We start from the raw sequence: 71,646 nt of genomic DNA, 5'->3' as shown, positions 1-71,646 counted from the left end.
ACACATTTAGTATTTCGAGCCGAGTATACCTCGCCTATCTATATCTCGAAATATGTGTTGGTAAGCTTTTTGCTTCGACCAAGTTTATCTTTACCTAGTGACGAAAGTCATGATATGTTTTAATCACTTTGAAAATTGCTTTGACGAGAAATGTTGTAACAACTATATAACGTCCTCTAAGAATGTTTCAATGATTGGAATGAGAGTTTAGATACATAACCAATGGTGGACATAAGCATTGTTGTGGAAACACAATTATGTATAAGTCCTATTCCTTGAACCAAAGTTTTCGAACTTTGTTGATCAAGAGAACCGGAAGAATAGCAAGTGCCAAGTCCGCGAAATCAGTCCGCGAACTGCCGAAGTTCTCAAACCCGAGAATTTCTGATGGAGTTGACAAACTAGTGCGTGAAGCTAAGTCCGCGAACCGGCGAAGTTCTCATCCCGAGAATTTCTGCTGGAGTTTGTAAACTCTGTCCGGTATCTTAAGTCTGCGAACCTAGTCTGCGAACTTGAGAAGGTTATATATCTAAAGATGATTTCTGAACTTAAACTTAAAAAGACTAAGGAATGCTATTTGAAAACCGTGGCTATAAAAGTTCATGAACCGATTCGAGTGAAACAAATCATCTTTGCTTCAATTGTGTCTTGTGTAGTTACATAAGATTTCCTTGCATTTGAACAACTCTCTAACTAGTTCAATTGAGTCATTTGAAATAGTTATGGTTAAGAAGAACATGGTTGATATGAAATGCTCATATGGATAACCTTTTGGTTGACTATTGTTGAACCAACAATGTACACGTTTGGGTACGGTTAACAAACCTAGAAGCGTGCATTTCATTTGTGTATAACAAGCTAAGTTTTCGATCTAACGGTTGAGAAATATTATCTTGAATCTAAATCAGGTTTTCATCTGACGGTGGATATTGATTGCTTTGTTTCCAAGGTAAAACCCTGATTTGAAAGACTATATAAGGGGACATCTAGCAACTCTGCAAAACTAATCCCCACACTTTACGTGTGATACTAGTTTGCGTGCTAGTGTCGGTTCTCCTATAACCTTTGGTTTTCCTCTTTTAAAACCAGGTTAAACGACTTGAAGACTTCGTTGGGAATGTGAAGCCAGACCGATACTACTTTTATCGTAGTTGTGTGATTTGATCTTGCATCTTCTATCGTACGAGTACAATCATATTGATTGGCTTGAGATTGATATCTCCGATAGGCAAGATATAAAATGTAATCACAAACATCTTCATCTCATTGTTTGTGATTCCGCAACATCTTGTTTCGCTACCATACGATTAAGATTGCTGTGAGGTGATTGATTAGTCTACGCTGTTATTCGGGAATATAAGACCGGATTATCAATTGGTTCCTGTTCACCTTGATTATTATCAAAAGACGGAACAAAAAACTTTAAAGTTTTTCTGTGGGACACAGATTGATCCTTTGAAAGACTTTTCTGTGTGAGGCAGATTTGTTTATTGTTAAAGCCTACGATTTTGGGTCGTAGCAACTCTTAGTTGTGGGTGAGATCAGCTAAGGGAATCAAGTGCGTAGTATCCTGCTGGGATCAGAGGCGTGGGGAGTATAATTGTACCTTGGATCAGTGGGAGACTGATTGGGGTTCAACTATAGTCCAGTCTGAAGTTAGCTTGGAGTAGGCTAGTGTCTGTGGCGGCTTAATACAATGTGTATTCAATCTGGACTAAGTCCCGGGGTTTTTCTGCATTTGTGGTTTCCTCGTTAACAAAATTTCTGGTGTTTGTGTTATTTCAGTTTCCGCATTATATTGATTTATCTTTATAATTTTAATAATACAGGTTTTTCGTTTAGATCATCAATTAGTATAATCCAACCTTTGGTTGTTGATTAACATTGATTGATCCTTGGATATTGGTCTTTGGTATCGTCCAAGTTATTCCTTGTGTTTGATTAAAGACTCGCTGATTTTTATTAGCTTGAGTAAATCAAAACAAAAGAGAGATATTAACTTCTTGAGATACTTTTACCTAGATTGAGTCTGACTGTCTATTTGATTCTCTATAAAGTGTTTCGGAGTTAGTCCATACAGATTGCTAAGCAAAATATTGGGTAGTGTTGTTAGACCCCCGCTTTTTCAATAGGCATGACCGTTAAATGAATTGAATTTTCAAATTTTCTTGGTTTACTCTGTCCCTAAGTTTAAAGAGTGGGATTGATGAAATGTGATAAGATTCTAGCCAGGGTTCTTACTGGAAGGGGCAGACAGACCAGAAACTAAGGGTAAACCTTGATTAAACTTTCCATATCCAAACAAATACCCAAACTGAGTATTTATCTGTTTACACTTTTACTCCACGAAAAACTATTTACATGACTATGATAATAAATAAAAACGAATAACCAAACAAATGAGCCAAGCAGATGGAATAATTAATGTCGCGGAAACTCTAATAAGCCATCCTTGGTCACGTTTGCAGCCGAGTCCTATCATTCCTGTCCTCAAGGTTCAAGCTGCGACCAATATGTCATCATTTGCAAATTACATCTACTTGATCAGCCAACACCAAAGTCCAAAGTTGTCATTAGGAATAAAGCCCTTTCCAATTTAGGACATCAAACAATCTTCGAGCTGTGGACTGTTGCTTGTATGCTAGTTGCAGACTGCTGCATGTATGTCGAAGAGTTTTTGTGGATTTTGCATCCAAATAAGAATTTATAGCTGGAGTTGCACGCCTTTTGGGCAGTTCATCCAAGATACAAGCTTCGGCAGACGTGATATCGAGCTCCTTCCCAGGAATATTAAGCCACATATCTCTACCACTTGTAGCTACCGACTGATGTTTTACATAAAAATTCGGTTTTGTCCCATTAATTCGGGCTAACTCAATTTTACGGGGTCCGATTACCTTCCGCGTGCCTCTATTTATTTCAACCATATCATTTGACAGTAACCACTTGTAAATCCCATTTAATTTAACTATTTCTTGAATCTTATTTTCCAGAATCTTTTTACTGCTATAGTTAGGTTTCTCGCTCAGTTCCTATCCATAATTCCGTGCATCCTCAAATTTGTATGCAAAAGATGTTCCATACAACAATCTACTATTAGCAACACAATCTTGGATATCACATTTCCGTCAACTCCACCAATGGTTTCCGAGCCGACAGGGTGAAAAGGAAGCTCACGAATTGTAATCTCAGTACCATAACGAGCTGAAGTTTTATAAGCACAAACAACCCACTTACCATTATAAACACTTAGAAAAGACCCTGGTGCAAAAATATTTAAAACCCATCCCTGCTCAAGAACACCCACCAGCAGTACACAATGGAATTGTGCATCATAAGTTGCAGATGATTTACACCTCAAGCAAACCACAAACTGGAATGCTACAATGGTGAGAAGAATTGCTACTAACCTTGCAAGTATACAATCGATACAACTATATCCCCATATGTAAATGGAACAAGGAAGAAAATACCAAGCGAAATCAATTTTGTATGAACCTATCGATGGGTTATAACAAGAAGTATCATACAGAGCATAGTTAAGTGTGTGCAAATTAATCAAATTGGAATGAAAAATTCTCTTCCGAATTTTCTCAACAAGTAAAAGAGAGAGCCGGAAGAACTCATTTTTCGTAAGATAGAAGTGATTTCTCACATTTATAGGAACTGAAAGAAGTATTAGAAGATACTCAAACTCCTTCAAGTGTATTGGCAGCACCTTCCCATGCCCATTTCCCACCGCACCCACCTTTCGACAATTCGCCAAGCAGGACTCACATGGCATTATATAAACCAATTTGGATTTGCAAGAGAATATTATCATCATAACCAGTCCAACTCCATAATATATTAACTGTCCTACTGGCTTTGCAATCTCAACTCCTATAATTAACAAGAGTAATACAAATTCAGTTTTCTCAAACATTTCAACAAACACTTCCGGGGCATTACCAAATTCAATTTCCCTGTCACTTGAAGTATCAATTTAAACAAGAGAGCCAACTATAATATCTTATCAAATAAATTGCAAGCATTACGCTTCTCACCGTTTTTGACAAACACAAACACATTTGAAGACTCAAATAACACTTCTAAACAGTACCCAGGCTTTCCACTGAGTCCATTCATCCAAATTGACCTTATAAGAACAATCACACAAGAATTATTTGTATCAACATAGAATTCATAAGCACTAGCAAAATAAGAAAACCCCTTAATAATCTCAAATCCTTTTCCACGATCGAATAACATCCGTGTATAAACATGAGGAAGAGAAAAATATTTCTTACAAATTAATTTGACGTTTCTATTTGTCGCCTTCAAGTACTTAAAATTCACCACCTCAATAGTTAACTGAATCTGCTTGTTGTAGCTTAGTACCATATTACTAGAAGAAATTTCAATTGGAAGACCCTGAATTACCCAATTCAGTGATGGGTTTTCCTTCATGTTGGTTTAGGCTTATTAAATCGTTTTCATCAAAGAAGAACGAAGGAATCATCTCGGAATCAAGAGATTTATCCTGGTTTTCTTCCGATGAAATTGAGAAAACTCGGCTGAATTCTGCTACCAATTCTTCGTTGACAATTCCCTCTTCAATCTTCGTTGCTTTTATAAACTCTTCTTTGTAATCGTTTTGACAACCCATTTGACTCAATTTTGTGAATGAACCAGCTGGTTCATCATAATGATTTCTTCCAAATCTTTTAAGCAAAGAAGTTGAAAACCCTACCCAAGTTTGTATTGAATCAATCAATTTTATCCATTTATACCACTTTAAATCCTTACATCAAGATGAAAAATTGCAGTTTTAACTTGTTGTAGTGGTGGTGTTTCATAAAATTCGAAATACAATTCAGCTTTATAGATCCAACCTTCAGGATCAGTTCCATCGAAGAATGCAATAATTAATTTCTCAACTTCGTCAGTTTGTTTTCTATCATTGGATCTTGTATTCACATATGAAGATGTAAAATTTAACTCCTTATAAATCGATTTCTAAATTCAACCATAGATGATACCTTATTAGTAAGACCTAGTAAATGTGTGACGGACTGGAAAATTATACCTGCCCCGCTTGGTGCGCAGGCCATAACTTCCCCGATGCGCCATTATTACGCTACTTACTGGGCCTTAACGCTAGGCAAATGCACATTCATTTTCCCTTGCAAGTATGTTCATGGAGCAGGATGCAACTAACTTAGCTTCCACACTGTTCCAACTTACCCTTTTTCCGCAAAGGGTAATAATCCTTTCCTCAACGTAGGAAATTCATCAATGAGTTTCCTGTCTAGATGAGTAATCGTCATACTGCCGAGTCTTGTCCATGCATAAGGCATGCCTTGGGCCTATTTACTTAACTAAGGCATTGCTGAGAGCATGCACTTGTCTTACTCGTGCCAAGGGTGCATCAATCAGGCTCATGCCGTACTTTCCTTATGCTTATGCAAGATCCGCTAACTTGCATATCTATGTATCTTACTTTCGAGGCCATGCCCAATGCGCCATTGGTCATGCCTAAGTCAAACTCCTTGATAGGAAGTATGAGTTTCCAAGGAATGAAATGCAACTAGCCTCATTAAGTTTGACCACAATAATCTCCTGCATCGATCTACCGAGCCAGATGATATGAGAGGCCTACTAAACCGACAATGTTTCAACTCATTGCGGCTTCGCACGTACCTTCCCTACTCTAAAGGGATCAAGCACATACCGTAGTTCATCCACGAATGGACAAGCAACTTAATTCAACTCGTTTGTAAGGTCGTGGCCAAACAATCATTCATCAACTCCCAAGGGCGTGATGGCTGCACATGACTACCCTTGGCCAAATGGGAAGTACGACCGTGATGGTCGTACATTCAGTTCAAGCTCACATGCCAGTTCCAATGTTATTCCATGATGGATGAACATTTCCTGAGCCAAGCCCAGTGAAAGTCCATGATGGGATTTCCGGCTTTGACCCATAGGTCACTCCAATGTCCAGCCGTGATGGCTGTACATTACCAAGGCCATCCTGCTCTTGGCCAAGGCCAATGACTTGCGTAATGCGTAATGAGGCTCTACTTTTCTCAAGGACATCTACCTAACTGGCCTAAGGCATCATTTGATGCGAGATTGGCCTTGACCAATATAATTTACAACTTACACTCTCTTGGTGCTATATTGGCCTTGACCAATGTGCCCACGCAATATGACATTTTGGCAGCGTATTGGCCTAGACCAATGCTCATTTTTTCCACGCAACAGAAGCTTTGGATGAAGCTTCATCTCAGGCCATGGCGCATCTCTGAGCATGCGCCATGCTAAAAACACATAGTGTTACATGACTAATTAATGCCGCGGTAACTCTAATAAGCCAGTTTTGGTCACGTTTGTGCAACCGAGTCATATTAAAATGATACAAGTCCGTACTTTCTAAATTATATAGCCGACTTGTTCATGTGCTAGCGAATTTTATTGGTCTTCTTTGGTAGGAGTTTACTTCCTCCGACCAATGATTGTGATCAAAGCACAAACGCTTGAATGAATCAATGCTGCTAATGGGGTACCAGATTTCACAGGAAGGTACCAAAATACATATAGGACAAAATAAAATCCGGTAGAATCTGATACCCCTATTAGCAATGTTGGAATGAATGGCAGTTTTTGATTGTCCGAGCATTAGTGTTGGACTTTCAGTACTCGTGGTACCAAGGTGTTGGAATCCGATACCCCTATTACCTCTGTCTTTTATGCATTTGGTACCCTCCTGTGGAATCCGGTATCCTATTAGCAATGTTGGAATGAACGGCAGTTTTTGATTGTCCGAGCATTAGTGTTCGACTTTGAGTACTCGTGTCGTGGTACCAAGGTGTTACACGGCAGTTTTTGGTTCACGGAAGAAAAGTAAGGGGCAAAATGGTAAACTACACGAACCCTAATTTTTCATAGATTGTGACGATATAACCTTCGCTAGTCCCTCTTCACTCGGTAGTTCTACGGCTTATCTCTTCCTTCAAAATTTCATTTCAACGATCTAACCTTCTGTTTCCTTCATTCTTCTTGCCATGTAATGTTGGCCTGATATTTTAATTATGAGTCAATTCCATTTCGCAGCATACAGTTTCAGTAGTTCTACATCTCCAGCTTCCATTGTAAGATCTTGTTTTTCAAATTGATTTTTTTTTTTTGGTTTAATGATTCTGATTCTCGGCAGTGATTAGAAAGAGAGAGGGCTCTAGTGGGGCACCATAAAATTTAATCTCTTTGATTTATTGATTAAGAGATGAAGATAATATGAATTTAGGTGCCATCTTTTGAATCGTAGTAGTAAACCTTGGTACCCCCGTTAGCAATTATGTATGTAAATCTATGGTTCAAAAGTATCTGGTATCTTTTGAAATATTTATTCTTCTATTTTATGATTGATTTCGGATTGATTAAATTTTCCCACAGTGATTGAGTCAAAATTACACTTGATATGAGCCTATTGATTTGATATCGCTATAACTAATGAGTTTGCACTAAATTTTGTTATTAGAATAATATTGCATATATTGGGTTTATTGAGTGTGAAAGCTATGTATAATTCCTTCACAGTTGTGTATACCAATGATGCAGAAATTGAAAACTAGTTGAGATTAGTTTCAGCTGGTAGCGGCCAGACAACCGTAGGGATGTGGTATCCACAGATAACGGGTTTAATTCAGTCCCGATTTGTCTACTAACTCCATCTCACATTTTTTTTTTTGAATGCATTGCAGTACTGTTTTAGTTTTTCTATTATGAAATGCAAACTTTACCTTAGGTTGTATCTGGTATGATCAAACTCTGGGACCCATCTACTTGTAAAACATCTATTAAATGTTAACTTAGTCTTTTTTGTATGTTAACTTAAATGTTATCCACATTTGTATGTCATCTATAAAGCAAATAGGTCAACCTGGTACCAATTTTGTGTCGGAAGATGACTACATGGATTTTGCTTTTCCAAGCTATTTAGCTCATGATGCCTTGATTTCATGTTTGTAAGCTCGGGTAGCCACATTCCTTTCTACTGACTGCTTATTTATTTATTTTTTATTTTTTTAATCTTTTTCATCTATTCACTGTTTTTGCACTGATAAATCTTTTGTAGCTTTTAGTAATGTTTACTCCTTAACTATGGTAGTTTAGTTCTAAGACTTCCAACATTGTAACAGTAATGTCTACTCCTTAACTACGGTACTTTAGTTCTAAGATTTCCAACGTTTTAACATTTGGATCTTCCCTGTTACAAGAAGACTAAATGAGAATGCTTTGTGAAGCGTCTTTGTTCTTGAATAATCATCATTCATGTTGTGGTCTTGGTGGAGCTCAACCTTTGTTTCTCACGTGCATCCTATATATCCTTTATGTTGGTGCCTTCTTACTTTAATGATTGGGTTAGCATTGATTATTATTTCTCTCTGTTAGACTGTTAGTATGCTATGCGTGCTTACTTTTTGAATTATGGTGTAATGCTGTCGGATATTTTAGGAGAGCGGAAAATTGACTGATATAAGCTTGTTATGGATCTGAGTCAACTGACTAATATAAACCCGCTTTGAAGGATTATTTTTGTTATAGAATGAGTTTAAAGATAGTTCTAATAAAAGATGCAATCTTAAAAAAAACCAAAATATTTTTATGTGAATATACATTTCAAAACTAATAGAGCTACAATCTTACTGATCAGGCATTTTCTAAAACTAATGATTTCACATTGGAACAGTACCTGGTCGTTAAGTTGGTTCGTCTATATTGTCTGGATGGATGTTTGTAATTTGAGATTTTAAAAAATCAAATACTTCAAAATGGGAGTAGTGCTAGACTCACCGGTTTGTCCCTCGTGAACCAAGGGGTGGAGTTAGGTCCCAAAGACCCCCCCTATTAATCCTTGGTGGTGAGTCCCATCCTAGTATTAACAGGGGCGGGTTTTTGGGTACGTTGGTCTCATCTGAGTCGCACTCTAGTACTAGTATGGGGCGTGTTTGTAGGCTGGTGGATCCCATTCCTGGTAATGATTGGGTGCCATCTTTTGAATCATAGTATTAAACTCCTCCAAGTAATTTTGGTACCCCCTTTAGCAATCATGTACATAAATCTGTGGTTCAGAAGTGTTAGGTATCTTTTGAATATCTATTCTTCTCTTTTATGATGGCTTTCAGATTGATTTTATTTTCCCTCAGTGATGGAGTCGAAATTACACTTGATTTGAGCCTATTTATATTACTGCTATGATGTGCTATCCCTATACAGGCTCTACTAAATCTTGTGTTACTATGATAAATATTGCATTTGTTGGGTTTATCGAATGTAAAGGCTATGTACGATTCCTTTGTAGTTGTGTATACAGTGATGCAGAAATTGGAAACCAGTTGGTAATTAGTAGCGGACAGAAAATTTTGGGGAGATTGGTGGGCCCTAACTGAGCAGTTATAGGACCCAGCATTCCATCGGGAGTCTTTTGTTGTTTGTTAGAATTTCTTGTATCAAAATATCTGAACGGACCTCACCTTGAACTCCCCCAAACAATTAACAATACAAGTATAAATTAATTGTGAGTCGGTTTAGTTTGGCTTTTTCAATGTCGTTAACTCATGTTAAGAAAGATAACCTTTTAAGTTTTTTTTTTTTTTTGAATGGGAACTCATGGTGCTGGGATTATAACCCCAGAGAACTACACCCCATTTAGTTACAATTATACCTGGACTCAAATGAATTCAAAATGGGAGCCTAACTTCTACGCCTATGTCAGAGAATGGAGAAGAAATAATTGAGGCTAAGGCAGAGAATCAAGAAATGTGAAGGAGATGAAGGTACTCTAAGGTAACCCATATTAACCCCCTTTTTTTCCCCCCTCATTATTCGTATTGTTCAAACTGCTTTTCTAGTCAATCCAATTATTGCTGTCATTTATCCATTTATACTCGTGCTAATTTACAATGTTGCTTCTCATATTTCTCTCAACTCTGAAGTTCATGTATGACTATATGGTTGTCTGATTAATCAGTTCTCTTGGGATCCACAGTTTGACATGTATGTAAGGGTTAACTTTACACCGGTGATTGAGTTTGGCATGATTGACTTCTCTCGGGTAGGCACATTCCCTCCTACTGACTGCCTACCATTTTTTGTATCTTTTTCATCAATTAGAATAGTCTCCGACCGTTTGTGCACTGATACGTTGTCTGCGGCTGTTAGTAATGCCTACTGCAAAACTGGTTCTCAGAGCATTATTACATTTTGATCTTGTCCCCTGTCATCAATAAACCGTCATCAATAAAGCATATATGTTCTCTTGGTATCAACTTTGTGTCGGACGATGATTGTATGAGAATGCTTTCCCAAGCGTCTTCGCTGGACGATGATTGTATGAGAATGCTTTCCCAAGCGTCTTCGCTATTGAATAATCATCTTTTATCTCGTGGTTTTGGTGTAGCTCTGACTTTTTGTCTCATGTATACTAAATATCCATTATATTGGTGCTTTTTTTGTTTAGTAATTAGACTAGAGATTGTTTTTTGTCAACTTTGTGTCGGGCTATGACTGAATGAGAATGCTTTGCCAAGCGTCTTCGTTATTGAAGAGTCGGTTCCGAGCAAAATTTTCGACAGACACAATCTTGTGGGTGAAGTACACCCCACTGCTGCTCTCCTTCGGGGGCTTATTGGGCTATGTCTGCTGGGATTTTCCTCGGGACCAATTCTTTGTATACGTTGAATTGTTGTTACTATCCTTACATTTTGGAATGTTTTGTTACAAAATGAGTTTATTTATTTTCACCTTTTCCATTGTTTATGTTGAAGATAAAAAAGTTGAGTCGTGCTATGACACGCTCATACTCATAACAACTTAAAAAACGGAAGCACCTAGGCGCTGTAAGATTCTTGGCATGATTATTCTTCTGAGGGATGCAAATGATTTATCTGACTGTTAAAAGTCGAAAAGTCAGAAGTTAACTGGGTGACATAATTTTAAAATGATTTCTATAAGCAAAAAAGTTAATAGCACGAGAAGTCATAAGTGCTTCAAAAAGTTAACTTTTTGGCTTCTAGAAGTCGTTTTGAAACTCGATACCCATACTAACTTCTTGCTTTTTGACTTCTAAAAGTCGAAAAGGAACTTCCACATCCAAAACTTTTTTTTATAGCATAATATTTTTGTTTCTGGCTTCTCCTTCTGCTCAAACAGATTTTTGACAGTTTTTTAATTAATTTGCCCCTGCTTTTAATCAGTATTAGAACTCAGTCCAAAATAAGAACATGTGATAATAATCTCATGGCAGTGAAAGAATGAATCTGATGCCAATGCTTCCCTTTGGTTAAAGAGATGCCCGTGCTTCACTTTGGTCAGAGGGTCAAAGACTTGATCAAGTGTTTTCATGCAACAGATTAGGATATCATCCTTTTTTCTCTCTCTCGTTATTCGTGTTGTTCAAACTGCTTTTCTAGTCAATCTAATTATTGTTGTTATTACTGTTGCTTCTCATATTTCTCTCAGCTCTGTAGTTCATGTACGAGTATATATGGTGTCTGATTAATTAGTTCTCTTGGAATCCACAGTTTGGCATTATCCATGGTGTTAGAAGCTTGATTTTGAAAACATGCTTGTAGGTATGCTTTTACTTTCTTCAACTCAGATAACCTGTTTTTCCCCTTCGTGATAAATTGGTAGTCGCCAGACAAACGTAGGGATATGGTATCCACAGATAACAGATTTAATTCAGTCCCGATTATTCTACCAACTTCATCTCATATTTTTTTTAATGCATTTTATTACTATAGGTCTTTTTTGTATGTGTTGTTTTAATTTTTCCATTACAAAATGCTTGCTGTAGTGCTTTATCATGGGCCATGTCCTGAGATTTGTCCAGTGGCAAAACCCTGGGACTCTTTTAACCTGTAAGCCTGCCCCTGCTAGTCTACAGAATGGGGTCCCAGGGACTGTCACGCGGGGCAAACCGTGGGACTGCACTTGGTAAGGCTAGCAGCACTGTTTACATTATACGTATTGGGGTCCCAGGGATTGTGTCGCTTGGGCACTACACTATAATGGTATTTTGATGGATGTGTGAGCTTTGGCTTATTATTATTGCGTGCTAATCTTGGGGGTGAGGGGCCATTCCCGTGGGGAATGTGAGATAACCGGCAAGACTCAACCCACGGTGGGTCTAGCGTGCTTTTTTGGATTTTTAATTCTGCCAATCCTGCTTGACTGACCGTAGGTTGGATCCCATCGTTTCTAAATGCGACAAGGCAAATAGTTGTGTCGGAAGATGACTACGTGGATTATGTTTTACCAAGTTCTTTAGCTCATGATGCCTTGATTCCATATTTGTAAGCTTGGGTAGCCATTTTCCAAGTTATTTAGCTAATGATTCCTTGATATCATATCATATTTGCAAGCTCGGGTAGGCACAGTCCCTCTTACTGGACTGCATACCATCTGTTGAATCTTTTTCATCAATTAGTGTAGTCTGTGACCGTTTATGCACTGATACGCTATCTGCAGCTGTTATTAATGCATACTGCAAAACTGATTCTCAGACTTCCAGCATTATTACATTTTGATCTTGTCCACTCATCAATAAAGCATACTCTTGGTATCAACTTTTTGTGTCGGAAGGTGACTGAATGAGAATCAGGCGTCTTCGCTATTGAATAATCATCTTTCATGTCGTGGTCTTGGTGTAGCTCTAACTTTTTGTCTCATGTACACTCAATATCCATAATACTGGTGCTTTTTTTTTTGTCTGTTTAGAATTGATTATTATTTCCCTCTATCCAAGCAAAGAGAGGTTGTTTTTTGTCCAATAATTTTAGGTATATTGAAGAGTAGGTTCCGAGCATAATTTTCGACAGACGCAATCTTGTGGGTAAAGTACACCCACTGCTAGTCTCCGCGGGGGCTCACTGGGCTATGTCTGTCGGGATTTTTCTCGGGACCAATTCTTTGTATACGTTGAATTGTTGTTACCATCCTTGCATTTTGGATTTTGGAATGTTTTGTTACAAAACGAGTTGAATATAGTTCTAAGATGGTTTATGTTCGCCTTTTCCATTGTATCAATATTTATGTTGTAGAAAAAAAAGTTGAATAGCTATGACATGCTAATCCTCATAACAACTTAAAAGTGCACCTAGGCACCATAAGATTCTTGGCATGATTTTTCTTCGAGGGAAGCACATGATTTATAGCCTGTTTGAATAGTATTTGACAAGTTGCTTTTCAACTGTTAGAAGTCGAAAAATCAGAAGTTAATTTGGCGACATAATTTTAAAATGATTTCTAGAAGCAAAAAAGTTATTAGCATTAGAAGTCAGAAGTGCATCAAAAGTTAACTTTTTTGCTTCTAGAAGTCGTTTTAAAACTCGATACCCAAATTAACTTCTTGCTTTTTGACTTCTAGAAATCGAAAAGTAACTTCCACACTCAAAACCTTTTTTTTGTGGCATAAAATTTTTGTTTCTGACTTCTGCTTGTGCTGAAACAAAATTTTGACAGTTTTTTAATTAATTTTGCTTGCCCTTGATTTTAATGAGTATTAGACCTCAGTTCAAAACAAGAACAAACCTTTTTTTGTAGCATAAAATTTTTGTTTCTGACTTCTGCTTCTGCTGAAACAAAATTTTGACAGTTTTTTAATTAATTTTGCTTGAATGAATATGGTGCCAATGCTTCACTTTATCAGGTGTTTTCATACAACAGATTAGGATATCTGAAGTAAAGTGAAGGCTGTATCATCCTTTGCAGTTGTGCATGGCGCATGCCAATGGTGCAGCAATTGAAAACCAACAGAGATTAGTTTTATCAATTGGTATTGGCCAGACAACTGTAAGGGTGAGGTGGCCACGAATAACGGGTTTCATTCAGTTCAGATCGAACAACAAAAAAACAACACCAAAACAACCCCTCTCACATTGGAGTGGGATCTACCCAAAAAGGGATCCCCTGCTAAGCTTTTGAGGGCAGGTCCCACATTAATGTGAGAGGATTGTTTTTAAGTTGTTTTTTTTTGTTGTTCGTCTAGAATCACTCTTTCTACTAACTCCATCTCATACTTCCGATTGCATTTCATTACTGTTGGTCTTTTTTTTATGATGTTTGATGGATAAAGAGAGATTTGGGTTTCTAAAGTAATTTGCAAAACAAAAAAGGTTAACAGACCGTCTCAAAGACGAGGTAGCTACGGGTCATGGTGTCTTGCGGGAGTGGCTTCTCTGGGTATGCCAAGCACTCTTTAGTCCAGAAAATTAAAATTCCCTTTTTGTTGAATGCCCGAAGAACCGCTGCAGATTCTTTCCCAACCCTGTACAAGTAGGCATTGCGTGAAGTGCAAGTAGGCATTGCGTTTGATCGTGTATTTTTCTTGCAATTAGTAGGGGAAAACATATCTTTGAATGACATGTAATGCGCAGATCCAATCATGCACAGGAGTTGCAAAAAGATGCTGGAGATGGATGTCAACTTTGTTGATTCAGATGCTATGGGGTTAACATTTGTCAGGGAAATTGAAGAGTTCGGATCCAGGAAAACCATGGCGCTGTGCTTTGGATGGAACAACATTGTTGTCAATAGTAAGAACAAAAGTATGTACATCTTATTCAGCATTGCTTCGTCAAATCAATCTGAGGTTAGGTTGCCTATTTTGCAAACGGTCTTGCTGATATGCTTTGTAAGCCAAGGCTGGTGAAAAGCTTTTTCCAAGCTATAGACCTGAAAGGTCTTGATTGTGCTTTACTTGGAGGTGATAATCCTATTCTTTTAATAGATTGGAAAGAGCATGCCGAGTAGGAAGGCTACACAGAAACCTTGACGAATAGATTTGCTGGTTCTGGAAGGTTGTAGAGGCTGTCTATGGAGCAGCAAGAGGGAGCTTCTTTTATTTTGGACCTCATTGAAATGCCTACAAGTAAATGGTTTTTCTGGCTTGCCTTGTCTTTTGACCATATACGAGACACCTGGTTCTGATGAGCGCCTTTGTCACTTCCACATTACCATCGCACAACATCATCTCTCTTTTAAGTATCTGCCAACAACATGTAGGCTGTATTTCTGGGCTTGAGGAACTCATTTCTGGATCAACAGGACAACTCGCTGTACCCACGACCCAACCTATAATATGTCCAGCATTTGTAGTTCTGAAAATTGAATATTCAATCTGAATGCTTGAAATAGTATTTCATTTTGTATTGAAAAATGCAGCTAGCATTTTGCATTCATGGTTCATTCGAATTGACAACTGTTCAGGTAAATTTTGTCACCTTAGAAATATTAAAAAAATGATGAAAAAGAGACGTGTGCGGGTCCGTCAAGAACTATGGAATAGTGTGTTGAGCCAAATAAAAAGTGCTATGCATGAAAAATGAACACCGGCAGTCCCGAGAGCAATGGTCAGTCGGTCTGTTGCTATTTCCATGGCTTCGCAAGATGCTGCTGTTAGTAGACATGGAGAGGAAGAATCCTAATACGGGCTCAACCAAATGCGGCAGTGGATGAGCTACAGGGCGGAACCAGCTTAGAGCATGGTCGTGCAGTTGCAAACCCAGCCCAATAAAGAACTGCATCTTCTCCGAAGATCTATAACATAATGTTATTCTAGTGCCGCTGCTTGTCTCAGAAGATTGTGCAGCAGAGAGAGATGGGTACTCCAAACTCCGGCGACTGCTATCCGTTCCAAAGGCCTAGGGTTTCAGTCAGCGCATTACAACCGAGAACTGATCAAGATATTCGAGCGGTGTCCGACAGATATCCAGCTCCTAAAGCTAAAACACCAGAAGAACTTGAGACATCCTTCGTACAAATATTCAAAGATTACACCAAAGCAGCTCGTAAAAAGGAGGATAGTGCACCTGAAATCGCTGATTGTGAACAGAAGCTTATCAAAGTAATCAGACAGTTCAGAAAGGTCAAAACAGTTTATCACAAATTCTTTCCTCAGTTAGTAAATCTTAAGGAGGTTTTTCCGTCGATGATTGAATTATTAAAAGATGATAAATGCGGTAAGCGTTTAGCTAGTTGTACTCTTTCAACATTCGAAGAACTTTAGCTAACTCATGAGGATTATGCAGTTCCTGGTCAAAAAACACAAGTTGCCTTGATGGTGCAATCTCTAGTTAACATGGGAGCCTTAGAAGTATTTGCTTCTACTATTGGCAAGTTTTCTGACAATGATGATTTACGAGCAGTACAAAATATTGCACAGATGATTTTTGAAGGAGGAGGAGCTGTAGCAACAATTGCCGGCTGTAACAGCAAACTGATTAATTGGGTATTGGAAGCAATCACATGTACCAAATGGGATGCAAAAGTGTGTGCTGTGGGGTTTTTAAATACTCTTTTGATGTCTAGTATGAAAAATAGATTCCAGTTAGGCCAAATGGGCATTGTGCCTGTTGTTGTAAATGCTCTTTCATCTCTTACAAGTCCTGACGAAGAAAAAACAGAAGAAGAGAAAGAACAAGAAGAAGAAGAAGACCTGCCTTGGACTTTGTTTTTTTATTTTTTCTATTAGAACATCTGGAGAACAAAGTGCATTTTGTCAATGCTGGAGGAGTCAAGGTAATGATCAAAATCATCCAGGATGAGGAATTGATTATTTTTGTGGGTCTGCCATTGCGGCACTTGATATAGTGAAAGGTTGTGCTTCTGACAAGTTTGTGAATGATGCTTTGGAATTGGACATTGCAATATTCCCTCCTTCCATGGATATGGTAAGATTATTTTGCCATGCAACTTCGGATGTGCACGTTTTTAGTCTATATATAAGAAATATATCTAGAATTCGGAAGATTTACTTTGGTTACTTTCTCAGATTCATGGGAGCACTATGCATTTTAAAGCAGAAATTGAAGAACGTCTTATATCTCTAATTGAATCATTAACTGGTAAGGCAAGCAAATTTTATAGCTAATCTGACTTTATTGATGTTTTTTTGTCTGTTGGTTAGTATTTGAGTGCCTAGATTTCCGAGATATAGTTGCGTTCCTTTCTGGATACCTTGTTGCACATTTAAACAGCTGCATTTTATCTACTCAATTCAGTCCACAATCTGTATGATATTTCCGTGGTGGGGGACTATTTGCTCATTTTTCATGAAATCGTGTGATAGTTGGTGTCTTCATGTCTAAGATTTGGCAGTCAGTTATTGTCTGGTGATGAGCTAGGTCTCGTATTCATGCTATTGCTTTTGTCTGTGTGAAGAACCATTGGTTTTCTATATCTTCCTGCTCTATGTTGTAAAAGGCGAGCGCCTTTAGCGCCTAGCCGCAAAAGGCGCACTAAGCGCAGGCCTAGCGCCTAGAAGAAAAGGCGCTTAAGGCGCCAAATTAAGCTTACATATGTTTTTTTCTAAATCTTGGGCGCTCGCCTGGGGCGCCTTAGGCGCCAAAGGCGCTAGGCTTGGCGCCTCGCCTTGCCTAGCGCCTTTTATCTTCACTGACGCCTTAGGAATCCTGCTTTCATCTTCACTGACGCCTGCTTCGAAATGACATTTAAAATTCACTGAGGGATATCTTATCTTGTTCAGGTGGCATTGCCGAGACGGAAAAACATATATTGTCAAAAAGGTTTGAGGAGAATGATGGTGAACGAATCACTTGGCTTATGGAGCACTTCATACGGTACACCCTACCCATTTGTTTGTCTAATTCACGATTTTCTATTATCAAAGCTAGAAGTTGTATTTTGAATTTATGCTTCTTAAAATTATTAAAAGCACCGGTTCCAGAGATGTCTGACATTTCCTCCCTGAGATTCCTTAGCGGTTTCTGATCGTCGTGCAGATATTCCAAAAAAGTTGATGCAGCGGCAAATCATCTCAAAAAGAAACAGGTTGCTCAAATTTTCATGTCGCTTTTTTTCACATGATAAGTTTATCTGTTTTGATGTCAAATATATTATTATACTGTTGTTGTTTGTCTCTTCTGCTTTTAATATTTTACAGCTGAACTCGTCTGAGCTCTACAAGGAAAAATTGCAATATGGATTCCCCACGCTTCAGGTCAGCATTGCTCTTGCAGTCTTGCTCTTATGCATCTTATATCTCTTTCCTTTTGACTCTAATGTTTTCCCATTATGGATCTGCTGCAGTCCATTGCTGTTATTCTTGGTTATCTTTGGTCGTCCGAGTGAGTGTTCCCATCTACTTCTCTTGTTTTGACCTTTATCTGTATAAAAGCCACACTGCATGTCATTAACTCAAGGTTATACTGGACTTGTAGGATAAGTGCTAAGATTGAAAGTGAATTGTCCCATCACCAGATAGAGAAGAAAGTTGTGTGGGATATTCTCTCGGTGTGTATTCAGAAAAGTCCTGCTCTCATTTGTGTCAAGTATTTGTGTAATGTGATTGATAACGGTTAACTTAGGAGTCCTGTAAGAAACTTCCTGAAGGGTACTTTTTTATCTTTCATTCATGAAGGAATATCGTGACAACATTGGCAGCGCGGGCGGATCAGTAGAAAGTACAAAGACAGTGATCGAGGAATACATTGCTTCTCTTGAGGTTGTAAGTGTTTCATCTGAAGCTAAAACCTTTGGTAGGAGTTGAGACGAAACATACTTATTGGAATTTTTTTATCATGAATGCATGGCAGGAAAATCGTGACCAGAGGATGAAATCATGTACTTGAAAATCCTGACTAGGGGGTGGAGCTGGATGCAAACAGCAAGGGGCGACGAATTGGAGTGCAGTCCAGCAGCATTTTATGGCTTTGAATTTGTTTAATTAGAGTACGTTTTTATGGCTTAGTGACCATTATTTCGAAGCATGTTTGGAGACAAATATTGAGGCATTGATTTGGAACACAAATTTCGTGACAACATTTCTTGCTTGGATTAGTAGCTGGTAAGATTAAAATACAAGCAAAGGAATGTAGAGAAAGAGAAAAAGACGGTGTGACAGACAACTTCATTTTTTTAGGGTGATTTGATTTCACGATTTCTAGTGCTTGAGAGTCTGGAATGGATGGCCTAGTAATATATTTTGGGCTAGAGAATAGTGAGTTGGATGGGAACGATTCAAGAAAGAGTAAAAGAGTTATGTTATCATGCACACCTGATGCAGGGTTATGGGATTAACATAAACTGAACATATGATAACTCTATGAGTTTAAAAAATTTTCTTATTAAATCAACTGCCTTCAAAATAACATTCTCGGCTTTCTTAAATAGATCATAAAACTTGGAAGCTAAGAAAAAGATAATCCGAAGATGAACATAAAAGGAAAGATAACCTTAACTAGATGCGAAGAAATCGAAAACCCAAACTTTCCTAAACTACTTGCGCACTTGAACCACTGTCGGGTCTCTGGCTTTTAGCAACTTACAATATTATACTATTTAGTTTTGATTATCGTATGCACTTTTAATCGAAAGAAGTAAACTCCGGAAGATGGAAGGAATATAATTTAGAAAATAGGCATATACACAAATCGCCATTTTAGTAATTTTAAAGGGTTTATATTCTTCACTCATTATCTAATATAATGGATCTTGCAAAGTTGTCGTTACATTTTTGTAATTGGAAAGCCCTACTTTTTTTTGGCAGTAAGATTTCATAATCTTTATTGAGTTAATTAGTGTTTGGATCGTAAGTTTTGGTATGTATTTGAGTTTGGGTCGTAAGTTTGTCCGTTTTAGAGTGTGGGTCGTCGAACCCGTTAGTCAACTGGTCAAACTGTTAGTGTCATCTGACGTCCATTAACTTCCGTCAGTTAACTTATTTACGCAGTTTGACACTCCGTTAAATATTTCACGCACGTGCCCACTTAAAAATCACGTGCTATCATTGAAAGAATCTACGGTCCAAATTGCTCCGAGATGTGTGGTTGACATTCATTTCGTTGCATGCCTTCATAAGATGCAAAAACAAATCCGACAACCGTTTCAAGCAATTACAACCCAAAAAATACAAGTAGAACTGCCTGAGTTCTTCGTACCAGCAACTCTCATACAACTAGAATAGATGAAGTTACATGTATGATGAAAGGAAAAGAAATAGTCTGATCTAAAAATAATATGACAACATATAAAACAGGTCCAGTTTAACAAAAAAAAATCAATTGTATTTCATGTTAACAGTTAACATATCACAACTTCAGTTTTGCTTCCAAGATCAATTTTGCATCCAAAAGAAAGTAAGTTAAAAGTACTGAATATACTTGTTTACCATGAAACTATACTACACTTAATCCAATTTCAGTTCTAATAAAAGAAGCTTACCTAATACCACTGCACGACTGTGCTTTTCTTTGATTGCTTGCCTCTCTTTGCAGGTGGTTGGTCTTGAGTCATTTCCATCAGAGAAGCATTCCTCCTAGTCATGTTCTCCACTGGATAACTTGCAGTCCACTATTTCCACCCCTTATTCGGGCATTACCAGCTCTACCAATTCCAGTTCCTCTTCCTCTTGGAGTTTGTTGGGTTATTGTGGAAGTTTGGGAAGACTGAGTTCCAACAGCTGCAGTTGCACCGGTACCTCTGACTCCAACAACTCCAGCTCTACCTCCTCTACCTCTAACAGCTCCAATAGCACCGCCAGCTCTGCCTCCGACAATTCTTTTTCCTTAATTCGAACAGAATCTATGATATCTATTTCTCCTGCCATAATTTCTATCGAGACAATATATTTCAGCTGCTGCTGCATCGTTTTCTTTATATATCTAATACTAGATTGATGTCTAACCATACACGTCTATGAACTCCTGACAGTTCATTCCCTACGATTGGATTGACACTTCAGTGAAATGAAATGTATGAAATTAGCCATTTTCCATACCTCAATTACATATTCTTATGATATTGATATTTCAATATAACTAATAGTCGTTTATATCAATGTAATTGTAATTCATATCATGTTTACATCATTCAATTTCACTCAATCATGATAGAATTACCACCCTTATTCTACTTACACAAACCCTAATTTTCAATTTTCACCAAATCAGAAATACCCATGTTCAGTTACATCAAATTAATCATTCAATTCCAATTATAATATAAACCCTAGAAATAAAATTTCATTGCATTATCAAATTAACACAATTAAACATGGAATTTGGGAAAAAAAATATGTGTGGGTTTGATTTTACTTACTTGGTTGTGCTGTATATAGCTCTGATTCACTTATCTAACGTCAACTGCTCCTTTCTCCATCTTAAAATCTCAGAACCAGCAAACTCGCCTCTATCCTCTGTCATCAACTCGTCATAATCATCGCACCTAACAGGAAACGTTCATGTGTCGAGCTAATAAAGAAGATAAATGAGTTTTTTTTCCTATGAATCTCTGAATTGCCTCTCGGAGTTTCTGGTATATAGATCTAAAGTGAAAAGAAGATACGATTAAGAGAAGGGGAATAAGGGAAGACAAAACTGATTAATGGCAAACGTGTAAATAAGTTAATTAATAGAAGTTGACGGTCGTCAGATAATACTAACAGTTTGACCAATTGACCAGGTTGACTAACGGGTCAACGACCCAAACTCTAAAATGGACAAACTTACGACCCAAACTCAAAGACATACCAAAAATTACGACCCAAACTCCACTAATGGTTTCCGAGCCGACAGGGTGAAAAGGAAGCTCACGAAAAGGGTGACAACCCATTTGACTCAATTTTGTGAATGAACCAGCTGGTTCATCATAATGATTTCTTCCAAATCTTTTAAGCAAAGAAGTTGAAAACCCTACCCAAGTTTGTATTGAATCAATCAATTTTATCCATTTATACAACTTTAAATCCTTACATCAAGATGAAAAATTGCAGTTTTAACTTGTTGTAGTGGTGGTGTTTCATAAAAAAATTCGAAATACAATTCAGCTTTATAGATCCAACCTTCAGGATCAGTTCCATCGAAGAATGCAAGAATTAATTTCTCAACTTCGTCAGTTTGTTTTCTATCATTGGATCTTGTATTCACATATGAAGATGTAAAATCTAACTCCTTATAAATCGATTTCTAAATTCAACCATAGATGATACCTGATTAGTAAGACCTAGTAAATGTGTGACGGACTGGAAAATTATACCTGCCCCGCCTGGGTGCGCAGGCCATAACTTCCCCGATGCGCCATTATTACGCTACTTACCGGGCCTTAACGCTAGGCAAATGCACATTCATTTTCCCTTGCAAGTATGCTCATGGAGCAGGATGCAACTAACTTAGCTTCCACACTATTCCAACTTACCCTTTTTCCGCAAAGGGTAATAATCCTTGCCTCAACGTAGGAAATTCATCAATGAGTTTCCTGTCTAGATGAGTAATCATCATACTGCCGAGTCTTGTCCATGCATAAGGCATGCCTTGGGCCTATTTACTTAACTAAGGCATTGCTGAGAGCATGCACTTGTCTTCCTCGTGCCAAGGGTGCATCAATCAGGCTCATGCCGTACTTTTCTTATGCTTATGCAAGATCCGCTAACTTGATATGTATGTATCTTACTTTCGAGGCCATGCCCAATGCGCCATTGGTCATGCCTAAGTCAAACTCCTTGATAGGAAGTATGAGTTTCCAAGGAATGAAATGCAACTAGCCTCATTAAGTTTGACCACAATAATCTCCTGCATCGATCTACCGAGCCAGATGATATGATAGGCCTACTAAACCGACAATGTTTCAACTCATTGCGGCTTCGTACGTACCTTCCCTACTCTAAAGGGATCAAGCACATACCGTAGTTCATCCACGAATGGACAAGCAACTTAATCCAACTCGTTTGTAAGGTCGTGGCCAAACAATAATGGAAATGGCCTAGTCTGTATAGGTCATTCCGTCAAAATGCATCCAAGTGATGCTTATCTGGTTCGCAACATGGCATATTGATTCCCATGCTTGATATGCTCCATTGGCAAGTCTACGCAGCTATAAATGAGCCCTCATCGTCATTTATACTCTTCAGGCTAAGCTATGAAGCTTACTTGGTGCATGGTCCGCATATGCACCTTCAACCAACTACCCCTCCCTATATATGTTAACTTGACATTTTTAAAATTAAATTAGGGGAGCAAAAATCATTCATCAACTCCCAAGGGCGTGATGGCTGCACATGACTACCCTTGGCCAAATGGGAAGTACGACCGTGATGGTCGTACATTCAGTTCAAGCTCACATGCCAGTTCCAATGTTATTCCACGATGGATGAACATTTCCTGAGCCAAGCCCAGTGAAAGGCCATGATGGGATTTCCGGCTTTGACCCATAGGTCACTCCAATGTCCAGCCGTGATGGCTGTATATTACCAAGGCCATCCTGCTCTTGGCCTAAGGCCAATGACTTGCGTAATGCGTCATGAGGCTCTACTTTTCTCAAGGACATCTACCTAACTGGCCTAAGGCATCATTTGATGCGAGATTGGCCTTGACCAATATAATTTACAACTTACACTCTCTTGGTGCTATATTGGCCTTGACCAATGTGCCCACGCAATATGACATTTTGGCAGCGTATTGGCCTAGACCAATGCTCATTTTTTCCACGCAACAGAAGCTTTGGATGAAGCTTCATCTCAGGCCATGGCGCATCTCTGAGCATGCGCCATGCTAAAAACACATAGTGTTACATGACTAATTAATGCCGCGGTAACTCTAATAAGCCAGTTTTGGTCACGTTTGTGCAACCGAGTCATATTAAAATGATACAAGTCCGTACTTTCTAAATTATATAGCCGACTTGTTCATGTGCTAGCGAATTTTATTGGTCTTCTTTGGTAGGAGTTTACTTCCTCCGACCAATGATTGTGATCAAAGCACAAACGCTTGAATGAATCAATGCTGCTAATGGGGTACCAGATTTCACAGGAAGGTACCAAAATACATATAGGACAAAATAAAATCCGGTAGAATCTGATACCCCTATTAACAATGTTGGAATGAATGGCAGTTTTTGATTGTCCGAGCATTAGTGTTGGACTTTCAGTACTCGTGGTACCAAGGTGTTGGAATCCGATACCCCTATTACCTCTGTCTTTTATGCATTTGGTACCCTCCTGTGGAATCCGGTATCCTATTAGCAATGTTGGAATGAACGGCAGTTTTTGATTGTCCGAGCATTAGTGTTCGACTTTGAGTACTCGTGTCGTGGTACCAAGGTGTTACACGGCAGTTTTTGGTTCACGGAAGAAAAGTAAGGGGCAAAATGGTAAACTACACGAACCCTAATTTTTCATAGATTGTGACGATATAACCTTCGCTAGTCCCTCTTCACTCGGTAGTTCTACGGCTTATCTCTTCCTTCAAAATTTCATTTCAACGATCTAACCTTCTGTTTCCTTCATTCTTCTTGCCATGTAATGTTGGCCTGATATTTTAATTATGAGTCAATTCCATTTCGCAGCATACAGTTTCAGTAGTTCTACATCTCCAGCTTCCATTGTAAGATCTTGTTTTTCAAATTGATTTTTTTTTTTTGGTTTAATGATTCTGATTCTCGGCAGTGATTAGAAAGAGAGAGGGCTCTAGTGGGGCACCATAAAATTTAATCTCTTTGATTTATTGATTAAGAGATGAAGATAATATGAATTTAGGTGCCATCTTTTGAATCGTAGTAGTAAACCTTGGTACCCCCGTTAGCAATTATGTATGTAAATCTATGGTTCAAAAGTATCTGGTATCTTTTGAAATATCTATTCTTCTATTTTATGATTGATTTCGGATTGATTAAATTTTCCCACAGTGATTGAGTCAAAATTACACTTGATATGAGCCTATTGATTTGATATCGCTATAACTAATGAGTTTGCACTAAATTTTGTTATTAGAATAATATTGCATATATTGGGTTTATTGAGTGTGAAAGCTATGTATAATTCCTTCACAGTTGTGTATACCAATGATGCAGAAATTGAAAACTAGTTGAGATTAGTTTCAGCTGGTAGCGGCCAGACAACCGTAGGGATGTGGTATCCACAGATAACGGGTTTAATTCAGTCCCGATTTGTCTACTAACTCCATCTCACATTTTTTTTTTTGAATGCATTGCAGTACTGTTTTAGTTTTTCTATTATGAAATGCAAACTTTACCTTAGGTTGTATCTGGTATGATCAAACTCTGGGACCCATCTACTTGTAAAACATCTATTAAATGTTAACTTAGTCTTTTTTGTATGTTAACTTAAATGTTATCCACATTTGTATGTCATCTATAAAGCAAATAGGTCAACCTGGTACCAATTTTGTGTCGGAAGATGACTACATGGATTTTGCTTTTCCAAGCTATTTAGCTCATGATGCCTTGATTTCATGTTTGTAAGCTCGGGTAGCCACATTCCTTTCTACTGACTGCTTATTTATTTATTTTTTATTTTTTTAATCTTTTTCATCTATTCACTGTTTTTGCACTGATAAATCTTTTGTAGCTTTTAGTAATGTTTACTCCTTAACTATGGTAGTTTAGTTCTAAGACTTCCAACATTGTAACAGTAATGTCTACTCCTTAACTACGGTACTTTAGTTCTAAGATTTCCAACGTTTTAACATTTGGATCTTCCCTGTTACAAGAAGACTAAATGAGAATGCTTTGTGAAGCGTCTTTGTTCTTGAATAATCATCATTCATGTTGTGGTCTTGGTGGAGCTCAACCTTTGTTTCTCACGTGCATCCTATATCCTTTATGTTGGTGCCTTCTTACTTTAATGATTGGGTTAGCATTGATTATTATTTCTCTCTGTTAGACTGTTAGTATGCTATGCGTGCTTACTTTTTGAATTATGGTGTAATGCTGTCGGATATTTTAGGAGAGCGGAAAATTGACTGATATAAGCTTGTTATGGATCTGAGTCAACTGACTAATATAAACCCGCTTTGAAGGATTATTTTTGTTATAGAATGAGTTTAAAGATAGTTCTAATAAAAGATGCAATCTTAAAAAAAACCAAAATATTTTTATGTGAATATACATTTCAAAACTAATAGAGCTACAATCTTACTGATCAGGCATTTTCTAAAACTAATGATTTCACATTGGAACAGTACCTGGTCGTTAAGTTGGTTCGTCTATATTGTCTGGATGGATGTTTGTAATTTGAGATTTTAAAAAATCAAATACTTCAAAATGGGAGTAGTGCTAGACTCACCGGTTTGTCCCTCGTGAACCAAGGGGTGGAGTTAGGTCCCAAAGACCCCCCCTATTAATCCTTGGTGAGTCCCATCCTAGTATTAACAGGGGCGGGTTTTTGGGTACGTTGGTCTCATCTGAGTCGCACCCTAGTACTAGTATGGGGCGTGTTTGTAGGCTGGTGGATCCCATTCCTGGTAATGATTGGGTGCCATCTTTTGAATCATAGTATTAAACTCTTCCAAGTAATTTTGGTACCCCCTTTAGCAATCATGTACATAAATCTGTGGTTCAGAAGTGTTAGGTATCTTTTGAATATCTCTTCTCTTTTATGATGGCTTTTTCAGATTGATTTTATTTTCCCTCAGTGATGGAGTCGAAATTACACTTGATTTGAGCCTATTTATATTACTGCTATGATGTGCTATCCCTATACAGGCTCTACTAAATCTTGTGTTACTATGATAAATATTGCATTTGTTGGGTTTATCGAATGTAAAGGCTATGTACGATTCCTTTGTAGTTGTGTATACAGTGATGCAGAAATTGGAAACCAGTTGGTAATTAGTAGCGGACAGAAAATTTTGGGGAGATTGGTGGGCCTAATTGAGCAGTTATAGGACCCAGCATTCCATCGGGAGTCTTTTGTTGTTTGTTAGAATTTCTTGTATCAAAATATCTGAACGGACCTCACCTTGAACTCCCCCAAACAATTAACAATACAAGTATAAATTAATTCTGAGTCGGTTTAGTTTGGCTTTTTCAATGTCGTTAACTCATGTTAAGAAAGATAACCTTTTAAGTTTTTTTTTTTTTTTTGAATGGGACCTCATGGTGCTGGGATTATAACCCCAGAGAACTACACCCCATTTAGTTACAATTATACCTGGACTCAAATGAATTCAAAATGGGAGCCTAACTTCTACGCCTATGTCAGAGAATGGAGAAGAAATAATTGAGGCTAAGGCAGCGAATCAAGAAATGTGAAGGAGATGAAGGTACTCTAAGGTAACCCATATTAACCCCCTTTTTTTCCCCTCTCATTATTCGTATTGTTCAAACTGCTTTTCTAGTCAATCCAATTTTCCTGTCATTTATCCATTTATACTCGTGCTAATTTACAATGTTGCTTCTCATATTTCTCTCAACTCTGAAGTTCATGTATGACTATGTGGTTGTCTGATTAATCAGTTCTCTTGGGATCCACAGTTTGACATGTATGTAAGGGTTAACTTTACACCGGTGATTGAGTTTGTCATGATTGACTTCTCTAGGGTAGGCACATTCCCTCCTACTGGCTGCCTACCATTTTTTGTATCTTTTTCATCAATTAGAATAGTCTCTGACCGTTTGTGCACTGATACGTTGTCTGCGGCTGTTAGTAATGCCTACTGCAGAACTGGTTCTCAGAGCATTATTACATTTTGATCTTGTCCCCTGTCATCAATAAACTGTCATCAATAAAGCATATATGTTCTCTTGGTATCAACTTTGTGTCGGACGATGATTGTATGAGAATGCTTTCCCAAGCGTCTTCGCTGGACGATGATTGTATGAGAATGCTTTCCCAAGCGTCTTCGCTATTGAATAATCATCTTTTATCTCGTGGTTTTGGTGTAGCTCTGACTTTTTGTCTCATGTATACTAAATATCCATTATATTGGTGCTTTTTTTGTTTAGTAATTAGACTAGAGATTGTTTTTTGTCAACTTTGTGTCGGGCGATGACTGAATGAGAATGCTTTTCCAAGCGTCTTTGCTATTGAAGAGTCGGTTCCGAGCAAAATTTTCGACAGACACAATCTTGTGGGTGAAGTACACCCCACTGCTACTCTCCTTCGGGGGCTCATTGGGCTATGTCTGCTGGGATTTTTCTCGGGACCAATTCTTTGTATACGTTGAATTGTTGTTACTATCCTTACATTTTGGAATGTTTTGTTACAAAATGAGTTTATTTATTTTCACCTTTTCCATTGTTTATGTTGAAGATAAAAAAGTTGAGTCGTGCTATGACACGCTCATCCACATAACAACTTAAAAAACGGAAGCACCTATGCGCTGTAAGATTCTTGGCATGATTATTCTTCTGAGGGATGCAAATGATTTATCTGACTGTTAGAAGTCGAAAAGTCAGAAGTTAACTGGGTGACATAATTTTAAAATGATTTCTAAAAACAAAAAAGTTAATAGCACGAGAAGTCATAAGTGCTTCAAAAAGTTAACTTTTTGGCTTCTAGAAGTCGTTTTGAAACTCGATACCCATACTAACTTCTTGCTTTTTGACTTCTAAAAGTCGAAAAGGAACTTCCACATCCAAAACTTTTTTTTATAGCATAATATTTTTGTTTCTGGCTTCTCCTTCTGCTAAAACAGATTTTTGACAGTTTTTTAATTAATTTGCCCCTGCTTTTAATCAATATTAGAACTCAGTCCAAAAAAAAGAACATGTGATAATAATCTCATGGCAGTGAAAGAATGAATCTGATGCCAATGCTTCCCTTTGGTTAAAGAGATGCCCGTGCTTCACTTTGGTCAGAGGGTCAAAGACTTGATCAAGTGTTTTCATGCAACAAATTAGGATATCATCCTTTTTTCTCTCTCTCGTTATTCGTATTGTTCAAACTGCTTTTCTAGTCAATCTAATTATTGTTGTTATTACTGTTGCTTCTCATATTTCTCTCAGCTCTGAAGTTCATGTACGAGTATATATGGTGTCTGATTAATTAGTTCTCTTGGAATCCACAGTTTGGCATTATCCATGGTGTTAGAAGCTTGATTTTGAAAACATGCTTGTAGGTATACTTTTACTTTCTTCAACTCAGATAACCTGTTTTTCCCCTTCGTGATAAATTGATAGTCGCCAGACAAAGGTAGGGATGTGGTATCCACAGATAACAGATTTAATTCAGTCCCGATTATTCTACCAACTTCATCTCATATTTTTTTAATGCATTTTATTACTGTAGGTCTTTTTTTACTGTAGGTCTTTTTTGTATGTGTTGTTTTAATTTTTCCATTACAAAATGCTTGCTGTAGTGCTTTATCATGGGCCATGTCCTGAGATTTGTCCAGTGGCAAAACCCTGGGACTCTTTTAACCTGTAAGCCTGCCCCTGCTAGTCTACAGAATGGGGTCCCAGGGACTGTCACGCGTGGCAAACCGTGGGACTGCACTTGGTAAGGCTAGCAGCACTGTTTACATTATACGTATTGGGGTCCCAGGGATTGTGTCGCTTGGGCACTACACTATAATGGTATTTTGATGGATGTGTGAGCTTTGGCTTATTATTATTGCGTGCTAATCTTGGGGGTGAGGGGCCATTCCCTTGGGGAATGTGAGATAACCGGCAAGACTCAACCCACGGTGGGTCTAGCATGCTTTTTTGGATTTTTAATTCTGCCAATCCTGCTTGACTGACCGTAGGTTGGATCCCATCGTTTCTAAATGCGACAAGGCAAATAGTTGTGTCGGAAGATGACTACGTGGATTATGTTTTACCAAGTTCTTTAGCTCATGATGCCTTGATTCCATATTTGTAAGCTTGGGTAGCCATTTTCCAAGTTATTTAGCTAATGATTCCTTGATATCATATCATATTTGCAAGCTCGGGTAGGCACAGTCCCTCTTACTGGACTGCATACCATCTGTTGTATCTTTTTCATCAATTAGTGTAGTCTGTGACCGTTTATGCACTGATACGCTATCTGCAGCTGTTATTAATGCATACTGCAAAACTGATTCTCAGACTTCCAGCATTATTACATTTTGATCTTGTCCACTCATCAATAAAGCATACTCTTGGTATCAACTTTTTGTGTCGGAAGGTGACTGAATGAGAATCAGGCGTCTTCGCTATTGAATAATCATCTTTCATGTCGTGGTCTTGGTGTAGCTCTAACTTTTTGTCTCATGTACACTCAATATCCATAATACTGGTGCTTTTTTTTTGTCTGTTTAGAATTGATTTTATTTCCCTCTATCCAAGCAAAGAGAGGTTGTTTTTTGTCCAATAATTTTAGGTATATTGAAGAGTAGGTTCCGAGCATTATTTTCGACAGACACAATCTTGTGGGTAAAGTACACCCACTGCTAGTCTCCGCGGGGGCTCACTGGGCTATGTCTGTCGGGATTTTTCTCGGGACCAATTCTTTGTATACGTTGAATTGTTGTTACCATCCTTGCATTTTGGATTTTGGAATGTTTTGTTACAAAACGAGTTTAGTATAGTTCTAAGATGGTTTATGTTCGCCTTTTCCATTGTATCAATATTTATGTTGAAGAAAAAAAAGTTGAGTCGCTATGACATGCTAATCCTCATAACAACTTAAAAGTGCACCTAGGCACCATAAGATTCTTGGCATGATTTTTCTTCGAGGGAAGCACATGATTTATAGCCTGTTTGAATAGTATTTGACAAGTTGCTTTTCAACTGTTAGAAGTCGAAAAATCAGAAGTTAATTTGGCGACATAATTTTAAAATGATTTCTAGAAACAAAAAAGTTATTAGCATTAGAAGTCAGAAGTGCATCAAAAGTTAACTTTTTTGCTTCTAGAAGTCGTTTTAAAACTCGATACCCAAATTAACTTCTTGCTTTTTGACTTCTAGAAATCGAAAAGTAACTTCCACACTCAAAACCTTTTTTTTGTGGCATAAAATTTTTGTTTCTGACTTCTGCTTGTGCTGAAACAAAATTTTGACAGTTTTTTAATTAATTTTGCTTGCCCTTGATTTTAATGAGTATTAGACCTCAGTTCAAAACAAGAACAAACCTTTTTTTGTAGCATAAAATTTTTGTTTCTGACTTCTGCTTCTGCTGAAACAAAATTTTGACAGTTTTTTAATTAATTTTGCTTGCCCTTGATTTTAATGAGTATTAGAACTCAGTTCAAAACAAGAACATGTGACAATAATCTCATGTCAGTGATAGAATGAATATGGTGCCAATGCTTCACTTTATCAGGTGTTTTCATACAACAGATTAGGATATCTGAAGTAAAGTGAAGGCTGTATCATCCTTTGCAGTTGTGCATGGCGCATGCCAATGGTGCAGCAATTGAAAACCAACAGAGATTAGTTTTATCAATTGGTATTGGCCAGACAACTGTAAGGGTGAGGTGGCCACGAATAACGGGTTTCATTCAGTTCAGATCGAACAACAAAAAAACAACACCAAAACAACCCCTCTCACATTGGAGTGGGATCTACCCAAAAAGGGATCCCCTGCTAAGCTTTTGCGGGCAGGTCCCACATTAATGTGAGAGGATTGTTTTTAAGTTGTTTTTTTTGTTGTTCGTCTAGAATCACTCCATCTCATACTTCCGATTGCATTTCATTACTGTTGGTCTTTTTTTTTTATGATGTTTTGATGGATAAAGAGAGATTTGGGTTTCTAAAGTAATTTGCAAAACAAAAAAGGTTAACAGACCGTCTCAAAGACGAGGTAGCTACGGGTCATGGTGTTTTGCGGGAGTGGCTTCTCTGGGTATGCCAAGCACTCTTTAGTCCAGAAAATTAAAATTCCCATTTTGTTGAATGCCCGAAGAACCGCTGCAGATTCTTTCCCAACCCTGTACAAGTAGGCATTGCGTGAAGTGCAAGTAGGCATTGCATTTGATCGTGTATTTTTCTTGCAATTAGTAGGGGAAAACATATCTTTGAATGACATGTAATGCGCAGATCCAATCATGCACAGGAGTTGCAAAAAGATGCTGGAGATGGATGTCAACTTTGTTGATTCAGATGCAATGGGGTTAACATTTGTCAGGGAAATTGAAGAGTTCGGATCCAGGAAAACCATGGCGCTGTGCTTTGGATGGAACAACATTGTTGTCAATAGTAAGAACAAAAGTATGTACATCTTATTCAGCATTGCTTCGTCAAATCAATCTGAGGTTAGGTTGCCTATTTTGCAAACGGTCTTGCTGATATGCTTTGTAAGCCAAGGCTGGTGAAAAGCTTTTTCCAAGCTATAGACCTGAAAGGTCTTGATTGTGCTTTACTTGGAGGTGATAATCCTATTCTTTTAATAGATTGGAAAGAGCATGCCGAGTAGGAAGGCTACACAGAAACCTTGACGAATAGATTTGCTGGTTCTGGAAGGTTGTAGAGGCTGTCTATGGAGCAGCAAGAGGGAGCTTCTTTTATTTTGGACCTCATTGAAATGCCTACAAGTAAATGGTTTTTCTGGCTTGCCTTGTCTTTTGACCATATACGAGACACCTGGTTCTGATGAGCGCCTTTGTCACTTCCACATTACCATCGCACAACATCATCTCTCTTTTAAGTATCTGCCAACAACATGTAGGCTGTATTTCTGGGCTTGAGGAACTCATTTCTGGATCAACAGGACAACTCGCTGTACCCACGACCCAACCTATAATATGTCCAGCATTTGTAGTTCTGAAAATTGAATATTCAATCTGAATGCTTGAAATAGTATTTCATTTTGTATTGAAAAATGCAGCTAGCATTTTGCATTCATGGTTCATTCGAATTGACAACTGTTCAGGTAAATTTTGTCACCTTAGAAATATTAAAAAAATGATGAAAAAAGAGACGTGTGCGGGTCCGTCAAGAACTATGGAATAGTGTGTTGAGCCAAATAAAAAGTGCTATGCATGAAAAATGAACACCGGCAGTCCCGAGAGCAATGGTCAGTCGGTCTGTTGCTATTTCCATGGCTTCGCAAGATGCTGCTGTTAGTAGACATGGAGAGGAAGAATCCTAATACGGGCTCAACCAAATGCGGCAGTGGATGAGCTACAGGGCCGGAACCAGCTTAGAGCATGGTCGTGCAGTTGCAAACCCAGCCCAATAAAGAACTGCATCTTCTCCGAAGATCTATAATATAATGTTATTCTAGTGCCGCTGCTTGTCTCAGAAGATTGTGCAGCAGAGAGAGATGGGTACTCCAAACTCCGGCGACTGCTATCCGTTCCAAAGGCCTAGGGTTTCAGTCAGCGCATTACAACCGAGAACTGATCAAGATATTCGAGCGGTGTCCGACAGATATCCAGCTCCTAAAGCTAAAACACCAGAAGAACTTGAGACATCCTTCGTACAAATATTCAAAGATTACACCAAAGCAGCTCGTAAAAAGGAGGATAGTGCACCTGAAATCGCTGATTGTGAACAGAAGCTTATCAAAGTAATCAGACAGTTCAGAAAGGTCAAAACAGTTTATCACAAATTCTTTCCTCAGTTAGTAAATCTTAAGGAGGTTTTTCCGTCGATGATTGAATTATTAAAAGATGATAAATGCGGTAAGCGTTTAGCTAGTTGTACTCTTTCAACATTCGAAGAACTTTAGCTAACTCATGAGGATTATGCAGTTCCTGGTCAAAAAACACAAGTTGCCTTGATGGTGCAATCTCTAGTTAACATGGGAGCCTTAGAAGTATTTGCTTCTACTATTGGCAAGTTTTCTGACAATGATGATTTACGAGCAGTACAAAATATTGCACAGATGATTTTTGAAGGAGGAGGAGCTGTAGCAACAATTGCCGGCTGTAACAGCAAACTGATTAATTGGGTATTGGAAGCAATCACATGTACCAAATGGGATGCAAAAGTGTGTGCTGTGGGGTTTTTAAATACTCTTTTGATGTCTAGTATGAAAAATAGATTCCAGTTAGGCCAAATGGGCATTGTGCCTGTTGTTGTAAATGCTCTTTCATCTCTTACAAGTCCTGACGAAGAAAAAACAGAAGAAGAGAAAGAACAAGAAGAAGAAGAAGACCTGCCTTGGACTTTGTTTGGTTGTTTATTTTTTCTATTAGAACATCTGGAGAACAAAGTGCATTTTGTCAATGCTGGAGGAGTCAAGGTAATGATCAAAATCATCCAGGATGAGGAATTGGATGATTATTTTTGTGGGTCTGCCATTGCGGCACTTGATATAGTGAAAGGTTGTGCTTCTGACAAGTTTGTGAATGATGCTTTGGAATTGGACATTGCAATATTCCCTCCTTCCATGGATATGGTAAGATTATTTTGCCATGCAACTTCGGATGTGCACGTTTTTAGTCTATATATAAGAAATATATCTAGAATTCGGAAGATTTACTTTGGTTACTTTCTCAGATTCATGGGAGCACTATGCATTTTAAAGCAGAAATTGAAGAACGTCTTATATCTCTAATTGAATCATTAACTGGTAAGGCAAGCAAATTTTATAGCTAATCTGACTTTATTGATGTTTTTTTGTCTGTTGGTTAGTATTTGAGTGCCTAGATTTCCGAGATATAGTTGCGTTCCTTTCTGGATACCTTGTTGCACATTTAAACAGCTGCATTTTATCTACTCAATTCAGTCCACAATCTGTATGATATTTCCGTGGTGGGGGACTATTTGCTCATTTTTTTCATGAAATCGTGTGATAGTTGGTGTCTTCATGTCTAAGATTTGGCAGTCAGTTATTGTCTGGTGATGAGCTAGGTCTCGTATTCATGCTATTGCTTTTGTCTGTGTGAAGAACCATTGGTTTTCTATATCTTCCTGCTCTATGTTGTAAAAGGCGAGCGCCTTTAGCGCCTAGCCGCAAAAGGCGCACTAAGCGCAGGCCTAGCGCCTAGAAGAAAAGGCGCTTAAGGCGCCAAATTAAGCTTACATATGTTTTTTTCTAAATCTTGGGCGCTCGCCTGGGGCGCCTTAGGCGCCAAAGGCGCTAGGCTTGGCGCCTCGCCGCCTTGCCTAGCGCCTTTTATCTTCACTGACGCCTTAGGAATCCTGCTTTCATCTTCACTGACGCCTGCTTCGAAATGACATTTAAAATTCACTGAGGGATATCTTATCTTGTTCAGGTGGCATTGCCGAGACGGAAAAACATATATTGTCAAAAAGGTTTGAGGAGAATGATGGTGAACGAATCACTTGGCTTATGGAGCACTTCATACGGTACACCCTACCCATTTGTTTGTCTAATTCACGATTTTCTATTATCAAAGCTAGAAGTTGTATTTTGAATTTATGCTTCTTAAAATTATTAAAAGCACCGGTTCCAGAGATGTCTGACATTTCCTCCCTGAGATTCCTTAGCGGTTTCTGATCGTCGTGCAGATATTCCAAAAAAGTTGATGCAGCGGCAAATCATCTCAAAAAGAAACAGGTTGCTCAAATTTTCATGTCGCTTTTTTTCACATGATAAGTTTATCTGTTTTGATGTCAAATATTATTATACTGTTGTTGTTTGTCTCTTCTGCTTTTAATATTTTACAGCTGAACTCGTCTGAGCTCTACAAGGAAAAATTGCAATATGGATTCCCCACGCTTCAGGTCAGCATTGCTCTTGCAGTCTTGCTCTTATGCATCTTATATCTCTTTCCTTTTGACTCTAATGTTTTCCCATTATGGATCTGCTGCAGTCCATTGCTGTTATTCTTGGTTATCTTTGGTCGTCCGAGTGAGTGTTCCCATCTACTTCTCTTGTTTTGACCTTTATCTGTATAAAAGCCACACTGCATGTCATTAACTCAAGGTTATACTGGACTTGTAGGATAAGTGCTAAGATTGAAAGTGAATTGTCCATCACCAGATAGAGAAGAAAGTTGTGTGGGATATTCTCTCGGTGTGTATTCAGAAAAGTCCTGCTCTCATTTGTGTCAAGTATTTGTGTAATGTGATTGATAACGGTTAACTTAGGAGTCCTGTAAGAAACTTCCTGAAGGGTACTTTTTTATCTTTCATTCATGAAGGAATATCGTGACAACATTGGCAGCGCGGGCGGATCAGTAGAAAGTACAAAGACAGTGATCGAGGAATACATTGCTTCTCTTGAGGTTGTAAGTGTTTTATCTGAAGCTAAAACCTTTGGTAGGAGTTGAGACGAAACATACTTATTGGAATTTTTTTATCATGAATGCATGGCAGGAAAATCGTGACCAGAGGATGAAATCATGTACTTGAAAATCCTGACTAGGGGGTGGAGCTGGATGCAAACAGCAAGGGCGACGAATTGGAGTGCAGTCCAGCAGCATTTTATGGCTTTGAATTTGTTTAATTAGAGTACGTTTTTATGGCTTAGTGACCATTATTTCGAAGCATGTTTGGAGACAAATATTGAGGCATTGATTTGGAACACAAATTTCGTGACAACATTTCTTGCTTGGATTAGTAGCTGGTAAGATTAAAATACAAGCAAAGGAATGTAGAGAAAGAGAAAAAGACGGTGTGACAGACAACTTCATTTTTTTAGGGTGATTTGATTTCACGATTTCTAGTGCTTGAGAGTCTGGAATGGATGGCCTAGTAATATATTTTGGGCTAGAGAATAGTGAGTTGGATGGGAACGATTCAAGAAAGAGTAAAAGAGTTATGTTATCATGCACACCTGATGCAGGGTTATGGGATTAACATAAACTGAACATATGATAACTCTATGAGTTTAAAAAATTTTCTTATTAAATCAACTGCCTTCAAAATAACATTCTCGGCTTTCTTAAATAGATCATAAAACTTGGAAGCTAAGAAAAATAATCCGAAGATAAACATAAAAGGAAAGATAACCTTAACTAGATGCGAAGAAATCGAAAACCCAAACTTTCCTAAACTACTTGCGCACTTGAACCACTGTCGGGTCTCTGGCTTTAGCAACTTACAATATTATACTATTTAGTTTTGATTATCGTATGCATTTTAATCGAAAGAAGTAAACTCCGGAAGATGGAAGGAATATAATTTAGAAAATAGGCATATACACAAATCGCCATTTTAGTAATTTTAAAGGGTTTATATTCTTCACTCATTATCTAATATAATGGATCTTGCAAAGTTGTCGTTACATTTTTGTAATTGGAAAGCCCTACTTTTTTTTTGGCAGTAAGATTTCATAATCTTTATTGAGTTAATTAGTGTTTGGATCGTAAGTTTTGGTATGTATTTGAGTTTGGGTCGTAAGTTTGTCCGTTTTAGAGTGGGGTCGTCGAACCCGTTAGTCAACTGGTCAAACTGTTAGTGTCATCTGACGTCCATTAACTTCCGTCAGTTAACTTATTTACGCAGTTTGACACTCCGTTAAATATTTCACGCACGTGCCCACTTAAAAATCACGTGCTATCATGAAAGAATCTACGGTCCAAATTGCTCCGAGATGTGTGGTGACATTCATTTCGTTGCATGCCTTCATAAGATGCAAAAACAAATCCGACAACCGTTTCAAGCAATTACAACCCAAAAATACAAGTAGAACTGCCTGAGTTCTTCGTACCAGCAACTCTCATACAACTAGAATAGATGAAGTTACATGTATGATGAAAGGAAAAGAAATAGTCTGATCTAAAAATAATATGACAACATATAAAACAGGTCCAGTTTAACAAAAAAAATCAATTGTATTTCATGTTAACAGTTAACATATCACAACTTCAGTTTTGCTTCCAAGATCAATTTTGCATCCAAAAGAAAGTAAGTTAAAAGTACTGAATATACTTGTTTACCATGAAACTATACTACACTTAATCCAATTTCAGTTCTAATAAAAGAAGCTTACCTAATACCACTGCACGACTGTGCTTTTCTTTGATTGCTTGCCTCTCTTTGCAGGTGGTTGGTCTTGAGTCATTTCCATCAGAGAAGCATTCCTCCTAGTCATGTTCTCCACTGGATAACTTGCAGTCCACTATTTCCACCCCTTATTCGGCATTACCAGCTCTACCAATTCCAGTTCCTCTCTTCTCTTGGAGTTTGTTGGGTTATTGTGGAAGTTTGGGAAGACTGAGTTCCAACAGCTGCAGTTGCACCGGTAGCTCTGACTCCAACAACTCCAGCTCTACCTCCTCTACCTCTAACAGCTCCAATAGCACCGCCAGCTCTGCCTCCGACAATTCTTTTTCCTTAATTCGAACAGAATCTATGATATCTATTTCTCCTGCCATAATTTCTATCGAGACAATATATTCAGCTGCTGCTGCATCGTTTTTTTATATATCTAATACTAGATTGATGTCTAACCATACACGTCTATGAACTCCTGACAGTTCATTCCCTACGATTGGATTGACACTTCAGTGAAATGAAATGTATGAAATTAGCCATTTTCCATACCTCAATTACATATTCTTATGATATTGATATTTCAATATAACTAATAGTCGTTTATATCAATGTAATTGTAATTCATATCATGTTTACATCATTCAATTTCACTCAATCATGATAGAATTACCACCCTTATTCTACTTACACAAACCCTAATTTTCAATTTTCACCAAATCAGAAATACCCATGTTCAGTTACATCAAATTAATCATTCAATTCCAATTATAATATAAACCCTAGAAATAAAATTTCATTGCATTATCAAATTAACACAATTAAACATGGAATTTGGGAAAAAAAATATGTGTGGGTTTGATTTTACTTACTTGGTTGTGCTGTATATAGCTCTGATTCACTTATCTAACGTCAACTGCTCCTTTCTCCATCTTAAAATCTCAGAACCAGCAAACTCGCCTCTATCCTCTGTCATCAACTCGTCATAATCATCGCACCTAACAGGAAACGTTCATGTGTCGAGCTAATAAAGAAGATAAATGAGTTTTTTTCCTATGAATCTCTGAATTGCCTCTCGGAGTTTCTGGTATATAGATCTAAAGTGAAAAGAAGATACGATTAAGAGAAGGGGAATAAGGGAAGACAAAACTGATTAATGGCAAACGTGTAAATAAGTTAATTAATAGAAGTTGACGGTCGTCAGATAATACTAACAGTTTGACCAATTGACCAGGTTGACTAACGGGTCAACGACCCAAACTCTAAAATGGACAAACTTACGACCCAAACTCAAAGACATACCAAAAATTACGACCCAAACTCCACTAATGGTTTCCGAGCCGACAGGGTGAAAAGGAAGCTCACGAAAAGGGTGACAACCCATTTGACTCAATTTTGTGAATGAACCAGCTGGTTCATCATAATGATTTCTTCCAAATCTTTTAAGCAAAGAAGTTGAAAACCCTACCCAAGTTTGTATTGAATCAATCAATTTTATCCATTTATACAACTTTAAATCCTTACATCAAGATGAAAAATTGCAGTTTTAACTTGTTGTAGTGGTGGTGTTTCATAAAAAAATTCGAAATACAATTCAGCTTTATAGATCCAACCTTCAGGATCAGTTCCATCGAAGAATGCAAGAATTAATTTCTCAACTTCGTCAGTTTGTTTTCTATCATTGGATCTTGTATTCACATATGAAGATGTAAAATCTAACTCCTTATAAATCGATTTCTAAATTCAACCATAGATGATACCTGATTAGTAAGACCTAGTAAATGTGTGACGGACTGGAAAATTATACCTGCCCCGCCTGGGTGCGCAGGCCATAACTTCCCCGATGCGCCATTATTACGCTACTTACCGGGCCTTAACGCTAGGCAAATGCACATTCATTTTCCCTTGCAAGTATGCTCATGGAGCAGGATGCAACTAACTTAGCTTCCACACTATTCCAACTTACCCTTTTTCCGCAAAGGGTAATAATCCTTGCCTCAACGTAGGAAATTCATCAATGAGTTTCCTGTCTAGATGAGTAATCATCATACTGCCGAGTCTTGTCCATGCATAAGGCCTTGGGCCTATTTACTTAACTAAGGCATTGCTGAGAGCATGCACTTGTCTTCCTCGTGCCAAGGGTGCATCAATCAGGCTCATGCCGTACTTTTCTTATGCTTATGCAAGATCCGCTAACTTGATATGTATGTATCTTACTTTCGAGGCCATGCCCAATGCGCCATTGGTCATGCCTAAGTCAAACTCCTTGATAGGAAGTATGAGTTTCCAAGGAATGAAATGCAACTAGCCTCATTAAGTTTGACCACAATAATCTCCTGCATCGATCTACCGAGCCAGATGATATGATAGGCCTACTAAACCGACAATGTTTCAACTCATTGCGGCTTCGTACGTACCTTCCCTACTCTAAAGGGATCAAGCACATACCGTAGTTCATCCACGAATGGACAAGCAACTTAATCCAACTCGTTTGTAAGGTCGTGGCCAAACAATAATGGAAATGGCCTAGTCTGTATAGGTCATTCCGTCAAAATGCATCCAAGTGATGCTTATCTGGTTCGCAACATGGCATATTGATTCCCATGCTTGATATGCTCCATTGGCAAGTCTACGCAGCTATAAATGAGCCCTCATCGTCATTTATACTCTTCAGGCTAAGCTATGAAGCTTACTTGGTGCATGGTCCGCATATGCACCTTCAACCAACTACCCCTCCCTATATATGTTAACTTGACATTTTTAAAATTAAATTAGGGGAGCAAAAATCATTCATCAACTCCCAAGGGCGTGATGGCTGCACATGACTACCCTTGGCCAAATGGGAAGTACGACCGTGATGGTCGTACATTCAGTTCAAGCTCACATGCCAGTTCCAATGTTATTCCACGATGGATGAACATTTCCTGAGCCAAGCCCAGTGAAAGGCCATGATGGGATTTCCGGCTTTGACCCATAGGTCACTCCAATGTCCAGCCGTGATGGCTGTATATTACCAAGGCCATCCTGCTCTTGGCCTAAGGCCAATGACTTGCGTAATGCGTCATGAGGCTCTACTTTTCTCAAGGACATCTACCTAACTGGCCTAAGGCATCATTTGATGCGAGATTGGCCTTGACCAATATAATTTACAACTTACACTCTCTTGGTGCTATATTGGCCTTGACCAATGTGCCCACGCAATATGACATTTTGGCAGCGTATTGGCCTAGACCAATGCTCATTTTTTCCACGCAACAGAAGCTTTGGATGAAGCTTCATCTCAGGCCATGGCGCATCTCTGAGCATGCGCCATGCTAAAAACACATAGTGTTACATGACTAATTAATGCCGCGGTAACTCTAATAAGCCAGTTTTGGTCACGTTTGTGCAACCGAGTCATATTAAAATGATACAAGTCCGTACTTTCTAAATTATATAGCCGACTTGTTCATGTGCTAGCGAATTTTATTGGTCTTCTTTGGTAGGAGTTTACTTCCTCCGACCAATGATTGTGATCAAAGCACAAACGCTTGAATGAATCAATGCTGCTAATGGGGTACCAGATTTCACAGGAAGGTACCAAAATACATATAGGACAAAATAAAATCCGGTAGAATCTGATACCCCTATTAACAATGTTGGAATGAATGGCAGTTTTTGATTGTCCGAGCATTAGTGTTGGACTTTCAGTACTCGTGGTACCAAGGTGTTGGAATCCGATACCCCTATTACCTCTGTCTTTTATGCATTTGGTACCCTCCTGTGGAATCCGGTATCCTATTAGCAATGTTGGAATGAACGGCAGTTTTTGATTGTCCGAGCATTAGTGTTCGACTTTGAGTACTCGTGTCGTGGTACCAAGGTGTTACACGGCAGTTTTTGGTTCACGGAAGAAAAGTAAGGGGCAAAATGGTAAACTACACGAACCCTAATTTTTCATAGATTGTGACGATATAACCTTCGCTAGTCCCTCTTCACTCGGTAGTTCTACGGCTTATCTCTTCCTTCAAAATTTCATTTCAACGATCTAACCTTCTGTTTCCTTCATTCTTCTTGCCATGTAATGTTGGCCTGATATTTTAATTATGAGTCAATTCCATTTCGCAGCATACAGTTTCAGTAGTTCTACATCTCCAGCTTCCATTGTAAGATCTTGTTTTTCAAATTGATTTTTTTTTTTTGGTTTAATGATTCTGATTCTCGGCAGTGATTAGAAAGAGAGAGGGCTCTAGTGGGGCACCATAAAATTTAATCTCTTTGATTTATTGATTAAGAGATGAAGATAATATGAATTTAGGTGCCATCTTTTGAATCGTAGTAGTAAACCTTGGTACCCCCGTTAGCAATTATGTATGTAAATCTATGGTTCAAAAGTATCTGGTATCTTTTGAAATATCTATTCTTCTATTTTATGATTGATTTCGGATTGATTAAATTTTCCCACAGTGATTGAGTCAAAATTACACTTGATATGAGCCTATTGATTTGATATCGCTATAACTAATGAGTTTGCACTAAATTTTGTTATTAGAATAATATTGCATATATTGGGTTTATTGAGTGTGAAAGCTATGTATAATTCCTTCACAGTTGTGTATACCAATGATGCAGAAATTGAAAACTAGTTGAGATTAGTTTCAGCTGGTAGCGGCCAGACAACCGTAGGGATGTGGTATCCACAGATAACGGGTTTAATTCAGTCCCGATTTGTCTACTAACTCCATCTCACATTTTTTTTTTTTGAATGCATTGCAGTACTGTTTTAGTTTTTCTATTATGAAATGCAAACTTTACCTTAGGTTGTATCTGGTATGATCAAACTCTGGGACCCATCTACTTGTAAAACATCTATTAAATGTTAACTTAGTCTTTTTTGTATGTTAACTTAAATGTTATCCACATTTGTATGTCATCTATAAAGCAAATAGGTCAACCTGGTACCAATTTTGTGTCGGAAGATGACTACATGGATTTTGCTTTTCCAAGCTATTTAGCTCATGATGCCTTGATTTCATGTTTGTAAGCTCGGGTAGCCACATTCCTTTCTACTGACTGCTTATTTATTTATTTTTTATTTTTTTAATCTTTTTCATCTATTCACTGTTTTTGCACTGATAAATCTTTTGTAGCTTTTAGTAATGTTTACTCCTTAACTATGGTAGTTTAGTTCTAAGACTTCCAACATTGTAACAGTAATGTCTACTCCTTAACTACGGTACTTTAGTTCTAAGATTTCCAACGTTTTAACATTTGGATCTTCCCTGTTACAAGAAGACTAAATGAGAATGCTTTGTGAAGCGTCTTTGTTCTTGAATAATCATCATTCATGTTGTGGTCTTGGTGGAGCTCAACCTTTGTTTCTCACGTGCATCCTATATATCCTTTATGTTGGTGCCTTCTTACTTTAATGATTGGGTTAGCATTGATTATTATTTCTCTCTGTTAGACTGTTAGTATGCTATGCGTGCTTACTTTTTGAATTATGGTGTAATGCTGTCGGATATTTTAGGAGAGCGGAAAATTGACTGATATAAGCTTGTTATGGATCTGAGTCAACTGACTAATATAAACCCGCTTTGAAGGATTATTTTTGTTATAGAATGAGTTTAAAGATAGTTCTAATAAAAGATGCAATCTTAAAAAAAACCAAAATATTTTTATGTGAATATACATTTCAAAACTAATAGAGCTACAATCTTACTGATCAGGCATTTTCTAAAACTAATGATTTCACATTGGAACAGTACCTGGTCGTTAAGTTGGTTCGTCTATATTGTCTGGATGGATGTTTGTAATTTGAGATTTTAAAAAATCAAATACTTCAAAATGGGAGTAGTGCTAGACTCACCGGTTTGTCCCTCGTGAACCAAGGGGTGGAGTTAGGTCCCAAAGACCCCCCCTATTAATCCTTGGTGGTGAGTCCCATCCTAGTATTAACAGGGGCGGGTTTTTGGGTACGTTGGTCTCATCTGAGTCGCACCCTAGTACTAGTATGGGGCGTGTTTGTAGGCTGGTGGATCCCATTCCTGGTAATGATTGGGTGCCATCTTTTGAATCATAGTATTAAACTCTTCCAAGTAATTTTGGTACCCCCTTTAGCAATCATGTACATAAATCTGTGGTTCAGAAGTGTTAGGTATCTTTTGAATATCTATTCTTCTCTTTTATGATGGCTTTCAGATTGATTTTATTTTCCCTCAGTGATGGAGTCGAAATTACACTTGATTTGAGCCTATTTATATTACTGCTATGATGTGCTATCCCTATACAGGCTCTACTAAATCTTGTGTTACTATGATAAATATTGCATTTGTTGGGTTTATCGAATGTAAAGGCTATGTACGATTCCTTTGTAGTTGTGTATACAGTGATGCAGAAATTGGAAACCAGTTGGTAATTAGTAGCGGACAGAAAATTTTGGGGAGATTGGTGGGCCTAATTGAGCAGTTATAGGACCCAGCATTCCATCGGGAGTCTTTTGTTGTTTGTTAGAATTTCTTGTATCAAAATATCTGAACGGACCTCACCTTGAACTCCCCCAAACAATTAACAATACAAGTATAAATTAATTCTGAGTCGGTTTAGTTTGGCTTTTTCAATGTCGTTAACTCATGTTAAGAAAGATAACCTTTTAAGTTTTTTTTTTTTTTTTTGAATGGGACCTCATGGTGCTGGGATTATAACCCCAGAGAACTACACCCCATTTAGTTACAATTATACCTGGACTCAAATGAATTCAAAATGGGAGCCTAACTTCTACGCCTATGTCAGAGAATGGAGAAGAAATAATTGAGGCTAAGGCAGCGAATCAAGAAATGTGAAGGAGATGAAGGTACTCTAAGGTAACCCATATTAACCCCCTTTTTTTCCCCTCTCATTATTCGTATTGTTCAAACTGCTTTTCTAGTCAATCCAATTTTTCCTGTCATTTATCCATTTATACTCGTGCTAATTTACAATGTTGCTTCTCATATTTCTCTCAACTCTGAAGTTCATGTATGACTATGTGGTTGTCTGATTAATCAGTTCTCTTGGGATCCACAGTTTGACATGTATGTAAGGGTTAACTTTACACCGGTGATTGAGTTTGTCATGATTGACTTCTCTAGGGTAGGCACATTCCCTCCTACTGGCTGCCTACCATTTTTTGTATCTTTTTCATCAATTAGAATAGTCTCTGACCGTTTGTGCACTGATACGTTGTCTGCGGCTGTTAGTAATGCCTACTGCAGAACTGGTTCTCAGAGCATTATTACATTTTGATCTTGTCCCCTGTCATCAATAAACTGTCATCAATAAAGCATATATGTTCTCTTGGTATCAACTTTGTGTCGGACGATGATTGTATGAGAATGCTTTCCCAAGCGTCTTCGCTGGACGATGATTGTATGAGAATGCTTTCCCAAGCGTCTTCGCTATTGAATAATCATCTTTTATCTCGTGGTTTTGGTGTAGCTCTGACTTTTTGTCTCATGTATACTAAATATCCATTATATTGGTGCTTTTTTTGTTTAGTAATTAGACTAGAGATTGTTTTTTGTCAACTTTGTGTCGGGCGATGACTGAATGAGAATGCTTTTCCAAGCGTCTTTGCTATTGAAGAGTCGGTTCCGAGCAAAATTTTCGACAGACACAATCTTGTGGGTGAAGTACACCCCACTGCTACTCTCCTTCGGGGGCTCATTGGGCTATGTCTGCTGGGATTTTTCTCGGGACCAATTCTTTGTATACGTTGAATTGTTGTTACTATCCTTACATTTTGGAATGTTTTGTTACAAAATGAGTTTATTTATTTTCACCTTTTCCATTGTTTATGTTGAAGATAAAAAAGTTGAGTCGTGCTATGACACGCTCATCCACATAACAACTTAAAAAACGGAAGCACCTATGCGCTGTAAGATTCTTGGCATGATTATTCTTCTGAGGGATGCAAATGATTTATCTGACTGTTAGAAGTCGAAAAGTCAGAAGTTAACTGGGTGACATAATTTTAAAATGATTTCTAAAACAAAAAAGTTAATAGCACGAGAAGTCATAAGTGCTTCAAAAAGTTAACTTTTTGGCTTCTAGAAGTCGTTTTGAAACTCGATACCCATACTAACTTCTTGCTTTTTGACTTCTAAAAGTCGAAAAGGAACTTCCACATCCAAAACTTTTTTTTATAGCATAATATTTTTGTTTCTGGCTTCTCCTTCTGCTAAAACAGATTTTTGACAGTTTTTTAATTAATTTGCCCCTGCTTTTAATCAATATTAGAACTCAGTCCAAAAAAAAGAACATGTGATAATAATCTCATGGCAGTGAAAGAATGAATCTGATGCCAATGCTTCCCTTTGGTTAAAGAGATGCCCGTGCTTCACTTTGGTCAGAGGGTCAAAGACTTGATCAAGTGTTTTCATGCAACAAATTAGGATATCATCCTTTTTTCTCTCTCTCGTTATTCGTATTGTTCAAACTGCTTTTCTAGTCAATCTAATTATTGTTGTTATTACTGTTGCTTCTCATATTTCTCTCAGCTCTGAAGTTCATGTACGAGTATATATGGTGTCTGATTAATTAGTTCTCTTGGAATCCACAGTTTGGCATTATCCATGGTGTTAGAAGCTTGATTTTGAAAACATGCTTGTAGGTATACTTTTACTTTCTTCAACTCAGATAACCTGTTTTTCCCCTTCGTGATAAATTGATAGTCGCCAGACAAAGGTAGGGATGTGGTATCCACAGATAACAGATTTAATTCAGTCCCGATTATTCTACCAACTTCATCTCATATTTTTTTAATGCATTTTATTACTGTAGGTCTTTTTTACTGTAGGTCTTTTTTATGTGTTGTTTTAATTTTTCCATTACAAAATGCTTGCTGTAGTGCTTTATCATGGGCCATGTCCTGAGATTTGTCCAGTGGCAAAACCCTGGGACTCTTTTAACCTGTAAGCCTGCCCCTGCTAGTCTACAGAATGGGGTCCCAGGGACTGTCACGCGTGGCAAACCGTGGGACTGCACTTGGTAAGGCTAGCAGCACTGTTTACATTATACGTATTGGGGTCCCAGGGATTGTGTCGCTTGGGCACTACACTATAATGGTATTTTGATGGATGTGTGAGCTTTGGCTTATTATTATTGCGTGCTAATCTTGGGGGTGGGGGCCATTCCCTTGGGGAATGTGAGATAACCGGCAAGACTCAACCCACGGTGGGTCTAGCATGCTTTTTTGGATTTTTAATTCTGCCAATCCTGCTTGACTGACCGTAGGTTGGATCCCATCGTTTCTAAATGCGACAAGGCAAATAGTTGTGTCGGAAGATGACTACGTGGATTATGTTTTACCAAGTTCTTTAGCTCATGATGCCTTGATTCCATATTTGTAAGCTTGGGTAGCCATTTTCCAAGTTATTTAGCTAATGATTCCTTGATATCATATCATATTTGCAAGCTCGGGTAGGCACAGTCCCTCTTACTGGACTGCATACCATCTGTTGTATCTTTTTCATCAATTAGTGTAGTCTGTGACCGTTTATGCACTGATACGCTATCTGCAGCTGTTATTAATGCATACTGCAAAACTGATTCTCAGACTTCCAGCATTATTACATTTTGATCTTGTCCACTCATCAATAAAGCATACTCTTGGTATCAACTTTTTGTGTCGGAAGGTGACTGAATGAGAATCAGGCGTCTTCGCTATTGAATAATCATCTTTCATGTCGTGGTCTTGGTGTAGCTCTAACTTTTTGTCTCATGTACACTCAATATCCATAATACTGGTGCTTTTTTTTTGTCTGTTTAGAATTGATTATTATTTCCCTCTATCCAAGCAAAGAGAGGTTGTTTTTTGTCCAATAATTTTAGGTATATTGAAGAGTAGGTTCCGAGCATTATTTTCGACAGACACAATCTTGTGGGTAAAGTACACCCACTGCTAGTCTCCGCGGGGGCTCACTGGGCTATGTCTGTCGGGATTTTTCTCGGGACCAATTCTTTGTATACGTTGAATTGTTGTTACCATCCTTGCATTTTGGATTTTGGAATGTTTTGTTACAAAACGAGTTTAGTATAGTTCTAAGATGGTTTATGTTCGCCTTTTCCATTGTATCAATATTTATGTTGAAGAAAAAAAGTTGAGTCGCTATGACATGCTAATCCTCATAACAACTTAAAAGTGCACCTAGGCACCATAAGATTCTTGGCATGATTTTTCTTCGAGGGAAGCACATGATTTATAGCCTGTTTGAATAGTATTTGACAAGTTGCTTTTCAACTGTTAGAAGTCGAAAAATCAGAAGTTAATTTGGCGACATAATTTTAAAATGATTTCTAGAAACAAAAAAGTTATTAGCATTAGAAGTCAGAAGTGCATCAAAAGTTAACTTTTTTGCTTCTAGAAGTCGTTTTAAAACTCGATACCCAAATTAACTTCTTGCTTTTGACTTCTAGAAATCGAAAAGTAACTTCCACACTCAAAACCTTTTTTTTGTGGCATAAAATTTTTGTTTCTGACTTCTGCTTGTGCTGAAACAAAATTTTGACAGTTTTTTAATTAATTTTGCTTGCCCTTGATTTTAATGAGTATTAGACCTCAGTTCAAAACAAGAACAAACCTTTTTTTGTAGCATAAAATTTTTGTTTCTGACTTCTGCTTCTGCTGAAACAAAATTTTGACAGTTTTTTAATTAATTTTGCTTGCCCTTGATTTTAATGAGTATTAGAACTCAGTTCAAAACAAGAACATGTGACAATAATCTCATGTCAGTGATAGAATGAATATGGTGCCAATGCTTCACTTTATCAGGTGTTTTCATACAACAGATTAGGATATCTGAAGTAAAGTGAAGGCTGTATCATCCTTTGCAGTTGTGCATGGCGCATGCCAATGGTGCAGCAATTGAAAACCAACAGAGATTAGTTTTATCAATTGGTATTGGCCAGACAACTGTAAGGGTGAGGTGGCCACGAATAACGGGTTTCATTCAGTTCAGATCGAACAACAAAAAAACAACACCAAAACAACCCCTCTCACATTGGAGTGGGATCTACCCAAAAAGGGATCCCCTGCTAAGCTTTTGCGGGCAGGTCCCACATTAATGTGAGAGGATTGTTTTTAAGTTGTTTTTTTTGTTGTTCGTCTAGAATCACTCCATCTCATACTTCCGATTGCATTTCATTACTGTTGGTCTTTTTTTTTTATGATGTTTTGATGGATAAAGAGAGATTTGGGTTTCTAAAGTAATTTGCAAAACAAAAAAGGTTAACAGACCGTCTCAAAGACGAGGTAGCTACGGGTCATGGTGTTTGCGGGAGTGGCTTCTCTGGGTATGCCAAGCACTCTTTAGTCCAGAAAATTAAAATTCCCATTTTGTTGAATGCCCGAAGAACCGCTGCAGATTCTTTCCCAACCCTGTACAAGTAGGCATTGCGTGAAGTGCAAGTAGGCATTGCGTTTGATCGTGTATTTTTCTTGCAATTAGTAGGGGAAAACATATCTTTGAATGACATGTAATGCGCAGATCCAATCATGCACAGGAGTTGCAAAAAGATGCTGGAGATGGATGTCAACTTTGTTGATTCAGATGCTATGGGGTTAACATTTGTCAGGGAAATTGAAGAGTTCGGATCCAGGAAAACCATGGCGCTGTGCTTTGGATGGAACAACATTGTTGTCAATAGTAAGAACAAAAGTATGTACATCTTATTCAGCATTGCTTCGTCAAATCAATCTGAGGTTAGGTTGCCTATTTTGCAAACGGTCTTGCTGATATGCTTTGTAAGCCAAGGCTGGTGAAAAGCTTTTTCCAAGCTATAGACCTGAAAGGTCTTGATTGTGCTTTACTTGGAGGTGATAATCCTATTCTTTTAATAGATTGGAAAGAGCATGCCGAGTAGGAAGGCTACACAGAAACCTTGACGAATAGATTTGCTGGTTCTGGAAGGTTGTAGAGGCTGTCTATGGAGCAGCAAGAGGGAGCTTCTTTTATTTTGGACCTCATTGAAATGCCTACAAGTAAATGGTTTTTCTGGCTTGCCTTGTCTTTTGACCATATACGAGACACCTGGTTCTGATGAGCGCCTTTGTCACTTCCACATTACCATCGCACAACATCATCTCTCTTTTAAGTATCTGCCAACAACATGTAGGCTGTATTTCTGGGCTTGAGGAACTCATTTCTGGATCAACAGGACAACTCGCTGTACCCACGACCCAACCTATAATATGTCCAGCATTTGTAGTTCTGAAAATTGAATATTCAATCTGAATGCTTGAAATAGTATTTCATTTTGTATTGAAAAATGCAGCTAGCATTTTGCATTCATGGTTCATTCGAATTGACAACTGTTCAGGTAAATTTTGTCACCTTAGAAATATTAAAAAAATGATGAAAAAAGAGACGTGTGCGGGTCCGTCAAGAACTATGGAATAGTGTGTTGAGCCAAATAAAAAGTGCTATGCATGAAAAATGAACACCGGCAGTCCCGAGAGCAATGGTCAGTCGGTCTGTTGCTATTTCCATGGCTTCGCAAGATGCTGCTGTTAGTAGACATGGAGAGGAAGAATCCTAATACGGGCTCAACCAAATGCGGCAGTGGATGAGCTACAGGGACGGAACCAGCTTAGAGCATGGTCGTGCAGTTGCAAACCCAGCCCAATAAAGAACTGCATCTTCTCCGAAGATCTATAATAATGTTATTCTAGTGCCGCTGCTTGTCTCAGAAGATTGTGCAGCAGAGAGAGATGGGTACTCCAAACTCCGGCGACTGCTATCCGTTCCAAAGGCCTAGGGTTTCAGTCAGCGCATTACAACCGAGAACTGATCAAGATATTCGAGCGGTGTCCGACAGATATCCAGCTCCTAAAGCTAAAACACCAGAAGAACTTGAGACATCCTTCGTACAAATATTCAAAGATTACACCAAAGCAGCTCGTAAAAAGGAGGATAGTGCACCTGAAATCGCTGATTGTGAACAGAAGCTTATCAAAGTAATCAGACAGTTCAGAAAGGTCAAAACAGTTTATCACAAATTCTTTCCTCAGTTAGTAAATCTTAAGGAGGTTTTTCCGTCGATGATTGAATTATTAAAAGATGATAAATGCGGTAAGCGTTTAGCTAGTTGTACTCTTTCAACATTCGAAGAACTTTAGCTAACTCATGAGGATTATGCAGTTCCTGGTCAAAAAACACAAGTTGCCTTGATGGTGCAATCTCTAGTTAACATGGGAGCCTTAGAAGTATTTGCTTCTACTATTGGCAAGTTTTCTGACAATGATGATTTACGAGCAGTACAAAATATTGCACAGATGATTTTTGAAGGAGGAGGAGCTGTAGCAACAATTGCGGCTGTAACAGCAAACTGATTGGGTATTGGAAGCAATCACATGTACCAAATGGGATGCAAAAGTGTGTGCTGTGGGGTTTTTAAATACTCTTTTGATGTCTAGTATGAAAAATAGATTCCAGTTAGGCCAAATGGGCATTGTGCCTGTTGTTGTAAATGCTCTTTCATCTCTTACAAGTCCTGACGAAGAAAAAACAGAAGAAGAGAAAGAACAAGAAGAAGAAGAAGAGACCTGCCTTGGACTTTGTTTGGTTGTTTATTTTTTCTATTAGAACATCTGGAGAACAAAGTGCATTTTGTCAATGCTGGAGGAGTCAAGGTAATGATCAAAATCATCCAGGATGAGGAATTGGATGATTATTTTTGTGGGTCTGCCATTGCGGCACTTGATATAGTGAAAGGTTGTGCTTCTGACAAGTTTGTGAATGATGCTTTGGAATTGGACATTGCAATATTCCCTCCTTCCATGGATATGGTAAGATTATTTTGCCATGCAACTTCGGATGTGCACGTTTTTAGTCTATATATAAGAAATATATCTAGAATTCGGAAGATTTACTTTGGTTACTTTCTCAGATTCATGGGAGCACTATGCATTTTAAAGCAGAAATTGAAGAACGTCTTATATCTCTAATTGAATCATTAACTGGTAAGGCAAGCAAATTTTATAGCTAATCTGACTTTATTGATGTTTTTTTGTCTGTTGGTTAGTATTTGAGTGCCTAGATTTCCGAGATATAGTTGCGTTCCTTTCTGGATACCTTGTTGCACATTTAAACAGCTGCATTTTATCTACTCAATTCAGTCCACAATCTGTATGATATTTCCGTGGTGGGGGACTATTTGCTCATTTTTTTCATGAAATCGTGTGATAGTTGGTGTCTTCATGTCTAAGATTTGGCAGTCAGTTATTGTCTGGTGATGAGCTAGGTCTCGTATTCATGCTATTGCTTTTGTCTGTGTGAAGAACCATTGGTTTTCTATATCTTCCTGCTCTATGTTGTAAAAGGCGAGCGCCTTTAGCGCCTAGCCGCAAAAGGCGCACTAAGCGCAGGCCTAGCGCCTAGAAGAAAAGGCGCTTAAGGCGCCAAATTAAGCTTACATATGTTTTTTTCTAAATCTTGGGCGCTCGCCTGGGGCGCCTTAGGCGCCAAAGGCGCTAGGCTTGGCGCCTCGCCTTGCCTAGCGCCTTTTATCTTCACTGACGCCTTAGGAATCCTGCTTTCATCTTCACTGACGCCTGCTTCGAAATGACATTTAAAATTCACTGAGGGATATCTTATCTTGTTCAGGTGGCATTGCCGAGACGGAAAAACATATATTGTCAAAAAGGTTTGAGGAGAATGATGGTGAACGAATCACTTGGCTTATGGAGCACTTCATACGGTACACCCTACCCATTTGTTTGTCTAATTCACGATTTTCTATTATCAAAGCTAGAAGTTGTATTTTGAATTTATGCTTCTTAAAATTATTAAAAGCACCGGTTCCAGAGATGTCTGACATTTCCTCCCTGAGATTCCTTAGCGGTTTCTGATCGTCGTGCAGATATTCCAAAAAAGTTGATGCAGCGGCAAATCATCTCAAAAAGAAACAGGTTGCTCAAATTTTCATGTCGCTTTTTTTCACATGATAAGTTTATCTGTTTTGATGTCAAATATATTATTATACTGTTGTTGTTTGTCTCTTCTGCTTTTAATATTTTACAGCTGAACTCGTCTGAGCTCTACAAGGAAAAATTGCAATATGGATTCCCCACGCTTCAGGTCAGCATTGCTCTTGCAGTCTTGCTCTTATGCATCTTATATCTCTTTCCTTTTGACTCTAATGTTTTCCCATTATGGATCTGCTGCAGTCCATTGCTGTTATTCTTGGTTATCTTTGGTCGTCCGAGTGAGTGTTCCCATCTACTTCTCTTGTTTTGACCTTTATCTGTATAAAAGCCACACTGCATGTCATTAACTCAAGGTTATACTGGACTTGTAGGATAAGTGCTAAGATTGAAAGTGAATTGTCTCATCACCAGATAGAGAAGAAAGTTGTGTGGGATATTCTCTCGGTGTGTATTCAGAAAAGTCCTGCTCTCATTTGTGTCAAGTATTTGTGTAATGTGATTGATAACGGTTAACTTAGGAGTCCTGTAAGAAACTTCCTGAAGGGTACTTTTTTATCTTTCATTCATGAAGGAATATCGTGACAACATTGGCAGCGCGGGCGGATCAGTAGAAAGTACAAAGACAGTGATCGAGGAATACATTGCTTCTCTTGAGGTTGTAAGTGTTTTATCTGAAGCTAAAACCTTTGGTAGGAGTTGAGACGAAACATACTTATTGGAATTTTTTTATCATGAATGCATGGCAGGAAAATCGTGACCAGAGGATGAAATCATGTACTTGAAAATCCTGACTAGGGGGTGGAGCTGGATGCAAACAGCAAGCGGCGACGAATTGGAGTGCAGTCCAGCAGCATTTTATGGCTTTGAATTTGTTTAATTAGAGTACGTTTTTATGGCTTAGTGACCATTATTTCGAAGCATGTTTGGAGACAAATATTGAGGCATTGATTTGGAACACAAATTTCGTGACAACATTTCTTGCTTGGATTAGTAGCTGGTAAGATTAAAATACAAGCAAAGGAATGTAGAGAAAGAGAAAAAGACGGTGTGACAGACAACTTCATTTTTTTCAGGGTGATTTGATTTCACGATTTCTAGTGCTTGAGAGTCTGGAATGGATGGCCTAGTAATATATTTTGGGCTAGAGAATAGTGAGTTGGATGGGAACGATTCAAGAAAGAGTAAAAGAGTTATGTTATCATGCACACCTGATGCAGGGTTATGGGATTAACATAAACTGAACATATGATAACTCTATGAGTTTAAAATTTTTTCTTATTAAATCAACTGCCTTCAAAATAACATTCTCGGCTTTCTTAAATAGAGCATAAAACTTGGAAGCTAAGAAAAAAATAATCCGAAGATAAACATAAAAGGAAAGATAACCTTAACTAGATGCGAAGAAATCGAAAACCCAAACTTTCCTAAACTACTTGCGCACTTGAACCACTGTCGGGTCTCTGGCTTCTAGCAACTTACAATATTATACTATTTAGTTTTGATTATCGTATGCATTTTTAATCGAAAGAAGTAAACTCCGGAAGATGGAAGGAATACAATTTAGAAAATAGGCATATACACAACTCGCCATTTTAGTAATTTTAAAGGGTTTATATTCTTCACTCATTATCTAACTTAATGGATCTTGCAAAGTTGTCGTTACATTTTTGTAATTGGAAAGCCCTACTTTTTTTTTGGCAGTAAGATTTCATAATCTTTATTGAGTTAATTAGTGTTTGGATCGTAAGTTTTGGTATGTATTTGAGTTTGGGTCGTAAGTTTGTCCGTTTTAGAGTTTGGGTCGTCGACCCCGTTAGTCAACTGGTCAAACTGTTAGTGTCATCTGACGTCCATTAACTTCCGTCAGTTAACTTATTTACGCAGTTTGACACTCCGTTAAATGTTTCACGCACGTGCCCACTTAAAAATCACGTGCTATCACTGAAAGAATCTACGGTCCAAATTGCTCCGAGATGTGTGGCTGACATTCATTTCGTTGCATGCCTTCATAAGATGCAAAAACAAATCCGACAACCGTTTCAAGCAATTACAACCCAAAAAATACAAGTAGAACTGCCTGAGTTCTTCGTACCAGCAACTCTCATACAACTAGAATAGATGAAGTTACATGTATGATGAAAGGAAAAGAAATAGTCTGATCTAAAAATAATATGACAACATATAAAACAGGTCCAGTTTAACAAAAAAAATCAATTGTATTTCATGTTAACAGTTAACATATCACAACTTCAGTTTTGCTTCCAAGATCAATTTTGCATCCAAAAGAAAGTAAGTTAAAAGTACTGAATATACTTGTTTACCATGAAACTATACTACACTTAATCCAATTTCAGTTCTAATAAAAGAAGCTTACCTAATACCACTGCATGTGCTTTTCTTTGATTGCTTGCCTCTCTTTGCAGGTGGTTGGTCTTGAGTCATTTCCATCAGAGAAGCATTCCTCCTAGTCATGTTCTCCACTGGATAACTTGCAGTCCACTATTTCCACCCCTCATTCTGGCATTACCAGCTCTACCAATTTCAGTTCCTCTTCTTCTTGGAGTTTGTTGGGTTATTGTGGAAGTTTGGGAAGACTGAGTTCCAACAGCTGCAGTTGCACCGGTAGCTCTGACTCCAACAACTCCAGCTCTACCTCCTCTACCTCTAACAGCTCCAATAGCACCGCCAGCTCTGCCTCCGACAATTCTTTTTCCTTAATTCGAACAGAATCTATGATATCTATTTCTCCTGCCATAATTTCTATCGAGACAATATATTTCAGCTGCTGCTGCATCGTTTTTTTTATATATCTAATACTAGATTGATGTCTAACCACACACGTCTATGAACTCCTGACAGTTCATTCCCTACGATTGGATTGACACTTCAGTGAAATGAAATGTATGAAAGTAGCCATTTTCCATACCTCAATTACATATTCTTATGATATTGATATTTCAATATAACTAATAGTCGTTTATATCAATGTAATTGTAATTCATATCATGTTTACATCATTCAATTTCACTCAATCATGATAGAATTACCACCCTTATTCTACTTACACAAACCCTAATTTTCAATTTTCACCAAATCAGAAATATCCATGTTCAGTTACATCAAATTAATCATTCAATTCCAATTATAATATAAACCCTAGAAATAAAATTTCATTACATTATCAAATTAACACAATTAAACATGGAATTTGGGCAAAAAAATATGTGTGGGTTTGATTTTACTTACTTGGTTGTGCTGTATATAGCTCTGATTCACTTATCTAACGTCAACTGCTCCTTTCTTCATCTTAAAATCTCAGAACCAGCAAACTCGCCTCTATCCTCTTTCATCAACTCGTCATAATCATCGCACCTAACATGAAACGTTCATGTGTCGAGCTAATAAAGAAGATAAATGAGTTTTTTTTTTCCTATGAATCTCTGAATTGCCTCTCGGAGTTTCTGGTATCTAGATCTAAAGTGAAAAGAAGATACGATTAAGAGAAGGGTAATAAGGGAAGACCAAACTGATTAATGGCAAACGTGTAAATAAGTTAATTAATAGAAGTTGACGGTCGTCAGACAATACTAACAGTTTGACCAATTGACCAGGTTGACTAACGGGTCAACGACCCAAACTCTAAAATGGACAAACTTACGACCCAAACTCAAAGACATTCCAAAACTTACGACCCAAACACTAATTAACTCATCTCTATTTGGAAAGCCCTACTTTTTTTGGCAACTCAAGTTAGTGCGCGCCATACCATATTGTTTGATTGTTTTATCATGCACACCTCTAGCGCTAACAATATTATACTATTTAGTTTTGATTATCGTATGCACTTTTAATCGAAAGAAGAAAACGATGGAAGATGGAAGGAATATAATGGAAAATATTTTGAACTCGCAGCGCGAGTTCAGAAATGAGTTCGCAGTATCCTAACTGTCGGATGATGGAGATCAACCAATCATCAAAATGTGGACTTAACTACAGTTATATCCAGTATTTTTTTAATATATACGTCCTATTTTCCCAAATAATCGCATATATCTAGTACCCGATTTTCCTACGTCTTTCTCAGTTTTGGCACAAGGGGATTCTTCACACCTCATGCATTCTTTCAAAAAACCTAGAGTTTCTATGTATTAGTAGTTCTTATTCTAACTGATAGAATATATTTTTGTTTGTGATGATAGCTAAAAGCGTAGCATAAAACAACATCGATTTATATAATAACAGAGACGAAATCAGCTGACTAAAAACATGATAGCTAAACTAACAATCAATCAATAATTAGGAAAAGCAAGCAACTTGATGGGGAAGGATACAACTAAGGATCAGTTAAAGAGAATTACAAGCTACTGATCACAAATGCAAGATGTTCCTAGTATCATCATCACTGAATAAATGCAACAGTCTGATTGATCTTCGTTTTGTATTAAGTGCTTCTAGGAAACTTGAGGGAAAGGAAGCAACCCCCAATAAATCATCACCACTGAATAAATACATTGCCTTTGACCAATCGAAAAACCATATACACTGCTCTCCGTTCTTTTTCTTTGGATTCAATATCTTATCCACGCTTGAATGAACAGTTAAATCATGACAATCAGTATCGCTACCTAGTTATTTAATTAGGTCTGTTTTAACTTCTCGTGTTTTATTTGTAATTAAGCAAGAAGATAGGCCGAGTCCTTCACATGGTCTTTAATAAGTACGACGAATTTTTGAAACTTCCGATATCTAACTGTGGTTAGGTCCATAGTTTGATGATGTCATATCTCCATCATCCGACAGTTAGGATGGTGCGAATTCGTTTTTGAACTCGCGTCGCGAGTTCAAAATATTTTCCTAATATAATTTAAAAAAATAAAAATATACACAACTTGTCGATCTAGTAATTTTAAAGGATTTATATTTTTCATTCATTACCTGATATAATGGACCTTGCAAAGTTGTCGTTAAATTTTTATAGTTGGAAAATCCTACGTTTTTTGAAAATAAGATTTCGGAATCTCAATTTGGCAAATTTAATGTCAACTCCAATAACCATATCTGAATACACTAGTAATGACGTGTACAACTCAAATTAGCGCGTTATACCGTATTGTTTGATTGTTTTATCATGCATACTTATATCACTTACAATATTATACTATTTAGTTTTGATTATCGTATGCACTTTAATCATAAGAAGTAAACGTCTGAAGATGGAAGGAACATAATTTAGAAAAAGGGCATATTCACAACTTGCCATTTTAGTAATTTTAAAAGGTTTATATTTTTCATTCATTAACTAATATAATGGATCTTGTAAAGTTGTCGTTAGACATTGACATTTCTATAGTTGGATAGTCTGATTTATATCCATGTGAACGCCGCATGTAATAACGCTCTGAAGAAAAAAATATTACTGCGAAGTATAATGATTTTTTTTTTACTGATATTACGGTTTTTCTTTCCAAATATTTTACTTGTTTTGATCAAACAATAGCCTACTGGTATTGAATGAGTCTACGGGACGCGGCTCTAGAGAGCTGCGAATCCCATTTGCGATGATGATAGTTTAGTTGCCGATTTGCGCATTTTTGGCTTTAGTGATGAATATTTAAGTACTTGACTACTTTTAATCATTATGAGGAACAATTTTGGATAGTGCCGATAAGATTTCAGAACCTTTATTAGTAAAATCGAATTTAACTCTATTAGGAAAGTCCTACTCTTAATAAAATAGTAATGACTACATGGTGTACAACCACTACACCAAATTTGGCGAATAGCAACAGTAAATGGCAATTGCAAAGTGGGGTCGCAACAGTTCTTCTCTGTTACGAAAATCGGTATTGCAGTTTTACGCAACGGCTATATTGCCGTTGCAAATCTTTGGTCGCAATAGTTTGAAACTTTTGCAACGTCTAAAAGTCGCAACTGTTCCGAAATTAGGTGGACGCAACTGTTTCAAGCAATTGCGAATTTTTTGTATGGTAAAAAAAATGTTGGTTTTGACCGGTCAAAAAATAGTGGTTTTGACTGGTCAAAACCAGGTCAAAATTATAACTCCCTGTAACAAAAATAAGTTACCCCATTCATTTAAAAATCAAATTAATCCAACAAATCAAGATACCTCTGTACTTTACAAAAATTGTTTAACAAAAAATAAAAGTAGAAATGAAAAGGACTTCTTGTCCATAAGATATTTTTATGTTTTGCAAGTGCAGCAATGCAATAAAATATGACACTTAGCCCAAAAATTGAAGAGGAAAAAGTACACAACTTGAGGAATGAACTTGTTTCGTGCCTGATAATAATGCTGAGTGCACCAAAAGGAGTGACGACAATAGTTGGCCCAAATGCATAAGTTGCAAATTCAGCAACTTCCCGACAACCACTACAAAAATGAAATCATCCCATAAGTAATGTAGTCTTGAAATAAAACATCCTGCAACTCAAATACATTCCTAGCATAATATAGATGCATTAACTTCATAAGAGATATTCCATGTTATGAATGTTAATACTTTACTCAGCGGATATTGAGTTAACCAAAAACATACAACCTTAAATAAACCAACATGGTAACAGTACACAACTTATGAAAAGTCAAAAGTAGTGGGGCACCATAAAATTTAATCTCTTTGATTTCTTGATTAATAGACGAAGATAATATGAATTTAGGTGCCATCTTTTGAATCATAGTAGTAAACCTTGGTATCCGAGTTAGCAATTATGTATGTATATCTATGATTCAAAAGTATCTGGTATCTTTTGAAATATCAATTCTTCTCTTTTATGATTGATTTCGGATTGATTTTATTTTCTCACAGTGATTGAGTCAAAATTACACTTGATATGAGCCAATTGATATTGCTATAACTAATGAGTTTGCACTAAATTTTTGTTATTAGAATAATATTGCATGTATTGGGTTTATTGAGTGTGAAAGCTATGTATAATTCCTTCACAGTTGTGTATACCAATGATGTAGAAATTGAAAACTAGTTGAGATTAGTTTCAACTGGTAGCGGCCAGACAACTGTAGGGATGTGGTATCCACATATAACGAGTTTAATTCAGTCCCGATTTGTCTATTAACTCCATCTCACATTTTTTGAATGCATTGCAGTACTGTTTTAGTTTTTCCATTACAAAATGCAAGCTTTACCTTAGGTTGTATCTGGTGTGATCAAACTCTGGGACCCATCTACCTGTAAACCATCTATTAAATGTTAACTTAGTCTTTTTTGTATGTTAACTCAAATGTTGTGCACATTTGTATGTCATCTATAAAGCAAATAGGTCAACCTGGTACCAATTTTGTGTCGGAAGATGACTACATGGATTTTGCTTTTCCAAGCTATTTAGCTCATGATGCCTTTTTTTTTGAAGGAGAAAGGTTAAAATTTTATTGAAAGGGAAAAAAGAAGTTACAGATGAAGAGGCACACTAGGTGCACAAAGGCCTAAGCAAAGGCTAGCCAAATTAAATAACCTCTAGGAAAAATGCTCATGGAACATCAAATACAAAGCTACAACAAGCTACATAGACTTTGTGACACAGAGTGACCAACAAACCCTACAACTATTTCTTCTTTTTTGCAGAAGTTATCTTACCCCTGCCTAGATTCTCATTTGGTTACTCTCCTTTCCAACCTAGCTTCGCAAGTTCTCTATCAGGCGTTGGTTTGTAGCTCTTGTGTTTCTCAACAATTCCATCAAAGATGGTTTTAGCTTCTTATTTATTACTCCCCTGGACTCCAAGTAATGCACTTACATTCAAAAGCTTCTCCACGTGTTGTTTCTTTGTCATAGGTTGTCTAAGAGGTATATCCTTGAGAGTCTTCAATTTCCTAGTTCCTTCTTCATTGCTTGAAGACATTCTGTTTTCCTTGTCTGTTTCCAATTCAGATTCTTCATTTGACTCTTCACAAGTCTCAATTATCACATTATTATCTAATCCATCCACTGTTTTACTGCCAAGGGTTGCTTCGTTGTTCCCAGAAGTTCCCACCATCAAACTAGCAGCTTCTTCTTCTTGATATAAGATATCAAACGGATTTAGAAAGCAGTTTGTCGTTTCCTTTGGTTTAACACCTTGTATGCCTAGGTTCTTAGGCCTCCTGGAATATGTCCACTGTTTCTCTACTGTTTGAGACTCTTGTTCCAAGTTTCCAACTGGTTGCATCTCCAAATGGGGTTGCACTTCACAAGAAACAGGAATCTCAATCGTGCTGTTTCCTGTCGCATTTTCCTTCGAGATAAAACCATTCAACTCTTCATATGTTCCCATCGAACCAGTAGAATGACCACCATTCATTTCCTTCACTGTATTTGTCTCACCCCCATCTACAGTAGATACAACATTGCCTATTTCCTTTGGCATTGGCTTGAGCTGTTGCTGCTGGTTTTTCTTGGATGTCCAATGAGGCTTCTTCATCCTCACTTTTGTAGAGCAATAGTTAGGTGTATGTCCAAAGGATGAACATTTCATACACTTTGTAGGTTTCCATTGGTATTCTACCGGTAAATCCATGATATGAACCCCATCAATCCATAACGGAATAACACTGCTAGCCATACACTTTAGCTCATGATTCCTTGATTTCATATTTGTAAGCTCTGCTAGCCATTTTCCAAGTTATTTAGATAATGATGCCTTGATATTGCATACCATTTTTTGTATCTTTTTCATCAATTAGAATAGTCTGCGACCGTTTGTGCACATTTTGATCTTGTCCAGCATTATTACATTTTGATCTTGTCCAGCAATATTACATTTTGAGCTTATCCCCTGTCATTAATAAAGCATATATGTTCTCTTGGTATCAAATTTGTGTCGGAAGATGACTGAATGAGAATGCTTTGCCAAGCGTCTTCGCTATTGAATAATCATTTTTCATGCCGTGGTCTTAGTGTAGCTCTTTTTGTCTCATTCGCTATTGAATAATCATCTTTCATGTCGTGGTCTTGGTGTAGCTCTTTTTGTCTCATCTACACTCAATATCCATTGGTGCCTTTTTTTGTTTAGTAATTAGACTAGCATTGATTATTATTTCCCTCCATCTAAGCAAAATGAGATTATTTTTTGTCCAATAATTTTAGGTATACCGAAGAGTCGGTTCCTTTTATGCAAGGCTCTGTTTCCATGACATCACTTTTTTCACCCTTTCTTGTCGGTGTTTCTCCATAATCAATCTTATTAACAAAGAATCAAGTACTTCATGGAAGGAGTAAACAGATAGATATCAAATATCATTACATTAGAGAGCTTGTCAACAATAAGGAGATTGCTGTGGAATTTTGTAAATGTAAAGATCAAGTGGCTGATATTTTTACCAAGTCTTTGAAGTCTAATACCTTCATTTATTTGCATGGAAAACTTGGAATTATTTGTAAAGAATATCTTGGTTTAAGGGAGGATGTTGGAAATTAAACCAAGATATAGTTCATGGAAGCAACTAGGTGGAGTTGCTGCTGTCTGAGTTAAAGCAACCAGTGGAAGTTGGTGTCAGTTATGGAAACAACCAGTTGAAGTTATTACGCGTTATTGTGAACGTGTAGTAAACTTGAGAAACAAGTTTGCAGTTTTTAAAAATTTGGCTACGTATAGTATTTTACGTATAGAGCTTGGAATGTTCTAGAAGTGTCTTGTTTTAGAATTTGATTTGTTAGGAAAGTGTCTTTGCTTGAGAGTCAAGTCTATTACACTATAAATAGGTTGTTGAGGCATGAGTTTAATTACATCAATAGAAGAGATTTGTTTGAGTTACGTTTGTGTTCATTAAGTCTTTGATATCATATTTTCTACATCTGGTATCAGAGCACTGGAATCAAGTTCTAGGGATGTGGGTATGAGAAGTTAAGATTGAAGAAGATGACGAGTTTAAGTTCAATCAAGGTGCCAGTATTTGAAGGAAAGAACTTTGAACATTGGAGGTTACAAATGGAGAATATTTTTATCTACCAAGAGGTTTATTGTGAAAGATGGTTATGTTGAACCAGCAGAAGGAGTTGTTCAATCACCAGAACAACAAACAACTTTAACAGCAAACAAGAAGAATAATTCAAAAGAAACTTATATTCTTCATCAAGGTATTCATGAATCTCTCATGGACAAAGTTATTTATATCAAACAAGCTAAAGCAGCATGGGATGGTTTGGTTAGCTATTATACAGGTTATGACAAAGTTAAGAAGGTAAGATTACAAACCATAAAAAGAAAACATGAATTGTTACAGATGGAAGTTACTGAAATAATATCAGAATTCTTCTCAAAGACATTGAATCTTGTCAATGAGATGAAAGCTAATTGTGACATTTTAGAAGATTCAACAGTTGTTGAAAAAATCTTAAGGAGTTTACCTGAGAAGTATGAAGCAAAAGTAACTGCTATTGAGGAATGTAACACTGCTGCAACTATGTCCCTCAATGAGTTATTGGGTTCATTACAAGCTCATGAACAAAGATTATGTGAAAAACAGCTGCAGCAAAACCAATAGAAGAAGCTCTACAAAGTCAAGTTACTTGGAGTAATAAACAAGGAAACTCAAGTTCTGCAGGAAGATCCAACAATGGAGGTTATCAAGGAAGAAATAACACTGAAGGAAGATCTAATAATGCAGGATATCAAGGAAGAAAACCATTAGATTTGTCAAAGGTGCAGTGTTATAATTGTGGAATTTTTGGATACTTTGGTACTACATGTACAAAACCTAGATGAACAACTACTAATAACTATAAATCAAACTTCAAGGAAAACATAGTAGAAGAAGAAGAAAAAGAAGAAGATGAGGTGAAAGATGAGAATATGTTGCTAGCTTGTCATACAGCTGAGGAACAATTTCAGCTGAAGTGGTATTTAGATACAGGTTGCAGTAATCACATGTGTGGAAGAAAAGATCTATTTGACAATCTTGATGAATCAATAAGATCAAATGTTAAGTTTGGTAATAATTCTACCATTCCAGTTATGGGAAAAGGAAGAATTGGAATAGTTCTTAAGAATGGTACAAAAACATATATCATGGATGTATTATATGTACCAGGATTGCATGGGACATCTATCAGAGAGAGGGTATTCTATGAACATATTCAATGGAATGTGTTCAATAAGAGATAGATATAAAAGACTTATTGCAAGAGTACAGATGACTAAGAACAGATTGTTCACTTTGAACATTCAATATCAGAGTGCAAGCTGTTATAGTACTCATGAAAGCAACCAAAGCTGGTTATGGCACAAGAGAATGGGTCATGTAAACTTTAATAGTTTACAATCTTTATCTAAGAAGGAAATGGTGTCAGGTCTACCAATTATTGAGCTTCCAGAATCAAGGTGTAAGAACTGTATTTTTGGCAAACAACACAGAGAGCCATTCCCAGTAAACAAAGCTAGGAGAGCAGAACAACTGTTGGAGATTATACACAGTGATCTGTGTGGTCCTATTGAAGTTACATCTCATGGAGGTAATAACTATTTCATAACTTTTATTGATAATTTTAGTAGAAAGGCTTGGGTATATCTCCTTAAACAAAAAAGTGATGACTTTCGTGCTTTTAGAAGTTTTAAAGCATATGCTGAGAAGCAGATGGGAAAGAACATTAAAATTTTAAGGACTGATAGAGGAAAATAATATATAGTTGTTGATAGTTTTATGGAAGAACACGGCATTCTACATCAGTTAACAACTAGGTATACACCTCAACAGAATGGTGTTGCAGAAAGAAAGAATATAACCATTATGGAGATGACAAGAACTATAAGAAGAACAAAGGATCTGCCAAAGAATTTCTGGAGTTATGCAGTAGATACATCAATGTATTTACTTAATAGATGTCCAACAAATAGTTTGAATAATCAAACACCAGAAGAAGCTTGGAGAGGTGCAAGACCAAGTGCAAGACATCTGAGAGTTTTTGAGTGCATCGCTTATGCACATGTACCTAAGGAACTTAGGAAGAATCTAGATGATAAGAGTGAGAAGTGTATTCTTGTTGGTTATAGTTCAGTAACCAAAGGATACAAACTCTATAATCCAGAAACAGGGAAAATTATCATTAGCAGAGATGTAATCTTTGATGAAGATTCACAATGGGATTGGAATGTTACAACAACAAAAGAAATTGTTAAAACAGTACCAGTTACAGTTGAAGAAGAAATAAGAACTCAGAATGATGTTGTTGAACATCAAGAAGAAGTTAGAGTTGAAGCAACACCACAACAAGAAGAAAATACAAGACCAAGAAGAATATATGTTATACAAGCAAGAATGAAAGATTATGTGATAACAAGAGATGATGATACTGATGAAGAGGAGATTAATTTTTCTTTATATGGAGATTGTGATCCTGTTGTTTATGAAGAAGCCTCTAAGGATAATGGATGGATACAAGCAATGGAAGCTGAGATAAACTCAATAGAGAAGAACAATACATGGGAACTTACAGAACTTCCAGAAGGAAAGAAAGCAATTGGAGTTAAATGGGTTTACAAGACAAAATACAAATCAGATGGTGAAGTTGATAAATGAAAGCAAGGTTGGTTGCTAAAGGATATAGAAAAAAACAAGGAATATACTATTATGAAGTCTTTGCACCAGTTGCAAGACTTGATACAGTTCGAATGATTATTGCTCTAGATGCTCAGAAGCAATGGAAGATTTCTCAGATGGATGTGAAGAGTGCATTCTTAAATGGTGTACTAGAATAAGAAGTATATGTTGAGCAAACAGAAGGTTATGTTATGGAGGGGAAGGAGAATCAAGTGTACAAGCTAAACAAAGCTTTGTATGGTTTGAAACAAGCACCACGTTTTTGGTATACAAGGATAGATTCATACTTCATTGAGAAAGGTTTTACAAGATGTCCACATGAACATACATTGTATATGAAAGCTGATTCACTTGGCAATCATATTATAGTTTGTTTGTATGTGGATGATCTTATTTTTACTGGAAATAACTCAGAGATGATCAAGCAATTCAGGGAGGATATGGTAAAGGAGTTTGAGATGACAGATTTGGGATTAATGTCATATTTTCTTGGTATTGAAGTACAACAAACAGAAAGAGGCATCTTTATTAATCAGCAGAGATATGCAGATAGGATATTGAAGAGGTTCAAGATGCATAATTGCAATCCTATTTTAACACCAGTAGAGGAGAGTTTGAAGTTGACAAAAGATGGATCAGGAGAGCTTGTGAATCCTACTGAATTTAAGAGTTTGGTTGGATGTCTCAGATACTTAACTGCTACAAGACCAGATATTATGTATGCAGTTGGATTAGTTAGTAGGTTTATGGAATCACCAAGACAATCACACTTACAAGCTGCAAAACGTATTTTAAAGTATGTTAAAGATACAACAAGTATGGGAATTATTTACACAGTTTCAGAAGAACCAAAGTTAGTTGGTTATACAGATAGTGATTGGGCTGGAGATACAGAAGGAAGAAAGAGTACTTCAGGATATGCATTCCATTTTGGAACAGGTTTCTTTTCTTGGTCATCAAAGAAGCAACAAGTGGTTGCATTGTCTACAATAGAAGCTGAATATATTGCTGCTGGATTGTGCTACACAAGCAGTATCGCTAAGAATGATGATGAAATCTCTTTTCCATGAGCAGAATACACCAACAACAATAAAATCTGTGATAATAAGTCATCAATATCATTAACAAACAATCCAATACTTCATGGAAGGAGTAAACATATAGATATCAAATATCATTACATTAGAGAGATTGTCAGCAATAAGGAGATTGTTGTGGATTTTTGTGAAAGTAAAGATCAAGTGGCTGATATTTTTACCAAGTCTTTGAAGTCTAATACCTTCATTTATTTGCATGGAAAACTTGGAATTATTAGTAAAGAATATCTTGGTTTAAGGGAGGATGTTGGAAATTAAACCAAGATATAGTTCATGGAAGCAACTAGGTGGAGTTGCTGCTCTCTGAGTTAAAGCAACCAGTGGAAGTTGGTGTCAGTTCTGGAAACAACCAGTTGAAGTTATTACGCGTTATTGTGGACGTGTAGTAAACTTGAGAAACAAGTTTGCAGTTTTTAAGAATTTGGCTACGTATAGTATTTTACGTATAGAGTTTGGAATGTTCTAGAATTGTCTTGTTTTAGAATTTGATTTGTTAGGAAAGTTTCTTTGCTTGAGAGTCAGTCTGTTACACTATAAATAGGCTGTTGAACCATGAGTTTAATTACATCAATAGAAGAGATTTGTTTGAGTTACGTTTGTGTTCATTAAGTCTTTGATATCAGATTTTCTACAATTATGTCCCCAACTTAACGTAATAAAGCTATAATCATGATTAATCATAATTCTTCCTGTAAATAAAATCACAGGAGTCGGCATAAATAATGATGTTGTCCCCAACAAAGACGATAAACTACTTTTGTTGACAGATAAATTCCTACACGGCTACACTGGCAAAAATGGTGTAGTAGTTCTTCTTGTGCGGAACTATTTCAGGAAGAATCACTAGAACAAGAGAACAAGAACATGAACACGAGAGAACGAACGGGAAAAACAAGAAAGCTGTGGCCTACACAGGAAGATCAGAAAATTGTATACAAGGATACATACCATAAAAGTTCATGTATGGTGTTATGTTTGTATACGCGCCCTTTTATTAGATGCTCCTTTCAATCCTTGAATGAAAAAGATACGAGAAACAGAGTAGCAGGCACAATTTGACTTCTATCCAAATTGGAAAAATATCATAACATTGAATACGAATGTGATTCAGTAATGAACTTAAGTTGGGGTTCTGAATTTGATTAATTGAATCTTAAGTATTGGGTATTGACTAAATAATATTTTTCTGATGAAGGGCGGGTGATGATGGCGAGGATTCTGTTGAAATGTTGTCAGATGTGATCTTGACAAGAGGCTAAATTAGTCAAATAAATATTTTATAAACCTTCAATTTCGTTAAATAAATTAATAACTGGATAAAGAGTATTACATTAACTAGTTGGAAGCCTAACAGCTAAGCTCCAACAACGCACTACTACACGAATTGAACAGGTTGCCGTGCTAACCTACAAGCAAGCCACATGGATAACCTAGCCAAGGGAGCCGAAGCGGGAGGGGCTGAGATTGTGTCACAAGGGGGGCAAGCTAACTCTACCGTCCATGTTAATTCCTGCAATATTACGTCATTGGGGACTCGAACCTGGAACCGCCTGGAACGCATGAAATTTTGGGAAACGGAGATGACCAGCTGAGGTAGGGGCCCGTTCTTTAAAACATTAGCTTTTCCCTTAAAAGTCTTTCCCCCTAAACAAATCAACTTTCCCTGTAACAAAAATCTTTAGTAATTGGGCTAGCATTGATTATTATTTCTCTCTGTTAGACTGTTAGTATGCTATGTGTGCTTACTTTTTGGATTATGGTGTAATGCTGCATGTCGGATATTTTAGAAAATGATTGATATAAGCCTTATATGGTGGAACTGACTAATATAAACTGCTTTGAAGGATTAATTTTGTTAGAAAATGAATGTAAAGATAGTTCTAATAAAGATGCAATCTCTCGAAACTAAAAAAACCAAAATATTTTTAAGCGAATTTACATTCCAAGTATCTAGTCAGATGATAGAGATACAATCTTACTGATCAGGCATAATATACATTCCAAGTCTCCAGTCAGATAATAGAGATGCAATCTTAGTGATCAGGCATAATATACGCGAGACAAACCGTGGGACATTGCACTTGGTAAGGCTAGCAGCACTTTTTAAATTATACGGATTGGGGTCCCAGGGATTGTGTCGCGTGCGACACTACCCTTGGTAAGGCTAGCAGCACAGTTTACATTAAAATGGTACTGTATTTTGATGGATACGTGAGACACTGCTAATCCTGGGCAGGGATTGTGTCGCGTGGGACACTACCCTTGGTAAGGCTAGCAGCACAGTTTACATTAAAATGGTATTTTGATGGATACGTGAGCTTTGGTGTATTATTACTGCCTGCTAATCTTGGGGTGAGGGGCCACTCCCTTGGGGCATGTGAGATAACAGATAAGACTCAACCCATGGTGGGTCTAGTATTTTTTTTTTTTTGGATTTTTGGTTCTGCCAATTCTACTTGACTGACTGTAGGTTGGATCACATGGTTTCTAAACGCGACAAGTAGGACACACAATTCATCTATAAAGTAAATAGTTGTGTCCGAAGATGGCTACATGGATTATGTTTTTCCAAGTTCTTTAGCTAATGATGCCTTGATTTCATATTTGTGGATTATGGTTTTCCAAGTTCTTTAGTTCATGATGTCTTGATTTCATATTTGTAAGCTCTGCTAGCCATTTTCCAAGTTATTTAGCTAATGATGCCTTGATATTGCGTACCATTTTTTGTATCTTTTTCATCAATTAGAATAGTCTCCGTCTGTCTGCGACCGTTTGTGCACATTTTGATCTTGTCCATCATTATTACATTTTGATCTTGTCCCCTGTCATTAATAAAGCATATATGTTCTCTTGGTATCAAATTTGTGTCGGAAGATGAGTGAATGAGAATGCTTTGCCAAGCGTCTTCGCTATTGAATAATCATCTTTCATGCCGTGGTCTTAGTGTAACTCTATTTGTCTCATTCGCTATTGAATAATCATCTGTCGTGATCTTGGTGTAGCTCTCATCTACGCTAAATATCCATTGTACTAGACCACTGGTGCCTTTTTTTGTTTAGTAATTAGACTTGCATTGATTATTATTTCCCTCTATCTAAGCAAAATGAATTTTTTTTTTGTCCAACAATTTCAGGTATACTGAAGAGTCGGTTTCCAGCAAAATTTCGACAGATACTGAAGAGTCGGTTCCTTTTATGCAAGGCTCTGTTGCCATGACATCACTTTTTTCACCCTTTCTTGTCGGTGTTTCTCCATCATCAATCTTGATCTTAATGCCACGTAAAAGGGCTTGTTGATATAGTCTCAAGCTCCTAACAATTCTACATGTTTCTTTTTGAAACTATTTTATTCGTTTTTAAATGGATATGGTAACATATATTTTAATTCTTTCCGGCGAAGTAATTTGTTTCTGATAAAGAGAAATAAAGAACTTAAAAGAGGAGGTATTGATATGCGGGAGTTAAATCTAGGTATGTAATACGCTTTAGTATTATAGAGTTTCAAAATTCCGTTTTTAGTTAGGTTTTTAGACTTTCCTGGTAAAGTTTTTAGTTCCTAGCGTTACTTTGAGTCCTAACAGGGTAGGTTATCGACATCCAAATCCAATCTTTTTCAACGTTTTTCTTTGTTTACTTTGTTAATTAACCAATCATACGTTGCCAAATGTCCTCACCAAAACACTCGTTTCACAAAACTCAAAAAAATCTTATTTCGGCCAATAGGAATAGAAGGTTTCCTCACCGTTTAACGTGGACGCTTTATTTGTCTAGACCTTTAAGTCTTTAGATGCGGTTTTTTTTCCTAGAGTATCATCGGCTGAGCTGAAAAGTGTTCTTTTCTGGATTATATTTGTTTCCAAAAAGTCTTAACAAACAAAGAAAAAATGAAAATGATTTGTGGCACCCATTTTTTGTGCACGCAATGCACCCATTCTCAGGTGGCATCCACATAAGCAGCTAATCTGGTTTATCACTATCTTTTTCTCTATCTTTTTAGTTTTATCCTCGAGCAGATCTAAACATCAAAATGGTGAAAACCGTATCAAAATAATTATACATATTGGGCGAAGATTGGGATGAACGATATTTAACAAAACAAACAAAAAAATGAATTTCAATTTTTCTCCCCAGAAGATTCTCCATTTCGTTTACTGTTCTTTAATGGTAGAACATCTAAACAAAATAAAATAGGATTATTTTTTTTTTGGTACTCAGATTTTGTCCAATTATTGAGTTTGGTCTAACATTTGTCCAGCTTGGTGTTTGGTACTTGGAAAACACGTTGACCCGCGTTGACTCTGTTATATATTGAATTCTGTTAAAGGAATTAATAAATAATTTTTAAGAAAATGGTAAAAATATAATTATTAGATGACTTTACTATAATACCCTTCACTTTGCTAATAATTACATTAGATCCGACGACTTTAATATTTACTGTAATTTTCAACTACCGTTAAGCACGCATCTCTCAACAGAAGCACTTTAATCATCTTCCCAGACGTCACAACCGGCAAGACCAAATATTACTGCTTCCTTGTTCAGTCCATCAACGCCAACTCAATTTACACCGTCTGACACAAAATACACAGAATCCATCTCCCAACTCCTTACCAGAATCGAGCAAATACCACAACAGACTGGTGACTCCTCTTCTTACAGTTCTTTCCATCCATTTGTCCCAACTCCAGCTGACATACTCCATCTTTGTTGCTGCACTATGAACCAATCCCAGTTCAGACTACGCCATTCATATACGTACAACACCCCCAGTGCCTCTCTTGTTCTACGAACTTCTCTGCGCAATTCGAAAACTAATCACCACACCAGCTCCGGCACTGCCCGTTTTAACACTGCCTGAACTTCAAGCCACCACCACCGGCATAAACACTTACTCCTCCCAACTTCCACGACATTCACAGTGCATTAATCTCCTCTTCTCGTGTGCTAACTAAATGCAACCACTTTACACAAAACTCGACCATCTTCTTTGCACTTGTTCATCGACAGCAACAACTCTTCACGATTTTCAGTCTGTCCAAATCTCTTAAGCCAACTCCATTCTTATGTTCGTCCCAGCCACTACCGATTGCACCAGTTCGTATATAATCCATCACTGCCAACTAATAATTCAGCTTCCAAGTGAGAAAATCAACACAATTTCGACCACCATTCATACGAGAACTGTCAAATTCAATTGATGATGTTGTTCATTATTTCTCATTATAAACAACCACTTTCAACCTAATATGTGCAATTATATAAATACTCATCTTTAATCTCATCCCCAAGAACCCTAATTTCCGTAATTTCGCCCCCAAGAACCCTAATTTCTATTTGGATAAGACCATATAGATGAATTTTATGAACCTACAGTTTCTTCCTGGGTTCATAATAGACATACTAATTCCAAATCGAATAAACCGTACTTATATTCTCTCTGATTTACATTTTTCCCAAATTACCTTAGTTCAATCGATCTCGTCGCCATCATCAGTTGTTCGA

General features: G+C 37.4%; 3 protein-coding genes, 2 long non-coding RNA genes and 3 pseudogenes across 14 annotated transcripts; all 8 read left to right on the top strand.

Annotated features, from left to right (window-relative positions):
• The first annotated feature begins 6,987 nt into the window (after window positions 1–6,987).
• LOC113300240 lies at window positions 6,988–15,260 on the top strand. Of its 3 annotated transcripts, none has more exons than XR_003335632.1 (3): window positions 6,988–7,136; window positions 9,761–9,831; window positions 12,230–15,260. It is a non-coding gene; the product is annotated as an uncharacterized LOC113300240 (long non-coding RNA). The 3 variants fall into 3 exon arrangements; XR_003335634.1 differs by having other exon boundaries at window positions 9,761–10,099; window positions 14,424–15,260; XR_003335633.1 differs by having other exon boundaries at window positions 9,679–9,831.
• Window positions 7,530–7,724, top strand: LOC113300915 (annotated as a pseudogene).
• Window positions 15,261–16,126: 866 nt separating the features above from the next.
• On the top strand, window positions 16,127–19,109 carry LOC113296457. Its single transcript, XM_026544765.1, has 10 exons — window positions 16,127–16,430; window positions 16,594–16,718; window positions 16,820–16,892; window positions 17,534–17,627; window positions 17,790–17,838; window positions 17,951–18,007; window positions 18,097–18,134; window positions 18,228–18,300; window positions 18,428–18,514; window positions 18,603–19,109. Exons 1-10 carry the CDS (start codon window positions 16,127–16,129, stop codon window positions 18,636–18,638), a joined length of 936 nt encoding a protein of 311 aa, XP_026400550.1. The 3' UTR covers window positions 18,639–19,109.
• A 5,125-nt stretch (window positions 19,110–24,234) lies between these two features.
• LOC113300239 lies at window positions 24,235–36,014 on the top strand. Of its 6 annotated transcripts, XM_026549446.1 has the most exons (11): window positions 24,235–24,383; window positions 27,002–27,072; window positions 31,741–31,911; window positions 32,094–34,045; window positions 34,147–34,219; window positions 34,866–34,959; window positions 35,122–35,170; window positions 35,281–35,337; window positions 35,427–35,464; window positions 35,757–35,843; window positions 35,932–36,002. In XM_026549446.1, the coding sequence occupies exons 4-10, from the start codon at window positions 33,425–33,427 to the stop codon at window positions 35,794–35,796; spliced, it is 972 nt and encodes a 323-aa protein (XP_026405231.1). In that variant the 5' UTR covers window positions 24,235–24,383; window positions 27,002–27,072; window positions 31,741–31,911; window positions 32,094–33,424; the 3' UTR covers window positions 35,797–35,843; window positions 35,932–36,002. The 6 variants fall into 6 exon arrangements, with proteins under 6 accessions (XP_026405231.1, XP_026405227.1, XP_026405229.1 ...); XM_026549442.1 differs by having other exon boundaries at window positions 31,741–34,045; window positions 35,757–35,840; window positions 35,932–36,014; XM_026549444.1 differs by having other exon boundaries at window positions 31,757–34,045.
• Window positions 24,777–24,971, top strand: LOC113300913 (annotated as a pseudogene).
• A 5,533-nt stretch (window positions 36,015–41,547) lies between the features above and the next one.
• On the top strand, window positions 41,548–49,921 carry LOC113300238. 2 transcript variants are annotated; one of them, XR_003335631.1, is made up of 3 exons: window positions 41,548–41,696; window positions 44,323–44,393; window positions 49,072–49,921. It is a non-coding gene; the product is annotated as an uncharacterized LOC113300238 (long non-coding RNA). The 2 variants fall into 2 exon arrangements; XR_003335630.1 differs by having other exon boundaries at window positions 49,056–49,921.
• LOC113300912 lies at window positions 42,090–42,284 on the top strand (annotated as a pseudogene).
• A 1,198-nt stretch (window positions 49,922–51,119) lies between the features above and the next one.
• Window positions 51,120–53,749, top strand: LOC113293701. 2 transcript variants are annotated; one of them, XM_026542257.1, is made up of 9 exons: window positions 51,120–51,355; window positions 51,457–51,529; window positions 52,173–52,266; window positions 52,429–52,477; window positions 52,590–52,646; window positions 52,736–52,773; window positions 52,867–52,939; window positions 53,067–53,150; window positions 53,242–53,749. In XM_026542257.1, the coding sequence occupies exons 1-9, from the start codon at window positions 51,203–51,205 to the stop codon at window positions 53,275–53,277; spliced, it is 657 nt and encodes a 218-aa protein (XP_026398042.1). In that variant the 5' UTR covers window positions 51,120–51,202; the 3' UTR covers window positions 53,278–53,749. The 2 variants fall into 2 exon arrangements, with proteins under 2 accessions (XP_026398042.1, XP_026398041.1); XM_026542256.1 differs by having other exon boundaries at window positions 53,067–53,153.
• Window positions 53,750–71,646: the final 17,897 nt, after the last annotated feature.

This window comes from Papaver somniferum, chromosome 7 (assembly GCF_003573695.1).
Source record: "Papaver somniferum cultivar HN1 chromosome 7, ASM357369v1, whole genome shotgun sequence".
Taxonomy (NCBI): domain Eukaryota; kingdom Viridiplantae; phylum Streptophyta; class Magnoliopsida; order Ranunculales; family Papaveraceae; genus Papaver; species Papaver somniferum.
Note: the sequence above shows the minus strand (reverse complement) of the source record. Positions and strands in the feature narration are given on the sequence as shown.

What these genes read in the sequence shown, in the direction of transcription:
- LOC113296457 (XM_026544765.1), top strand. Translation starts at nt 16,127, where the DNA reads ATGGGAGCCTTAGAAGTATTTGCTTCTACTATTGGCAAGTTTTCTGAC. An exon ending in TTGTGTGGGATATTCTCTCG is followed by an intron (nt 18,301 to 18,427) that starts GTGTGTATTCAG and finishes TCATTCATGAAG; the next exon opens with GAATATCGTGACAACATTGG. An exon ending in ACATTGCTTCTCTTGAGGTT is followed by an intron (nt 18,515 to 18,602) that starts GTAAGTGTTTCA and finishes AATGCATGGCAG; the next exon opens with GAAAATCGTGACCAGAGGAT.
- LOC113300239 (XM_026549442.1), top strand. Translation starts at nt 33,425, where the DNA reads ATGGTGCAATCTCTAGTTAACATGGGAGCCTTAGAAGTATTTGCTTCT. An exon ending in TCCCTCCTTCCATGGATATG is followed by an intron (nt 34,046 to 34,146) that starts GTAAGATTATTT and finishes TTACTTTCTCAG; the next exon opens with ATTCATGGGAGCACTATGCA. An exon ending in GGTTATCTTTGGTCGTCCGA is followed by an intron (nt 35,465 to 35,756) that starts GTGAGTGTTCCC and finishes TCATTCATGAAG; the next exon opens with GAATATCGTGACAACATTGG.
- LOC113293701 (XM_026542256.1), top strand. Translation starts at nt 51,203, where the DNA reads ATGATCAAAATCATCCAGGATGAGGAATTGGATGATTATTTTTGTGGG. An exon ending in TCCCTCCTTCCATGGATATG is followed by an intron (nt 51,356 to 51,456) that starts GTAAGATTATTT and finishes TTACTTTCTCAG; the next exon opens with ATTCATGGGAGCACTATGCA. An exon ending in GGTTATCTTTGGTCGTCCGA is followed by an intron (nt 52,774 to 52,866) that starts GTGAGTGTTCCC and finishes CTGGACTTGTAG; the next exon opens with GATAAGTGCTAAGATTGAAA.